At 37.5% G+C, this 72,089-nt stretch overlaps 1 protein-coding gene, 4 long non-coding RNA genes and 1 pseudogene across 5 annotated transcripts; 4 read left to right on the forward strand and 2 right to left on the reverse strand.

The window, feature by feature from the left end:
- Window positions 1-1,450: 1,450 nt before the first annotated feature.
- LOC138126775 (uncharacterized) lies at window positions 1,451-3,159 on the forward strand. The gene is made up of 4 exons (XR_011157950.1): window positions 1,451-2,378; window positions 2,427-2,713; window positions 2,771-2,968; window positions 3,026-3,159. It is a non-coding gene; the product is annotated as an uncharacterized lncRNA (long non-coding RNA).
- Window positions 3,160-3,449: 290 nt separating this feature from the next.
- LOC138126774 (myb/SANT-like DNA-binding domain-containing protein 3) lies at window positions 3,450-4,762 on the reverse strand. The gene is made up of 3 exons (XM_069042556.1): window positions 4,462-4,762; window positions 3,977-4,411; window positions 3,450-3,920 (listed from the first exon to the last, which is right to left on the reverse strand). Exons 1-3 carry the CDS (start codon window positions 4,462-4,464, stop codon window positions 3,450-3,452), a joined length of 909 nt encoding a protein of 302 aa, XP_068898657.1. The 5' UTR covers window positions 4,465-4,762.
- A 15,977-nt stretch (window positions 4,763-20,739) lies between these two features.
- LOC138126362 (uncharacterized) lies at window positions 20,740-22,933 on the forward strand. Its single transcript, XR_011157776.1, has 3 exons — window positions 20,740-21,535; window positions 21,583-21,870; window positions 21,921-22,933. It is a non-coding gene; the product is annotated as an uncharacterized lncRNA (long non-coding RNA).
- A 1,363-nt stretch (window positions 22,934-24,296) lies between these two features.
- Window positions 24,297-26,085, forward strand: LOC138126468 (uncharacterized). Its single transcript, XR_011157838.1, has 2 exons — window positions 24,297-24,946; window positions 25,282-26,085. It is a non-coding gene; the product is annotated as an uncharacterized lncRNA (long non-coding RNA).
- On the reverse strand, window positions 26,082-27,530 carry LOC138126467 (uncharacterized). Its single transcript, XR_011157837.1, has 2 exons — window positions 27,022-27,530; window positions 26,082-26,956 (listed from the first exon to the last, which is right to left on the reverse strand). It is a non-coding gene; the product is annotated as an uncharacterized lncRNA (long non-coding RNA).
- A 12,451-nt stretch (window positions 27,531-39,981) lies between these two features.
- LOC138125618 (uncharacterized) lies at window positions 39,982-51,942 on the forward strand (annotated as a pseudogene).
- Window positions 51,943-72,089: the final 20,147 nt, after the last annotated feature.

Genomic DNA, 72,089 nt, shown 5'->3' on the forward strand with positions numbered 1-72,089 from the left:
ATTAACTTTACAATTTACTCTAAAGTATGTATTTTCAATTTTAGCTTTTTATCTCAAGGTTCGTCTATGCAAACAACGGCTTGGAAGTACCAAGTTGGATTAACAACAGTTCATTTTATAATAAAAGAAGTATGTGAAGCAATTTGGAAAGCGTTATCTCCATTGTACTTAAAACCTCCGAATAGCGAAGAAGAATGGTATCATATTGCACAAGAATTTAATGAAAAATTGAATTTTCCAAATTGTTTAGGTAGCTTGGATGGAAAACACATTAACATACAGGCTCCCGCAAATTCAGGATTTATGTTCTACAATTACAAAAAAACTTTTAGCATCATTCTCTTAGCGGCCTGTGATGCTAATTACAATTTTAGATTGGTTGATATCGGGGCGTACGGATCACAAAGTGATGTTGGTGTTTTCAGGGAATCAATTTTTGGAAAAGCATTGGATGAGAATGAGTTGAATGTTCCTGGGGATATGTGCCTTCCAAATTGTAACTTAAAATTTCCGCATTGCTTTGTTATAATTAAATTATTATAATCCTCCTGGCTTTACAGACCAGGATGATTGCGATAATGGAGACTGGAGACGAGAAATCGAAATGTTAAAGTCAGTGGGGCGATCATCTTCAAACTATTCCACCATGAGGTCGGTCCAGGTACGGGAAAGCTTAGCAAATTATTTTTGTTCGCCATACGGTGGAGTACCATGGCAAAATGCATTGAATTCTTCATTTCTTGAATATTGAAAAGAAGTGTCAATGGTGTTGTTAATTTCAGTAGCAATCGCCAACTGAGAATTTGCAGTGATCTCTCCAGCAATACTTTCCTCGGATTCTTCAATATCTCCTGTGTTGCTGATGTCGTTCCTCATTGAATTTTCAACGGATTTTTTTTTAAGATTAGAAAAAGTTCTGCAAAATACTTGTATTCACTTAGAAGGTTCTAAACAATGTACCTATTGTTAATATTTTTACTTTCTTGTTTTTACGTAAGGCTCCAAAAATGCCAGGTGTTTAAACAAATACCAATGTACTTCTCTAGGTGAGGAACCGCTTGGGGTATTTCGGAGATTCCTCAATTCTCTGGTATATCGTTCCCTTAAATTTTTCCAAACGCGCATGCAATCCTCAACTGCATGATGCAAAAGATAAATTATATTATTTACCACTTATTTTTACTTTGTCTGCGATTTGTCTCCAAATCATTTCCTTCTTGACACCGTCCTTAAAGTCTTTGGAAGACTTATCGTACCTACAGTGCCTTGAACCTTTCAACATAATGTACGATTAGAATTTCCTTCATATTTGCCACTTTTTAAATAATGTTTTTATTGACAGAATTCCTACACGTAACCGTTTCTATAGAAAAATATTAAAATTCCGTAACTTTCGTGCTACATAACATAATAATTAAAATTGGCCAATGCATATGTAAACGGATACGGACTTATGTTATGTTAACGGATCTATAAATGAACACATTTGATTCAATAGGATTCAATTTTGATACGTTATGCCATACGTATATGTTACGGAACTATAAATCGGCTTTTAGACTAGCCATTCAAACGTTTAGCAATAGCATGGCAGGTGCTAATGACTATTGTCCGAATATATTGAAGCTTCCTCAGTTTCGCGAATGTCAGTATACTTCCAAATTTTGCCGCATCATTAACGATGTATTTGATGTACTGAATGTTAGGAATGCATTGAGTAAACAAGCTTGTAAGAAACCCCTTTCATTGACCAATCAACAATTTGTGTCTAACATTTTTAACAAGGCAAGACAACTGATTTTTGACTTGAAAGCTCCTAGCGGTTGCCTGATGTTGGAAAGTCGACGGAAAACGGGATTCATCGGGTTGTTAGTCAACATGGCCAGCACTGAAGGAATAATTAATTATCACATAAGAGACAAGAAACAGTTAAAATATTTCTTGAGCTATAAAGTAAGTCAAGCCCATTAATGCCCGTTTGCACCAGTCATAGTTAAGGGTTTAGATTAAGTTAAGCAAAGGTTAAATTTCAAAATACCTTGCACCGACATGTAAGTGACAGTGACATTTCAACTATTTGTCAGTTATTTTAATCCCAGGAATTCGCACGGATTATCATTCCCACTAATACCTTTAAATATTTTTTTTTTTAATAAAATGGAGGTCCTAAATATCATGGAAGATTTAGATGATCATAACAATGACGATATTGAAGTTTTTGATGTAATTAATGGCTTGCCGCGACAAGTGTACGTGCGAAATAATTATTTCGATAGTTATGATAATGTAAATTTCCGAAGAAGATTTCGGATTTCAAAGCAGTGTTGTTTAAACTTGTTAGTGATAATTGAAGAAAGATTGGAGTATCCTTCTGATATGTAAGGTACTTACTTAAGTGACATTTTTCATTACTTATATTTTTTCAGTAATAATTCTGTTTCTCCCATGAATCAATTACTAACTACTCTTCGTTTTTACTCAACTGGCGGTCGTCTCCAATCTATTGCCGATTATTGCGGCATGCATGTATCCACTGTATCCAGAATAATTGTTCGGGTATCACGCACAATTGCTGATTTATATAACATGTACATAAGTTTTCCTACAACGAATGAAGAGATAGTTCAGGAACAAATCAAATTTTTTGAAGTGGCAGCATTTCCGCGTGTTGTAGGTGCAATCGATTATACACACGTAAAAATTCAATCCCCAGGTAAGGTACCACATTTTTGAATAATGGAAAATGAAATCAAAAATATGTTATAACTAGGAGGTAATGATGCAGAAATATATAGGAACCGAAAATCTTACTTTTCGGTAAATTCTCAAATGATATGTACTGCAGCTTTAAGGATTACCAATGTTGTTTCACGATGGCCCGGTTCTGTACATGACGCCACAATTTTTAATAAAAGCAGAATACTGGCCAATTTTGAAACACACGCTTTTAGGAACTGTTTACTTTTAGGTGAAACAAACAACAAATAAATATTGAAAAATAAAACGTGTCAAAATATTGTTTTAGGAGATGGTGGATATCCTAATAAATCTTATTTATTTACTCCTCTTTTAAATCCAGTCACTCCACCCGAACAACATTACAATGAATCTCATATAAGAACTAGGAATTGTATTGAAAGATGTTTCGGTGTATTAAAAACGAAGGTTCCCAGTCTTAGCATAAGGATGTCGGTTAAAAATTGAGACCACGATGACCATAATTGTTGCAACAGCAGTACTTCATAATTTGGCTCTATCTATGGACGATGTTGACCCACCACCAATACCTGAAGAACTGAATGAACATGAATTAAACCGGCTCATCGAAGATGGTCAAATCCCTGACGTTCATTATGTTGCAAATGAACCTGTAGGTGCAGGAGCTCAATTAAGAAGAGAATTTATCAACAATTATTTTGCAAACATATAACTTTATTTTTTTTAACAATTTATAATAAATTCAAAGCATTTAACTGTGCCTGTTTCAATTTTATATCTAATTCTAACGATTGTTTTTTAAGTTCAAACAATTCCAAATCACAAAGTCTTTTTCTTTCAAATTCTTCCTCTTCTCTTTTATTCTTTCGATCCATTGTTTCAATTTCCATGTCATTTTTTTGTTGTTGCTGTTGACAACTCTTTTGTAACAACTCCAACTGTAATTGACAAACATGAACTTTTATTTCTGCCAAATCTTCATATTTCTTTGCCACATTTCCAGTTGGACATAAAGATGGACGTCTCCTGCTTGACCATTTTGAGTCATTTTTTTTCTTTCTTGATAAAGTTTCGTTAATGGGTTTTGATAAATTTGCCGGTGTATAACATTCCCATGTATTGCTAGTGGTCGGTTCATCAATTTGGTCAGTATTTATGTTAATTACTTCATCAGCTGGTTCTGGATCCTCAATATTTTCTCCCTGTGTATTAAAAAATAATTAATTTTTTAAGTTTATAACTATGCATACTTAGGTACAATTGGCTTTGTGTCATTTAACATCGAAGTTCCTACGATTTCCAGTTTATCTCCATTAGGAATTATTTCAACGCCAAAAACTGTTTTTTTATTTAAAATAGCCATTGTGAGATCAAAAGTAGCATCTTTAATTACAGGAGTTGCTGTCCCACTACCGGTTTTGGTAATTTCCCGTCTTTCTGTGGCGGCCTTTTTCCTTGTTTCTTTCTTTTTATTTTCGAAAAATCTTTTTAATGTTTCTTTGCTTCGGAACGTTGAATTTTGTGCATTGAATTCCGTAGCAATTTTTGTCCATGTTGCCTCCTTATTTCGCCATGAAAGCGCATCGGTTTTTTTGCTCTCTATAATGTGCGAATATCGTCGCACTAAATTCAATATTAAAATTTTTTCGTCGGGGGAAAAATTTGTAGAACGCGCACGTTTTACTTGTCCGTCCTGTGAGACCACATTTAAAACAAATTTCACAAATAATTTAATTAACTTACCATTTCCTTCAGATCAGTACTTCAGAAACCAAAAATATTCACCACAAACAAATTCACTGACATTCAAATGACAATATTTCACAGCAATATTTATTTTGAAAATATATTTGACAACCAATCATATCGAAGTGTCTTACGTTACTCCACGTTACCGACGCTTATTTTAACTGACACATGAATCACTTCGGTGCAAAGTGAAAAAAATTTATGTGCTAGTTAGATTTAAGTGTCAGTTAATTAATCCTAGCTTTTAACTGTGACCGGTGCAAACGGGTATTAGAGATGTTTTTTTCCGATATTCCCTCAAGAGGTGGATTTACAAATAACCCTACGGCCATTCAGTTACAATCAGCTTATAAGAAACTTTTGAGACATTCGACAAGAAAGTGATATTAATTTAATTGACGAGGAAGTCATTGTTAAATTTTTCATTTTCTTCCTACATCACTGATGTTGTAGAATACATTTCAGGATTTGTTGTCAGAAAAGTGCAAAGATTACTAGATTGTAAAATATATCCATCTGTTTTGACTAACAATGACTCTTCCTCTGCATTAATAAATATAAAAAAAATAAGGACGGCCTTATTAAACCGTCAGCAGATGTTATAAAAATTTGCAGGGTTGCGAATGGATTTCAGACGTCGAAAATATAACACTTCCGGGAACATTGTTAATATTGTTGTCATTCAAGCAGTTAGATTTTAAAAAATTATTTAGGGCCGGTTGCACCAACGCCAGTTAAACTTAACTGTGGGTTAAAATGCTTCGTTACTTTAGTTACCTATTGTTATAACAATGTTTTCGTATATTTTAATCTGTAGTTAAATTTAACTCACGCTGGTGCAACCGACCCTAATGGCCGTTTGCACCAGTAGCGGTTAAATTTTAAACGACAGATAACGACTACTTTAAACACCACTGTCATTGCACCACTTACTAACCAGTGGTTAGTGCCCATCCTAACCAGCGAAAATTAACCAGTGCTCTGAGTAGCGGTTAAAGTGTCGGTTACATGATTGTGTCATCATTGTGTCATCGATTGGAATGATGGATCTCGCAGAAATGATAAATCTTGATATTCATGAAGAAGACGATGATCTCGACGTACTAGAGTTTTTAGAAAATTGAATTCCTCGGCAAATTTACGAAAGAAATAATTATTTCGATGCTTAGATGAAGTGGCGTCCCGACGTCGATTCATGTTATTTCTTTGATGTAATTTGTCTCGTTGTAGGTGCTAGCGGATACGCTAACACTAAGTTTTTATTAACACCACTGCTACGCCCAAGAACTCTTGCAGAACAGCTGTATAACGAAAGCCATATTCGAACTCGTAATGTAATAAGGAGCTAATAATTATAGTTGCAACAAGCGTTGTGCACAATATTTGTCTAGAAGCAAATGACATCAATGCACCTCCAGCACCTGAAGAAATAAATGACCAAGATCTGGAGGTTCAAATAAACAAAAGACAAATAGCAGCCGTTGAAGGAGTAGAAGCTCCAGTTCATTATGGAACCAGAGAAATGTTAATAGAACAACATTTTGCAAATTTGTAAACAAGATAGTGATTTTTTAATTTTATACATATTTTGAACTAACGTATATTAAAATTAATGAATGTTTTTATTTGTTTTTAGTTTTTTCTAATAATAATTCCAATTGGGCTTCCATTATCGCCAAATCTAACTCTTGTTTTCTAATTTCAAATTGATGTAGTTCTTCTTCTCTTCTCCATTGAATTGTCAATTTTCGTTCAGTTTCTTCAATCATTTTTATTTGTAACTGCTCGGATCTTTGTAAAATTACTAATTGAATTGTTCCAATTTCTTTCTTTATAATTTCACCCAATGCCTTACTCTTGTCTTGCCACGTCACCGCGTCTGTTTTCTTGTTCTCAATAATGTGAGAGTATTTTTTTATTAAGTTCAGCAGTGCGACTTTTTCATCCGGTGAAAAGTTAGGAGCCCGTGCCCTCTTCTTTTCATCTTTTTGTTGGCTCATTTTGAATCTATTTCGCACAATTTATTTGCACAACACAAGCACTATTCATGTGACATAATAAAATGACAAATTCAAAAATCATGATTTTGTTTAATTTTGAAACGTTGCCAAACGTATCTCCTGATTACCTAACAGTTTGTTGTAAGTTGAACGGTGCAATGCAAATTCTGGTTAACACGATGGTTAAATTTAACGGTAGTTATCTAACCTAGACATTTAACCGAAACTGGTGCAAACGGCTATTAATGATTTAAATAATCATATTTTAGATCAACACCCTATCAACAATCATGCGGTACAATTAGTTTATTTAATTCTGCGTTCATTTTTTACAATACGATTGCATCATGAAAATAATAAAAATAATCAAGTTCCGGATATAATTAGACATATCTACACGATTCAATTTAAACATCAATAAAATATTTCTTTAAATGCTGTAACACTGTTTATAACGGAATAAAAATTATTTTCACCCAAAAGTTGAGTTTTCTTTGTCACTTCTACATATTTTCCATGTATTTACGCCTAGCGAGATTGCTTCTTGCCTGTCCGTGCAGGCCGGCCTTGTCTAACAACTAAGACTTCGGATAAATCTATCGCGCTCTGTAGTTGGGATCGCTCGTCTGCGCTTAGAGCGGTCTCAAGGCTCCATCCATAGACTGCTATATTAATGCTTATCAACGTGCCAAAGCGTTCGTCTATCTTGATAACACGACCTTGTGCCTTCGACCACCGTTGAAGAAGGATTCCAGAATTTACAGGAAGTCCTGAATGCCTTAGCTTCTTGTGGATTCTCCCTTAATTATGAGAAGTGGGTGTTCTTTGCACCTGACACAGAGTATTTAGGAATGGTGTTAAGTGCATGTTCAGTACGCTCCAGTTCCCGCAAAGTACGTGCTTTGACGGCGACTCCATCTCCAACCGACTTGAAAGGCGTCCGTCAGTTTATGAGTTTAGCTGGGTACTTTCGTCGTTTCCTGGCCGGTTTTTCGGTTCTTACAGCACCCATTACCCAACTACTCCGCAAAAATGAACCATTTCAATCCCGACTTGGAGTGCGAGGTCCATCCAGACGCCAGTGCCCTTGGGGTCGGTGCGGTGCTGTTCCAGCGCGAACACAACCTTGTCCGCCCTGTCGCTTACTACAGCCGTCGTACAACTGCTTGTGAAGCAAAATACCACTCGTATGACCTTGAAACTTTGGCCATAGTTGAAGCGGTAGAACATTTCCGTGTTTATTTGTATGGTCGGCATTTTCTTATCCTCACCGACTGCAATGCTGTGCGTGCGTCAGCGTTAAAGAAAAATCTTCACCCACGCGTTGCTCGTTGGTGGTTTTAACTCTAGGATTATGATTCTGAAATCCAATACCGCCCTGGATGCAAAGTGGGTCACGTGGACTACTTAAGTCGCCAACCTGTGGAGTCAATTTACCTTGTAAAGCCTGTTTCTCGGCAGAGTACCCAAAAGGACACCCTAGTAGCTTACTGGACTACCAAAAAACCGATGAACAGTGCCAACGTGTGTTTGCTAACCCGGAAGACTACCCCGACTTGGTCATTGTTAAGGGTGTAATAACCGCACGTGAGCCAGCCGGCAAATATTACGTCCGCGCGCTTGCAGACAATGCGCCTCTATCATGATGCCGCGTCGAGCATTGGCCTTGACAAGTGTATCTGCAAACTGCGTGAGGATTTGTATTGGCCACGCATGGGCCAATGTGTTAAAAAGTACATTCGCAACTGTCGTGCCTGTGTTTTGGGGAAATCTCATACTGGGCGCAGAGGAGGTTTGTGGCAACATGGTAGTAAACCCGACGACATCCTCGATACTTGGCATATCGATCACGCCGGACCTCTGGTGAAATCGCATAATTGTACCCAAATTCTAGTGATCGTTGATGCGTTCGCGAAATATTGTAGCTTGTGCCCCATACGAAGAAGACTTCTGGAGACTCCATTCGTGCTTTACAGTGCGTTTTTGATAAATTAGGTGCACCCAAGCGCACTGTTGCAGACCGAGGCGCTGCTTTCACTTCTCGCATGTTCAAAACGTTTTTGGCAGAGCAGAAAGTTGAACTTAATCACATAGTTACTGGCACGCCACGTGGTAATGGACAAGTCGAGCGTTTGATGCGAACCATCTTTAATCTTCTTCGTGCGACGCTTACTCCTGACAAAGAGCACACGTGGTTTTCGCTCTTGCCCGGAATAGAAGATGTCATCAACATAACAGTACATGCAACCACCGGATTTGCACCAACCGTGCTTCACCTCGGCATAAATCCTCGTTTATCAGCCACCATTGACTTTTTAGCCGGAGTTCCACGCACGATTCCGGACATCGATCCTAATGACGCAGTCCCAACGGCTCGTCTTCGCATCGCACACAATGTTCAATGTCGGTCTTCAACCTTTGATGTCAAACGCTATGCCTCTACTCCGTATGCTATCGGCACAGAAGTTGCTATCGAAGATTCTCAAGTTGCTGGTGGCGAAAAATTGAAGCCCAAGTTTTCCGGGCCATATACAGTACGATCGCTCTTGCCCAATGAACGCAATCTCCTTTAAGGTCGTGGCAGACGCACCACCGTAGCCTCACATTAACAGCTGAGATTCTGGGCTACAGGTTCCGACTAATTGTCATTGGTAGATGAGTTGCGCTCCAACTTGCTTTTTGTCGCTTTCAACTTTACCGTTGGCATTTCCATCATTCTACTCTTGCTGTAGCGATCCTACGATGCCGAATTCATGCTAACGTGGCGTTCCCACTTGATGTTTTTCCGTAGCCGCTCATGTGGCGATCCCACATTTAAACGTTAATGTTGAGGTGGCATTCCCACCTGTGTTTATCAACCCATAGTGCATGTGGCGATCACACAGCATAACGTTACTGCCGAAATGGCATTCCCACCTGTGCTTTACGACCGTAGAATAGTTAAACGTGGCGATCTCTGAGGGTGGCGTTCCCACCGTGGTGATCCCACCTGTCCATCGCAATTAAGTGGCGATCCCGCTTTCTCTCGTTTTGCTTACTCGTACATGCATCTACTTTTACAAGTCCTTGTTGCATCACTCAAGCAACCTCTACTCTTCATGGCGATGTAGCACGGCTATCAAATAACTGTTTTCGTTCCATGACTGACTAGGATTCCTAAAAAATGCCGATTTTCTGCCTACGCATGTTACACGCTGGTAAGGTCCGCACACCTGTTTATTTTTCTGCTTTCAGCTCGAATCTGTGATTGGGTCGAGGCCGCCCCTCCCAGGATGGCCGTGTTAGCATCATCCCTACTCTGACCTCATCTTCTGACGCATCATTCTCATCAGACGACTATGACTCAGTACAACCCGTACGAGTCGGAAGTGCCCGATGCTAGTTCGGAGTCCCCGAATCGCCTTTTCGAAGAGGATAGTTTTAGTCCTCGTTTGATCATAAGACCACTCAATTATTGTTTGAATTACCTGTAATAGAGAGCTCGGTGCGGTGGTTGGGCGGTTCGAACTCTACACAAAGGTTTTGTTAAAGCCTTGTTGCTTACATGCTTATATTGTTCCTGTTCATAAAACATGTTTATTATCTAATATTGAAAACTATCGCCCAATTACAATCTTGTCAACTGCAAGCAAACTTTTTGAATCTATTTTAAGCGAAAGAATTTTCCCAGTCTTCAAAAATGAATAATCCTGTCATCAGCACGGCTTTTTTCAGAACCGATCCACGGTAACAAAATTATTTTCTTATGTCAATTTCATTCAAAATATCTTAGGTGACGGCTTGGAGGTACATTCAGTGTATACAGATTTCTGTAAGACGTTCGATAACACAGACCAATAACGAATTAAGACTGTTAAAGTCCATATAAAACTTAGGAGACGTGGACGATGCTAGCGCAACCCTAGCGTAGGGCCGAACTAAATAACCGTATTTAGTCGATGATGAATCGGCTATTTACGTTGACAGTGGGAAATTTGATTTATTCAAAAAATCAAATTTGTTCGTTTCAAAAATCTTTATTAATCATTGTCAAAAATTTGCTAATCAATTTCGTTATGATAAAAATTATAAAATAATCCAAAACGACTTTCGTACTTGTCCCGAGCCTCTTCTACCTGCGATGTCGAAGCCTGATTAACTTGTTTGAATAGATTTTGACCAAAAAGTTTGTATTCGGTAAGTAATACTTTCGAAAAAAAAGTTATTACAAAAAATGTTATTTTCAGAATTGAAAAAAGCTGGATAATGGTTTTAGATACTTCTGGAATACTTTCTTCAAAATTACAAAATTCACTCATTTGGCAAGACCACTTTTGAGAAAATTATTTTACAAGTTCTCAAAAAACTAGATTTTGTAGGTGTGCCGTGCCATTCCCATCAGTTTTTCGTTCCAAATTCAAAGTGTCACAAAATAACAGTTTTTTTAGACAATTCGAAGATTTTAATGACTATGTAAATTACAGAAGTTGTGATTCCTGATCCTGAAGTTATCCCAGAACGTGCACATTCATCAAAATCCTCAGGCAAAGTGTTATAGGTTTTTCAACGTACCAAAATTTGTGAACTCAATCTCAGAGAAAAGATAATCTATTACATGGATCGTTATAAGCGAAAAACAATTTCAAAATTCAAACCTTTATAAGAAAACTCTAAAAATAATGAAATAAAATGTTTGGGTAATTGTTTGTCTTTGTTTTTTTTTAATAAATAAAACCATAATATGAAAATAGGTAAATAAAAACAAAAAAATATGTCCGTATGCAACTAATTATACATTCGATTGCAATAATTGAGGAATATGCAACTTATTATACATCTAGTTCGGCCCTACGTTAGCGCGTCGCTAGTATCGCGCGTCGCTGAAATTTGAATAGATCTAGACAGTCTTACTATGTTTAATTGTCTGTGTTCGATAAAGTCAATCATTCAATTTTAATTCAAAAGTTATCACCCAATGGAGTAACTGGCACTATGTTATTGTGGTTTACTTCTTATCTCACCGACAGAACACAAGTAAAGATCTTCTATTCGAAGTGTACCATCAGGCGTCCCTCAAGACTCGGTCTTAGCCCCCTCTTGTTTTCTACCTTTATGAATGACATTGGATTAAATTTTAGAAGCCTTCATTGCTTGTTTGCTGATGACTTAGAACTATACAGAATTATCCGGTATCAAATTGACATGGTGGAATTGCAGTTAAATCTTAATGATTGAAATACTTGGTGTGAAAATAATGACATGATTCTAAATGTAGCTAAATGTCAGGCCATAAATTTCAGTCGCAAAATTTCCCCAACCATTCCCATTTATGTACTAAACAACTGTCCCTTTCGATTGAAATCCGTACTCAGAGATTTGGGTATATTGCTTGACAGTAAGCTAACATTTACGTTACATTACGAAACTATTATTTGCAAAGCATGTTGACAGACTGGAAAAAGTACAATACAGGTTTAAATTTATAAGATGGTAGCTACATTAGATGTAAGACGGAAATATTTTGCACTGTGTTTTATGTTTAAAATTCTACATAATCTAATTGATGTTTGAGATCTGACTGAATTACTAAAGTTTTATGTATTTTTTTTTATACCACAATTCCTTGCTAGAAATGTTCCCACCCTCAAACTTAAATATTACAGAACTAATTATATGTTATATTCTTCCTTAATATTATACGTCTGCAACATGTATAGTGAATCAATTGATTTAAGTATTTATGTTCAACTCTTACTCGATATTTCGGTGACATGCTAAAAATGTTTTACAATGTTAAATTTCGGTACCTATGTAATTTTTGTGCTTTGTGTTTTGCTTATTGTTTTGTAAACGTTATTGTAAAAGGTGACAATCGTTAAATATTCAGGTGTCCCAGAACTCGCGCCCCAGAGAAAACCGACAAATGCCGACGACAATCTAGATTCTAAAAATGCAAACGAAGAACAATTAATGGCTTGCATAAGAGAGTTGTGAGACATCTAAGATCCATCAATTCCAGAAAGGGAACTCTAAGGTGTTAATGTGAACAAAATCGGTTGCTAAGTTTATAAATTGTCTCAATTAAATAATGTCAGAATGACATGTCCGCTAAAGTGTCAACATCAACATGTTAGGTTAAGGCAGATGTCATTCAAGATGTCACATTCGCCATCGATCACATGAATATACAGGGTGACTGACGAAAAACCCTTGACGCTGTATCTTACTTATTCTTTATCCGATTTGAATAAATGACACATCAAATGAAATAGTTCGAAAAATACTTCATTATTATCCTATTCGATATTTTTTTCGACATCTATTTTTTGACAGACGATAGCCAACTTTTTTTTTCAAATTACACTCTATATATTTTTTTATTCGTTCTTATAAAGAATCTTCTTCTGAATATTCTTACATTAAAAGAAAAAACAAAAAATGTATTTTAAATGAAAAAAATTGAAAATCAAAAATCAAGTAATCCAATTTGTAAACAATACTAAATCTATTCTAGTTGCTCAAAATTTCTTCAATGCTGTTGCAGACACTGTCGATACCTTCTAGAAATGCCCACATTTGCATTCAGTACAAAATTTCGGGGTTTTTTCTGACATACTGGCACTATCTTTTTTTTTAACTCTTTTTGGGTACCTGGTGGGGTCAAATAAACATTGTCTCGAAAGTTTCGAATGAATACAAAGAAATCCAATGGATTCAAATCTGAGGATCTAGCGGGCCATCGAATAGCTCCATGAGGACCCATTCGTCGTTCACCCAAATGATTTAAATGATTTAAAAATACAAAATTCATGCTTGCATTATGTGGTATGGTGCCGTTCTGATGAAACACGAATCTATTCAACACTGCTAATGATATCTCATCCAGAAAATTGTTTATTTCGTTTGATAATAAATAATATGATATTTTGTTTGATTGAGAGTGCTATAAAAAAAAAATGGACCCACTAGTCCATTCTATCTCCAAAAATGCCACACCACAGGTTAACACTAAATCGTCTTTGGAAATTTTCTTCCACAGCAACATTATAATATTATTATTATCAAACTGTTTCGACAAATGAATACTCAGAGCTTACTTAGTCATTTGGAGCATTTAGAACAAACTTCTCTCTTGTTTATTTTGGTCACTTGATTTTTAAATGTTGTACATTTACTCTTTAATTTCTTGACTTTTGTTTAATGAATGGGTATAGTTCTTTGCATTTTTATATTCAGAAGACAAATCTCTACAATACCGAATAAAAAAAAATGTACAGTGCTATTTGAAAAAAAGAAGCTGATGTCCATCTGTCAAAAACTGGACGCAATATATTTTTTTTATTTAGTTGGTATTGAAGTGTTTTCAAAATTATTTCATTTGATATGTCATTTATTCAAATTGGATAAAAAATAAGCAAGATACAGCATCAAAGGTTTTTCGTCAGTCACCCTGTATATACTGTGAGTTTTTTTTAAGACTGGCCATAGGGTTTTACATGCTAATTTTTCAACCCCCTGTTAACTTTTGTTCCGATGAAAATATTCAAACCATTTTTGGAATAAAGTTGAAAGATTTTTTAAGCTATCGGATAGATTACAATTCAATATCCCAAACTGTCGAAAAAGTTGTGAAAAAAATATTTTTAGGGCGCCGAAATAATAGTACGTCGAACGGCCGCCAGAGTAGCGCCATTGTCGGCTCAACCAGCACCTGACGATCTCCAATTTTGAATGCTTTCGGCGCGCTAAAAAATATTTTTTCCACAACTTTTTCCACAGTTTGGGATATTGAATTGAAATCTATCCGATAGTTTGAAAAATCTCCCAACTTTGTTCCAAAAATGGTTTAAATATTTTCATCAGAACAAAAGTTAACAGGGGGTTGAAAAATTAGCATGTAAAACCCTATGGCCAGTCTTAAAAAAAACTCACTGTATATGTATGTATTTTAATTTTTTTAAATAAAACAACAAATGGCGGTTCTGAAAACAACCTTGTTTATTCTAATGCGCGTGAGCTTATCGTACAAAACAGGAAGAAAAGGTATAACACAAGCCAAAAGGGATTATGAAACTAAAAATAAATCAGAGCAAGTGCTCAACGTGGCCACCATTCATTTGCAAGCATAACCGTGCCAGTCGCAAAAGATTCAGTTTAGAATTTGTAACCGAAGTTTGGTAGTGCGCCGTTGTGTTGAAGCTAGCCGGTAGCACAAAAAAGAAGTGGAATGCCTTCAAGCAAATTGGGAAGTTCTGCGTTCAAAAATTCTCCATTCAAAATTCTGGATGAATGTCTCGCGCTTACCGTGCAGGAAATTAAAAAGATCCTACCTAAAGAGGGTTAGTTAGCTGACATGTAAACTAATTCCTATTGAAGACATACCACACGGTTCCCCAATACACCAACCCACAAATTTATAAAAATCGTTGCTGAAATGCTCTTGAAAATAGAGCATGTGGATTTACTTCATTTCCACATTCTCCGTAAATTATCAACATTTCCACATAGTCCGCTGGAGAATACATGATGAAAGAGCACGGTTGACCATGACGGCGGTACTAAAGCGATTTGAAGTGATTTCAATGAAATTTTGACATTGACGTTTCTCAAAAGTTTCATAGCCGGTACGTAATAAAATATGCAACCTAGCAACAATTACGGGAAATAGACCTGGATGGCTTAAAATGCTTTGATTGGTCGAATTAAACTGTTCTGTTCTTGAATACCGTTCAAGATAGAAAGATTTTTCATTGGGGTTAGTTATTTGTCCTTTTATGAAGATTTCTCCTTTTTTCTCTGGGGTGCGAGTTCTGGGACAGCGTGTATAATAAAAATAATAATATACATTATTGTAAAGTATGACGACAGATACTACCCTGCCAAAGTAATTCAAACTATTCAACCATGAGTTTGTGGTTTCTACTATGGAAAAAAGTGGCCTTAACGATTGGAAATGGCCAGATGAGAGATAAAGAAGAGAATATACTTTCTCCCATTAAAAAATCTATGAAAAAAACTCAACGAGACATATTATACAGTCCCTGAAATGGACAAATTTGAAGATTTTCAATTATTTTAGATTTACGCTGTCTTCAGAATTTCTTTCTTTTACGAATAAATTTATCCCAGTATGTATGTTTTGTTTAAAAATATTTTATTTCGTTAGAAATGTGTAAAACACATGGTGGCCACAACCGGAAAATCTAGTGTCCATCTAGTGAACTGGTGGCGAGAAGAGGGAGGATCAGAAGTTCAACAGTTTTCTTTGATTTCTTACATTTTAAATAATTTTTCTCTCTTTAGCTCATTAAAAGGCAAAACTTTAAACAGAAATTGAAAGATATGAAGTGCCTTTAAAACATAATCTACGTCAAACATACTTACTATTGTCTACATTATATTATGAATTGCCGAGTGCTACTAATGTGGCGTGTGTTCATCCTATTCGATTAAAAGGTGCAAGAGCAGCAGGTTATGCAATTAGACAAATTCTTTGTTGTGGAATTGTAAAAGCTTCTTCGTCATCAAAAACTGCCGAAAATATTAACTACATTAGTCAGGCAAAGATTCCTTCTTCTAAAATTTACGGAGAATATGTGACAAAAAATATTGGAGAATTAATATTGCCTATGGAAGTTAGAACCTGCATACACAGTCTCAGTAAAAATATTATACCTGAAAATAATATTTTTTCTGCATCAGTAGCATTTCTATTAGGTTATATTTATAGTTAAGAAGTTCCACTTTTATCAACCACCATACCAGGACCTTTGTTAAGATTAATAGCCTTTCAAGATCGGGGTCGATTGATGTATCTTGTATCTCAATGGTGCATTTGTGGGCATTATTCAAAGAATTGCGAATATAGTACAAAAACTGTTAATATTTCTACAATATGAGAAACCGTGTATTCAGTTGCATGACTTGCTGTACGATCACCTAACCAAACATTTTTTCACTGTAACTTTCACTCCACCATTTGGAAAGGAGTGGAAATCTGGAGTGACAGGCGCAGGATTTCACAATAAGACGCATAGAATAGGTGCGTTTTATTGCGGACACTAGAAGAAGACGGAATGAGATTTTTATACTTATAGAAGTTGTGATGGATCGTTTTATTGCTCAATCGGGAATGCGGAATATCATTTTTCAGACTGACAACAATGATGTAATAAAAATCGTAAAAAGTCCTAAAAAGTTTGTTTTTTAGAATGACAAATGGAACTATTTGCAAAATACAAAATTATTATGAACAAGTGATACCAAATCAAAATATACAGAAAATACATTCATCACGAAAAAGGTGAACATTTCACAATAGATGATCTGCATAAATACGCCAAAGAGGAATGTGAATATATCTGCGGCAGAACAAAGTTATATACAATACTAAAATCAATGGGATACCGGTATAGAAAACACAATAACAGACTAGTTTTGATAGCACAACCACATATAATTTTGAAGCGAATTAAATTTATAAGAAAATATTTACAATATCTACAATCTGATAATTATATATTTGTTTTTTTGGATCCTAAAGGTATTCCAAAACGGGTAAAAGGAGAAGGCTAAAGGATCACCATTCTTCATGCCGGAACATCTGCAGGGTTTTTACCAGGTTGCGACTTATTACAGTAAAACCTCCCTTAACGGACACCTCTGTTAAATGGACACCTCTCTTAGAGGGACATATCTCTAAGTCCCAACACTTTCAAATATTTTATTATACATTTTTACCTCTTTATTACGGACCCTCTCTATTATGGACGCGGACGCATACATTTTTGTTCGAACGGACGTCTGTAATTTAAAACCATGTAACACAGAGACGCAATTAAATCTTATCGACTACCCGATTCATTTAGTCAGTAAATTCTTTTAGTATTATGTCAACAAAGACGAAATATCCGGAATTTGATAAAAAGTTTTAGCATGTCAGTGCATGTACTTAAGAATAAACGTATTGTTGTGGTCCTTAAATTATTTTAAATCTCTTTTCAATCATGTCATCGGGCTCAAAAAGAAAGTCTTTATCGTTGAAGGCAAAAATCGAACTAATCGAATTTGCAGCTTCACAAAAAATTAGCATTCGACAGTTGGCCGAAAAATTCAAAGTGGGAAAAACCCAAGTGTTGTTTTGAAGCAAAAAAATGAACTGAAGAAATTATGGGAACAGAATGAGAATTTGTTGAAAAATTCTACTTTTTCTTGATAATGCTACATCGCATCCGGAAGTTATTTTAAGTAACGTTACACTTAGGTTCTTACCTCCTAATACAACAGCTGAGTGCCAGCCATTAGATCAAAGAATAATAAAAAAATTTAAACATTTCTATCCCGAATTAATCATGAAACGACTTTTATCAAATATAGATTCATCCAGTTCACCAGAAAGTTTAGAAAACCTATTTCTATATTAGATGCCATAACTTGGATTATCGCAGCATGGTTAAAAGTAAAGAAATCGACGATTGAGAACTGCTTTGCGGAAGCAGGATTTTCTGTTGAAAATTATAATGACGATTCATTTGATGCTGAAGATGACATACTCTTACGGCAACTAATATTTCCAGACATGTGTAAATTCCTTAAAACCATTTATTTTTGTTTGATCCTTTATTTTATTGTCATTTACTGTGTTTTTTAATTTTAATTATTATAAAATAATAGAACTAAGTACATAATTTGATTTTTTACATAACTCCCTTAAGCGGCCACCTCCCTTAAACGGACGGAAAGAGTGGCACCATTGATGTCCTTTATATAGAGGTTTCACTGTACTTGGTTCCGAAATAGAGCACAGGGATTACCATAAAAACATGAATAGTGATATTTTTACAAGATGGATACGTAACCAACTATTACCAGCATTAAATTTACTGGATAAACCTGCAGTAAGAGTGATGGATAATGCTCCGTACCATTCAGAACAGGTGACTAAACATCCAGTCTCTTCAACAAAAAAAGGTGACATGATACAGTGGTTAAATGAGAACAATATCCCATACCCCCTGAAGCCACAAAAAAAGTGTTGTATAACATAATTTGCACCAAGAAGCAAGATATCCAAAAATATTATCTGATTGATGATTTAGTTCATACAAATGGACATCATATCCTCCGCTTACCACCTTACAATTGCCAGTACAATCCCATTGAGTTGGCTTGGGGTTTTCTGAAAAATTATTATAATAAAAATATATCTTCATGTACTGAATCAAAAACTGAAAAAGTCAAAAAAATGTGGTTAGAAGCCATTTCTCATTTTACACCTGAAATGTGGTCTAAGTGCTTATTCACAATGGACATAAGCTTGACATAAGGCATAAGACATTCATGATACATGCAGTGGATATACTATTAATTTTCATCTACGGCTGCTTGGATAAGTCGTTATTACCACACTCATTTACAGTCATTTGAGTTGCGTAATGTAGTTCATTACCGCACTGGTTTCATTACGTAACGCATTTTTATTTAGAAGCAAACAGAGAAAATTTATTGAAATACAACAATACAAAAGAAAAGCTAGGTACTTATTGTAAATACATAACACAGTCCTTGCATTTTGTTCGCCCAGTAGCCGGCATCGACTTCGTTTCGGTCTTCAATCTCTGGGCTTGGCACTACTACTCTCTTTTGGGTTACTCGCACAAGAGACCACTTTGTAATACACGTCATACTGGAAAAACGACGCAAACTGCAGTGATACCTCCAGAGACGCTCGTCTCTTGCACTCCAGGTCGTCCTCGAAACAGGATCACACACGTTTCCATTCCAGGTTGAGGTACTTTTCTCACTTGACGTCAGGGTAACCCCAATGTACATTTTTCGAAGTCACTTCACTTCGGAGAGCCGCGATAAGACGTAAACGACCCGGTTCTCAATTATGAAAGATTTAAAACAACGCGTTGTTTACAAACAGAATTAGCTGGTTGTCCTGGTATTGAGCAAATTGTTTCAATCTTGTTGCTTTGATTTTGAATTAAAACGATTGAAACTGACATTTAACAATTATCAAAATATATTTTTGTAAATGTCAAATTTGACGTTTTTGCCAAAAATGGATTTTTTTAATTAATAATTCGCAGCCGTAGATAAAATGTTGTACATAACACGTGGGCTAAAGCATATTACAGGAAACTCGTGTATTACAGATGAACTCGGGCTAACGCCCTCCTCATCTGCAATCTTCACACTCGAGTCCTGTAATATTGCTTTTATCCCACTAATTATGTAAATAACTATTACGTAACTTATGAGAAGTGACCTAAGTGAACATTATTGTTGTGTACAAAAAGGCATGAAGAATCATATTCGAGTTATATGGACACATAAATAATTTTCCAATTGCCCAAATTTACAAATTATTCTTAGGTATCTCTTATGTATTTCTTATGTCTTATGTCCATTGTGAATAAGCATCAATAGTGTCAAACACTGTGAGCAACTCATCAAACAGGATTGGCAAAAATTAATGGGAAATGCATCAATTGAAGACATACCCCCGTTTATAATACAGGTGGCAGCAGATTCAGATTCAGAATCAGATGTGGAAGATGATGACGAAAATCTGGAATATGAATAGTTTTCATTTTCAAGTTATTTAATTTTTTTCATTTTTCTAATATTAAACTAGTTTTTGCCTTTTATCTTTCAATCCACATTTTATTTAACCGTTCACATTTCCCGATGTATTGGATTTCAAGTACATATTCCGTACAAACCTTCATTTCTTCTTGCTAAGTTTGAAGAAGCAACTCACTTTTCAGAATCATCATTAAACATAACATTGCTTTTAATATGCAAGGTCTTAATAAATAAACAATATTTATCATTTTCTGTAGGTACTTTCATACCGGTCGTTGGATGTTGGAATGACGATTTGTGTAATTGCGTTCTTGATTACGATTGCGATTGAAAAACGTCAACGTGCAACATGTACATGTTATAGGAGAACAATTAAACACGACACTAACTTTTGGTTTTTAATTGAAATTGTAACTCAAAACACGTGTAAACAGCAATAATGGTCAACACGTCTTTTCTTGTAGCGTCCCTTGCTACTCTGACGCCCGGTAGAGGGGTCGCTGCTATCGATAGTACTATCGATAGTTCGATAGTTTCAAATTTGACAACGACTATCGATTTTTTCAATAGTAAGGGCACAATTTCGATAGTAGATGCAATAAAACACGTCGAGAAAACCAATGTTATGACAAAAATTATTTTTAAAATTTAAACCACTGAAAAAAGAAAATAAAGTAGATCTAAAGAAAGTAGGTACGATATCCCGTGACGCTTGCGCAACATTGCATTTCTGACAAATTAATTGCGTCATTTCAATCATTCAATCGTTTCACGTGCTTTTTACCGTTGTTTTAATTTTTCACGTCAGTTTCCCTCCTCGTTTGAAGTTTAATATGTGATGCAGCATGCCGAAAAACAAAATTAGCGTGTGGGATTACTTTGAGAAAAATTCATTTGGGCTTCCTCAGGCTAATTGCTGTAAGTGTCGAAAAACTTATAAAACAAGTGGAAACACTAGTAACTTATGGGATCATCTTCAAAGAGCTCATAAAATCAATCCAAAAAATCTACAAAATGGTTCAGGTTCAGATTCAGAATTAGAAGAATGCCGACCACCACAACAGAAGAAACAAAAAGTCCTTTCTTTTGAAAGTTATTTATATAAAAGATCTGATAAGAAAAAAATTTACTTAGACAAATATGTAGTGGCAATGATTGTATTAGACATGCAGCCCTTTTCTGTCGTTAGTGATAGTGGTTTTAAACAATTAATAAAAAAATTGGATTCAAAGTATGAATTGCCATCAAAGACAACAATAAAACAAAGATTATTACCAGAACTATACAATGAAATAAAGGAAAAGTTAAGGATATACTTGGAAACTGTGGAATCTGTTGCCTTAACTACAGATTTATGGACTTCAAATTATTCTACGATTTCATATATGACAGTTACATGCCATTTTTTGAAAGAGAAAAAATTAGTCAGTACTGTTTTAGATACTTTACAGTTAGCAGGAACTCACAATGCTGAGAATATAAGTACTTGCCTACAGGTGTGTGTTTTTAAAACATGTTAAACAGTTTTAATTTTTATTTTTAGGATATTATTAAAACCTGGAAATTAGATGGGAAAGTATTGGCTGTGGTTACTGACAATGCCAGTAATATGTTGCTTGCATGTAAAATAATAAAACTTGAGCATTTACCTTGCTTCGCGCACACCCTAAACTTGACAGTTGAAGATGGTATTAAAAAGACTGAAAACTTGGAAGAGTTGTTAAAAAAATGTAGAGATATAGTATCTTACTTTAAGAGAAGTACCAAGGCGAGTGACTGCCTTAGAGAAGAACAAAGGCAACGGAATGAAGCAACACTTAAAGTAATCCAGGTAGAAATAAACTTTTCAAATTTAACATTTGTTAAAAATATATATTACAGGACGTGTCAACAAGATGGAACAGCACTTTCTTAATGATTGAAAGAATTCTAAAACTAGGTGACAGTGTTACCATAACTCTTGTGAAACTAAAGTCTGCTCCTAGTTTTTTAACTATAGATGATCAAATTGTTTTGCAAGATGTATGTGCGATTTTGAGAATATTTAATTTAGCAACAGAAAAGATTTCTGGAGATCTGTATCCTACAATTTCTCTAATAATACCATTAATATCTGGACTTTTTTGTAAACTAAATGAAATTGAAAAGTCACTGAAAACAGACATTGGTAAACAATTGTTGGAAAAGCTGAGAGAGTCTGTAAGAGAAAGATTTACAAATTATGAATCAAAAAAGATCACAAAAATTGCTTGTTTGTTAGATCCTAGGTTTAAACAATTAGCTTTCAAAAACAAAAATAACTCTTTAGATGGACAAGCTATTATTCAGAATGAACTTGCAAATTATATTAAAGAGTTTGACAACACTAATAAAGAGCCGGAAGAGTTAAATTTGACCCTCGAGAATTCTGATGTAACTGTATATGAAAGAGAAAGCTCCAGTTTGTTTAGTTTTATAAAAAATAAGGCTGAAGTTAAAAGGGTTGTAGAAACGTCTACCAGCAAAGCCATTATTTTGACAAGACAGTATTTTGAAACTCCAATAGTTAGTGAAGAGACTGATCCTCTAGAATTTTGGTGCAATAAACTACAACCCTTAAATGAAATTGCTTTAAAGTATATGGTAGTACCAGCAACCTCTGTGCCCTCAGAGAGATTGTTTTCAAAGTCTGGACAACTAATTAGTGCCAGAAGAAGCAATCTCAAACCAAAGAATGTCAATATGATTTTATTTTTAAATTATAATTTAAAGTTATTTAATTTTGATTAAAATGTTTTTGTTACATTATACTCCTATTATTCTGTTTCGTTATTGTTATTTTTGTAATCAGAATTTATTTTTATTTTGTTTTTGTCATTTACATCTTTATTAAATACATCGTTATATACAATGTATATTTTTTCTATTAGTTGGTCGATAGTTATCGATTGTTCGATAGTTTGCAGGGCGGCACTATCGATATATTCGATAGTCATTTTTTCCGATAGTTGACCTCTCTAACGCCCGGGGGGCCGGGGGTAATTCGAGTCGCCGGTCGGCCCCCACTCTTGACCATCTACGGGTCCACAGGTCCGGCTCCACGACAGGTCCGGCTTCGGCGGTAGCGACATCAACATACATGACCTCAATAAATAGCTACTGTAAAAACCATTATACATCTGGTCCATAAAACGATATTCTGGGGTGGTACAGTCCGGTCTTTTAAGAATTTTTGACATTGACAATTGTTTATTAAAACGAATGGACTTTAGATTATCACAAATGCAGTTTGAATATATTGCAATCCATATTGGAAATATCGTTTTAACAAGAGAGATCCAGCACTTGGTGGTCGTGTTAAGTGGTCTACAGATGAAGAAAAAGCTATGATCGCAAATCAGTTTTCTAAGTATGGGCTTCCAAATGTGATCGGAGCAGTAGGTGGATGTCATATCCAATCAAATAACCCACTCTCAATGGACTTGACTACTTTAATCGCAAAAAGTTTTACTCGTTAGTATCACAAGCAGTTTGCATTTCGGATTTAAAATTCATAGACTGTGTGTGCGTTGGCCCGGGAGTGTTCACGATGGTCGCGTTTTAAGGACTTTCGATATGTATCAAATAGCTGTTCAATAATGTGCGCCTAATTTTTACATCATTGGTGATTCAGCATATCCATGCATGGGTCGTTACAACCGGCAATTGTACACGTTTAGTTCAATCTGTACCAGTGGCGGCTTTACCTATGGTTTGCAGGTTTGCGCAACCCCCAAAAATAATAAGTAATTTTTAACCTATAAACCTATTAGTAACTGGTAAGTACAGTTGCGGCCGTTGAAAACTCAGACACTTTGACAACGCCAAACTTTTAGCTTTGTAAATGGTATTGAAAGTGACGTTTCTCAAAATGTCACTCAAACATTATCCACATTAATTTCTCTCGCAATGGCTCTTATACTCACACCGTCCCTCAGTCAAACACACTTTTGCAAATCAGATAATTGCGGCATTTCAAAAGTTACGCGCGATTCTGACCTAATATGTCAAATACTGACACTGACTTTATAATCCTTGATGAAAATCCTGTTTACGCTAATCAAATTTCGGAATTTATACAGAGTGTTTAAATCTTTCCTGTCTGAGATTTCAACTGCCGCAACTGTACCTATAAAAGTTGCAACCCCCACATTTTTACAGTACGAGCCGCCACTGATCTGTACACGTAATTCATAACGTTCATGCGTTATAAATGTTGTGATTATTAGAGAGATATTAGTGTGTTTGCGCATGGGGCGGTTTTACCTTATAAAAACCCGTGCTTATAGTTATAGTTATAAGAGGGCTTATAAGTATACGGTACAAGACAATTTTCACGCTATTTTATAAAATAACGAGGACCAATTAAAAAACGCGACGGTATATTTTCAAACCACGTGACCTTCGAACATCGAGGAGCCAACTTGACGGCACCCGAAGACACCAACTCTAACTCTTAAAAAATCAAAACATACCATGCCCAAGCATAACCTCCAAATGCATTCATTCACGATTCAACGTGTGCCGTGTTTCTACCTACCGTTCTATCGTTGTCTCTTGTCTCTGATTGTGCATATTAGGTGTTCTGTGTGTGTATCTGTGTTGTGTTTGTGTATCTGTGTTGTGTTTGTGTATCGTGAAAGTAAAATCAAATTTAGCATGCAGAACAATTTAAAACGTTGTTCCCAACGGGAATGGGAAAAAGAAAATCAACATGCATTAACGGCTGTGGAATCCACTCCTTCAAAACACAAAAGGTTTCGGTTTTCTGAAGTCGAACGAATTAAAGCGCTAAAAGAATTGTTTAATATTTTATGTGAGGATATTGTTACGACGGACGAGGAGTTGTGGGCAAATCTTCATTCGGTGTTATGCCATGACAGTGAAAGGTATGTCCTATTTAGGGCCGGTTTCATCAACGTGAGGGTAATTGTTAACTTTAGCTACTTGTGGAATTTTCGCGTTTTTTCTGTCCAGACATCCTTAGGGCGTCCTCCTACATTATTTCCCACCACTCAAACCTTGTGCAAATGTCTTCGTTTTTCTCTCTTGTTGTGTTTCAAGGTCGCGTCAATGTTTTAGTATGACTAAAGGGCAAGGAAAATTCATTTGCACAAGGTTTGATTGGTGGGAAACGATGTAGGACAGTTAATTTTAACAGGCGTTGGTGAAACTTGCCCCTAGAGATTTAATAACAAAACTAAATTTGTTAATGCATTTACAGATTCAAAAGCTGCAGTGTACGCCTTTTGAAAGATCACATGCTTGAGCAAGTAGCTAAATTTCGGAAATATGACTCTAAGGAAGCAACTGAGAGTGGAAAAGAGCGACTGAAAACTGAATGGGGAGACACCATGCGCCTAGTCCAAACAGTGTGGTGCAATTACGAACATATTGTGACAACAGCTGAAGAAATCAAGTCTGCTAAGGGTGGGCGTCCTAGAAAAGTAGTGTCACAAGAAAAAGCAGATGCAGCAGCAGCTCAGGCTATTCGACACGCAGCTTTACAAGCTGTGGAAGATATTGAAACCGTTCATGTTGATTATGTGGACGTCGATGAGGAGGATGTTAATGGAAGTTCATCCAGTTTAACCTCCTATGATGTGCCTGCTACTTCTCAAACTATTGATGTTCCGTATGAATTGCCAGCAGTGCCAACTGAATTCCATAGTTATGCACGCCCTGTCAATAATGCTGAAAAGCAAAATGAAGACGAAAGAAGGCATACTGCAAAAGCAAGAAAATCTAGAGGACAAAGTAGTGAGCTTTTCTCATTTTTGTCTGAAAAGGCTAGGTTAGAACAAAATGAGAAGAAAGAAGAACTACAGTTCAGAAAGATACAGCATGATGTCAGTACCAAACTTCAACAAGAAGAGATAGCCTATAAAAAAGCAAAACTTGAGTTTGATGAAAGAAAATGGAAAGAACTGGAAGAAGATCGCAAAGTCGAATGCAAAAGAAATGCAATTTTAAACACCTTTTTGGAGAATTTGCTCATGGGAAATTTGAATAAAAACACTTAAGTTCGTTTTCATTATTTTATATTTTATTCCTTCCTAAGATACAAAATAACACATACATACTCATGTGATTTTCTTCAATATGTTACTGAAAATATTCCAGAATATTGGGAGATTCAACATTGAAATAATGCGATGTTGTACTTCCATAAAAGCATGTGTGAGCATTAGTGAGTAACGTTGCGACGATATAAAATTTACCAACAGGCTGTAAAAATAGTTTTTGATTTTTCTTAAAATCGACAAAAGCAAATTGCTGAATAATTTTTCCAAAACTCCATTCTACGCATTGACGAACTTTCGACATTTGTTTATTAAATTCCTGCTGTTGTTCTGTCAAATGTACATTCGAAAATGGACGTATTAGTTGCCTTCTCAATGGGTAGCCTTCATCACCATACACACAAAATCGGTCACAATATAATCTTAGCTGTTCCATCATATGTGTATCCCTTAAGATAAATGCATCATGTCGTCTGCCCGGGTATGGGCTACTTAAATGTAAAATAATTCCATTTGGTAGGGTGATGGACTGAAATTTGAGACAATGAAATCTCTTATGTCCGCTATACATTTCCCGTTGCATTGAATTTGGCCTGCAGATTGCCCGCGCCGTCCCATCAATAAATCCAATACAATTAGTTAATGGAGCCCCTTTGGCGTGTACCAGTGTAGCAATTTCCTGCAGGTAATGTTCAGTTAACCATTTATTTTCTCTAAAATTTAACAATAATTTGCTCCATTTTATGTAAACAAAGTGACATATGTGCTTCAAAAGTTTACTCAGTGAAGAATATTGCAGGCCAAATTCATTTTGAAGGTCCTTCAATCTGTTCGGATACGCAAAACGTCGCAGAAGTAAACACAATCCTTCAACTCCTAATAATAAATAATATAAATAAGCAATACTACATATGTATATAAAATTTCTGTTTCATACACACCCCCGATCACATGACGATGTGGAGTTTCCCATCGCAGAGGCATTTGTAAAGCTGCATGCAGCCTTATGATGTCTTCTCTGTCAAATCGAAACATATGGCGAAAATTCTGTTGAGGTATTACATCAATATCGAATGATGCACAATTATACAATTGTTGTTTCTCTTCTAATTCATTCCTCAGTAATGTGATCATTAAATACTCCTCCACATCTTTAATACTGAGACATATTACAAGAATTTCCAACGTATTGTTGCTCATATTACTACTTTAATAATTTAAACAAATTAGAATTGTGTGTTTAACTTATTCCTTTAATTCTTTCTGGCTGTTTTATTATCGTAATCTCACTTTTTCTCGATGGTCATGTGTCACAACAGTCAAAATATAACGTTTGGTAATATAACGTAAAACACCGAGCGCAAACGCAAAAACAAAAGGTCGTTCTTATAATCATAATTTCTCCGTTATAGGTTTATAACTATAACGAAAAGTACCATGCGCAAAGTCTCTATTGCATTCAACCTTTATTTAAGTAATAGGTTAATAAATGATTGCGCTATGAAATAACGCTACGCTTTAAAGGGATAGTGATTTAAAGTTATTGCAATTTATCAAGGCGTTAACGTTATCAAAAGACAATGCAAAGTTGACAAGTAGTGTCAAAAATGAACGAAGCTGCAATTTTAGGTGGTGCGAATGACGATGATATTGAAAAATTAGTTCATCACGTTATTTATAACTTATTTCGGTCAAATCGTATTCAAACTTTTTTGAATTGTCAAACTGTTGACATACGAGAAATGTCAAAAATAACGTTAACGTCTTGCGAAATACGTTCGCAATTTACGTAAAGCCCAATCGTTAAGTCATAAATAAAACGAACAAAGACCCTACTTAAAGAAATTTATTGTGATATTGTACCTGTCAATCACTAGCCGGTCTCGGAGAAAAAAATTACCTGGGGTAGTACTCAAAATATTTGTCGGAGACCCTCTAATAATTGACCAGGCACAATATGACAATAAATTTCTTTAAGTAGGGTCTTTGTTCGGTTTATTTAGGGTTTAAGTCAGAATTCCTTAGGAAGTTACAAGCACTATAAACCCCTAATCGTACATTCGTTCAAATACTATCCTGTAAACTGACAGGTACGGAATGAAAGTGATGATTGATAGGGGTCTGCTTAAGTCAATAGTAATTAAGGCAATAGTAATTAACTAGTGCAAGTTATTTAAAGTACGAACAGAAATATAGTGCAAATATGGTTTTGACTCCTTGAGTACTTAACAGCCCTACCGCAAACCCCAATAAAAGTAATCCCGATCAGATGTTGAGAATGGTTACTGGAGATGAAGTTCTTTTTAAGGGGTCTAGCAGGTAAACCATTTTACAGTCTGTGGCGGTTGAGTGTCGTAAAAACTGGGAAAAGCTAATCGGGCAATTAAGCCATATTCGCACTATATTTCTGGTCGTACTTTACGAGGTTCCGCTTCTTTGTAACCGAAATAAATTCTTGAACTGCAAAGATACTGCAGCTGACAGCAATGCAAAATAAATCAACAGCTCTGAAATTTAAAGAAAACAAATCTATCAATACCGTCAATGACCTCTCAAAAACCTTGGACGATACCTTTGTAATTTTTGACAATATTATGAAAGAGTAAGATGATAAATGAAGCCGACATTATTGTTATAAAAGATGATCCAATTGCTATGGAAGATTTCAATAATATTCAGTCAGTTGCTAGCTTTTCTGTTCAATAAAATTCTTCAATCCAAGTGGGTACAGAAAAGACACTGAAATTGGCATACATTTGGAAGGAAATGAAGAAAATATATGAACATCGAGAGCTGTTCACAAACCATAATATCTGGTAAGCATTACGATCCTCTTACACATCGATTCAACACAAAATGAATATTACAACATAAAACATTGTTTGAAAAAGTTTTCGGCCTTTTTGTTTATCCTTTCAACATGCAGCGCAGCACGGTTGAGTGGAGGTTAGTATTACTTATACAGTGCGTTCGTAAAGTTCAGAATAAATTCGATAAAACTGAAAGTATTAATTTCTGAGAAAATCCTAGAACAGGTCAACTTTGTTTTCAAAAAGTGCATATTGTTCAGTACTTTGCTTATATTGACAGCTTGGAATCTTGGAATAATGACGTCATTAAAAAATTTTTTAAATGACAACCCCCATTTTTTTTTTATTTTTTCTGGTACGCCTTCGTACTAGCTAAACGATCAATGAAAAAAATTGATACCTTACATAACAATTTTTTTGAGAAAATGACAAATTTTTCTTCAAAAAATTTAATTTAATTTTTAACTATTTTTTTTTTCAATAGATTTAGTTACAATGGAAGGTTTATTTTAATAGACCAAACAATTTTGAACGATTTGCGGTAGAGAATTTGCACTGAAACGGAAAAAATAAGCCCTGACATTATTGAGCGCAGTGTACAAAGTGTCGGTGAGTGCCAAATAGTTGGCGCGAGGCAATTTCAACATTTGCGTTAAATTTTATTGTTAACCTGAGATGTTTGTTTGATTTTGTTTGAGGTCAATTAAAATTTTTACATTAAAAATTAAGTTACATTTTTAAGTAAAATTTGTCATTTTCTCAAAAAAATTGTTATGTAAGGTATCAATTTTTTTCATTGGTCGTTTAAGTACTAAGAAGGTCTGCCAGAAAAAGATGAAAAAAAGTGAGGGTTGGCATTTAAAAAAATTATTGATGACGTCATTATTAGGAGACGACAAACTGTCAACTTAAATAACGTACTGTACAACATGTACTTTTTAAAAACAAAGTTGACCTCTTGGAGGATTTTTCTCAAAAATTAATACGTACTTGCTATTTAATGGAATTTATTCCGAACTTTACGAACGCACTGTATGTACTGTATATCAACGTTATTTTTCTTGTAATGCCGTCAAACACATGTGGCAATATAGCAGCATGTGTATTTTTCGTCTCCCACTTAAACAATGGCTGTCAGGTTCCTTATAAATTTGGGTGTACTTTATAAAGGACAGTAGTACGTAATATACGCTGCTGACTACATTTTGTGTAATTTGTGTAGTTTATTAAATTCCTTTTTTCAAGGAGGCCTTTGACGCTTCATGAATTGCTAAAGGAGCTTGAAAACCCGGATGAAATTCCAAAAGTGCCAGATGGCATCATTCTGTTTCCACCGGAGAAAGCTAACGACGATGTTACCGACGAAGACTCTGGGGATGAGGATGTTGTTGCAATAGAAAACCTGCCAGCATCGCAGCTTCAAATGGTTGCTGAATTGGAAAATGTCAACGACGACTTGGATAATGATCCTGAAGACGATATTCCGTTGTCACAGCTACGAAGCGGAAGAGGTTGCAGCTCCCGAACTAAGAGATGCAAAGTGTTACACTGGTCAGGTGGTAATATATCTGAAGAACATTTTCCTGGATGGATGAATCAGATTTTTCCAAACCGGCAACTAACACCACTAGAGTACTTTGAGTTGTTTTTTGATGAAGAGATAATGGATATAATTCTGGCATTTAAGTACGAATAATTACGCTAAAAAAAAAATCATGTAGCGTAGTGGCTACGTTGATCTTCCACGCAGATATATGTACTGGGAAAATTGTTCAGACACGAATAATCCTTTGGTAGCTGAACCCATTTCCCGGGATCGATTTACTTATATTATGACACATTTACATTGTTGTGACAATAGTAATCTTGATCAAACGGACAAATTTGCAAAAGTAAGACCACTTTTTGATTTACTAAATCAAAAATTTCTGACGTTAGCCCCATTTGAAGAAGTGCACAGTTGAGACGAAGCTATGGTATGGACGCCATAGTTGCAAACAATTTATTCGAGGTAATCTCATTAGATGGGGCTACAAATTTTGGGTAGGAGCTACACGTCTTGGATATGTTGTGTGGTTTATGCCTTACCAGGGTGCTTCAACTAAAATTCCAGATAAATACAAAGAAATTGGATTAGGCTGAGTACTTCTTTCCATTTGGATTTTGATAATTTTTTACTTCGATTTCTGTGTTGGTTGAACTAAAAGATAGTGGCTTGAAAGGTACTGGAAACATTCGCGAAAATCGAACCGGAAAATGTCCACTAATTAATTCCACCGACATGAAGAAGAGGCCAAGAGGAGCTTTTGACTCCAAAGTGGACAAAGATTTGAATATTATGATGTGCAAATGGAACGACAACAGCGTGGTTACAATTGCGTCCAATTCATGTTCCATCGAACCAATTCGACAAGTTAAGAGGTATTCACGAAAGGAGAAGAAAAATGTCTACATTGATCAGCGTAAAATCATAAAAATCTATAACGCAAATGTGGGTGGAATGGACCGTTCTGACCAAAATATTAGTTTGGTCAGAACGTCAATAAGAGGCAAAAAAAAACAAGGTCGAGTTATATTTGTTGAGATTATTTCCAGAACAAAAAAAAAACAACAAACAACGGCAATATATTATTTTTCATTAAATTATAAAATGAACTGTCAAATGTGCCAAGAAAAAAGAAAAATTTTAGCCATAGTAAATAAAAAAAAATAAATTTAATTTCAACCAAAAAAGACGAACGTGACGAATGTAAAAATATAATTCATTAGCATTTTAGGAAGCCACGATTTTATAGTGTTTGTCGCCTTTTATTCTTCACTGTTTGAAATCATTAACCCTGTTTCTAAAGCCTTGCAGCATGAAAATAATGATTCTCCACATTTTTGTAACCATTCCGGTTACGGTGGCTAAAGGGGAAAGGAGGTTGACTCTAGTGGAAGACAAGCTTTCTGGTCTAGCCCTTCTATCCATTGAAAATGATACAGCTCAGACATTGTCATGTGAGGACATCATAAAAAAATTTGCAAATGCAAAAGTGCGTAAGCAGCGATTTACTTAAAAACTATTCTCTCAAACAGTTTTTAGATTTTTAATGTACGACTTTGTTGTTATCGATGCGTTACTATAGGAATAATCCCCTAGGGCATTATCTTCAAATAACAGGCTCTAGGGCGTTATAAGTTCTGTGTTGCTTGGTTACGACCAGGTTTGACGTATTTGCAAACAACTTTTGATTGATAGCTACAAATTAATAAAATTATCGTCAATCAAAAAACCCACAAAACTAGTCGAACATTAAACGTTGAAGGCACCACGGGTGTTACAATCATACGCCCTCAGTCGGCGTGCTCCCTTCGGGCCAGAGGCTCTCGGGTTTCACTCTGCCGACCTAGCGCGTTATCAACCTTGTAACACCCTTGATACCTTAATAACTATTAAATTGTTACATTAATTAGTGAGTAACATAAATACCAAAGCTAATTACATATACCTAACCTATTGATTTCATCAAAGAATATTTTTAATAACCAATGTTTGCTTTGTTTAATTAGTAAATAAGACAAATACCTTACTTACAAATGTGGTGATCGATCTCGTTATAAAAACAATCCTTGTAATAAGTAAAAATAATTATTGCTCTATCATTCTAAAAGCATCCTAAAACTAAACTCAAGGCAGCACTGCTGCCAATGTAACCCACAAGACTAAGATGGCAAGTATTCATTTCAATCAAAACCAAACTAAATTAACGGATTTCGGGCATGTTGCGCAAATATCAAATTCAGAAAAGGAAAAAGAAATGTTGTTTGCCATTCATAATGCAACGATCATATTGGGGAATTATATCGAGCGATCAAATTAATTTGTAATTTGTAATCGAATCATCCATGGATTTAAATCCGTATGTCTTTTGCGATTGATATGTCGAGATCTAACCTGTGTTTCAAGCTGTGTTTATTGGAGCGTCGAGTTCAAGTAACGACATACGATTACGATAATTCGATTACAAATTAATTTGATCGCTCTTTACTAGAGAATAAGTAGTAAAAACCGTAGCATTAGAATCCATACGACAAAATGTTCAATGCTGCTAAAGAAAATAATTGGCCCTTCTTTATTGGAAAAGTTATTAAAATGCGTTGGCACTGGGCCATATTCAGTAATTGTATGGAGATGAGAGTACTATGTTGTAACGAACTTACTGAGAAACCGTTCCCAGTGGCGGAAAAATTCCGTTCTTTCTTCGGACCGGAGTAGATCCGACTGCACCAACCGTCTTCACCGTATCAGCCCAGGAGTCTGCGTTCCCTCCGGGTGTCGATACCCGGACTCCCCACCGAACCGAGCTCCCCCACGGACACACTCCGCGAGTCAACGGTCGCGCGCAGTCCCACCACGTGCGGAGCCAGTGTTGCCAGAGCTAGTACTTTTGTACTAATCTAGTACCTTCGTCACCGGGAGTGGCGTTGTCACCCGGGAGATCGCGTTCTCAAACGGGACCACCCTCTGTCATCCGGTGCCAAAGGTTTCGCGGCGAAACTAGCCCCTAAATACTCCAGCCCGTACACCGTCACGAAAGTCCTCTCTCCAGTGGTGTCCAACCTTCAATCCCCATCCGGACAAAAGATCCTCCTACAGGGGATGAAAAGGCAGAAGGTATCAAACTACAACACTTACTAGCCAAAATGTACAGCAAAAAAGCACAAATAGAGTTAACTTTATTGGTGATGTTCGTCTTAGTGAGTTGTTTTCCCGTTGGCTTCAATAAATGTCTCGAAACAAGTCAAGTTTGGTCCCAACTTTGAGAAGACCTAGCAACTGAAAAGTTACTAGGGAGTGGTCACAATCAAAATGTATAGATTATACAGCAGAGGGTTTAGTAAACGCAATTTTTACCACCTTAAATGATCTCGGGATTAACATAAATAACATAATTGGATTTGGGGCGAATAACGCCTCTGTCATGATGGGTGATCAAGGAGGCGTCAAAGCTAAGTTATTACAACGTATACCTGATATTTTTGTATTAGGCTGTGTTTGCCACTCGATGGCTCTTTGTGCATCGAAATCAGCAGAAAAATTTGCAATTTGGTGGAAGAATTTGCCCGTGATGTGTATAATTACATTAGTTCACACCGACTGTTACATCTGCAGGAGATACAGAAGATATTGGAGTTAAAACCACACAAAATGTTAAAATTAAGTCAAACACGTTGGCACTCTTTGGAGGTACAATTTTATAAACTTTTTTAATTATGTCTAAACTTTATATTTGTTGTAGGCCGTTGTTAACAGACTATCGGAGCAGTGGGATGCACTAAAGGTATTTTTTATGGATGCAATTAATGAAGACAAGTTAGAGAAGCCCAGGCATATTTTGCAAGGACGACATAATCCTCTCCTTAAACTCTATTTAACTTTCTTATCATATATACTTGCTGTTATTAATAAGATCAATTTAGAGTTTCAATCAGAGGCAACACAGTTACCATTTTTATATAATAGGATTAGCACATTATATAATTTTTTTTTTTTATGGATGTTGGCTATGTAAATGATACACCTGTTTTGCAAATAAATCCAAAATGGACTACCAAGCCAGGAAAGATATGTACTTAGGGGAAGCAACAAAAGCCCTTTTGGTGGATCTAAATCTGAGTGAGACTAATTTAAATCAATTTTGTAATAATTGTTTGAATTATTATGTCGAGTTGGCAGAGAGTGCAGATTCAAAAAAGATTTTCTGACCTGCCAAAATATGAGAATTTTAATTTGTTATATCCAGACATTGTTTTCAATAGTAATAAAAAAGTAATTCCTTTGTTGCTACAATTTACTAATTTAATAAATAAAAATTCTCAATGTATTTCTAATGAATACAGAGTTATCAAACTTATCAGAAGAGATAAAGCAAAAACTGAGTCGATTAGATTTTTAGTCATTTTGGTTTGAAGTTAGTTGTTTAAAAAATGCTGACAATGAAATTATTTAGAAAAATATTTGTGACTGTTTTTAATATTATAAGTTTGCCTCATAGTAATACAGCTGCTGAGCGAATTTTCAGTTCTTTAAACTTAATAAAACAAAATTAAGAAATCGATTATTACCTGAAACTTGCAATTCCTTACTGTTATCAAAGAAACTAATGCAAGACAAATGCTACACCTGGCAACCTGACAAGGTTTTGATGACCAAGAAGATAGGTTATTAATGTTAAATGTCAGATAATTATATTTTTTATTTTTTTGTTGTGTTCTGTAAGAGCAAGGTTTTTTTTAATTTTTTTAATTCTCGTTTTTTTTATTTGATATTTTATAGGAGTAATTTATTACGTTGTTTGGATAAACACTGTTTTGAAGTTTTTTAACTTTGGTTTTCAAGTAAACAAAAATTACCCTTTCTGTTATTAATCCTTTTTTTGTTCGACACTGTCAGAATTTGAGAATTTTCTCCTATGTGAACGGATTTTGATAAATGTAACAACTTGTCAAAACGAAACGTCTAGCTAATTTTAAAGGTTTTAAGCGATTTGGAGCCTTTAAGGGGCTCGTCGAACAAAAAAACGTTGTATCAACTCGTTTGTGTGTAAATTGGGCCTTTTTTGGCCCAATTTGCACACAAACTCGTCAAATAAACTACTATTAAAATTCCCTCCACGTCAGTACCTTTTTATTTGTTTTAGTACTTTTTCAGTTGGCAACTAGTGTCGCAGTACGTTACACGCCTGGCAACACTGCGCGGAGCAGTGATGCCAGGTCTCACGATAAATCGTGAGATCTCACGATTGGAAATCCAATCTCACGATCTCACGATTAGTACAGATTTTCTCACGATTTAAAAAAAAATCCCTTTTAAAAAATGCATCGCACCCAAACGTCCATCGTCGCGTGCTGCGAGGCTGGACACGCTCCGCATTTACGTACTTTTTCTAGTTTGTCTGCAATCTGCATTGAGTTATTCAGGGTTATTTCCCGAATCAGCAAATTATAAAACAAAACAATCGGCCAAATATCTTTTTCATTTCATTTGATACTGTTAAGAATATTGTTTAGGTCATTGTTCATTTTTTAGTTAGTCGTAAAAGAAAAGGTTTGAATAAGGGAGTGTGAACGGAGAACACTCTCGATTTGAATTCCATAAGAGAACGAGCTATTTTTCAATTGCATATTTTCAAGAATTAGTGAGTTTTACTTTCCCTTCTAAGAAAAGCGTTATTTATATATTTCTAACATACTCGTATCTGAGTTGCAAAATCTAATAAAGTGGTTGGTTCTAAATAAAATTTTTAAAAAATGTCGACCAGTGGTAGTGACGATGATTTAAATGTGCCATCAACATCAAAAGGAAAAAGGAAGAGATAAAAAACGTCTTACGCACAAAAATATAGAAAAGAGTGGGAAAAGGAAATTACATGGTTATCAGAAAGTAAAAAGGGTCTTCTTTATGGATGCTAGGAAATTGTAAGATTTTATTTGACATGACATAACTAATAGGTGTACGTCCTTTACTTTAAAGGTGCAAGTCTTGTAATTGTGATCTTAAAATTACCCATGGAAAAGGAGACATTATAAAACATGGAGAAACCGAAAAACACCGAAAGTCTGGTCAAGCTATCGTTGGTCAGCAGAAGGAGAAATAAGAATTGCTGGATTAATTGCCAAACACAATTTGCCGCTAAAATTAATGGACCATCTACCAGATTTAATAAGATCAGTATGCAGCGATTCGGCCATTGCAAAAAAATATTAAATGTAAGCGCACAAAACTTAAATCTATAATAGGGAAAGTTACGGGTGGATTTGAAATATTAAGAATTACAGAGCGGATGAAAAACAACAAATTTAGTATCATTGCCGACGAGTCTACTGACCGTTCATGTACAAAAGCAAACCAAAATGTTAAAGATTACTTTTTAGCATTAATTGCCGTTCAAGAAACTACTGGTGCGGCAATATTTTCCCATATAAAAAATTTTTTCTTAAAATATGACATTCCATATAAACAAAATTGCATCGGTTTTGCATCAGATGGGGCCAACAATATGATGGGTAATCAAAATTCGGTAATGAGTAGGTTAAGAGAGGAAATCCCAACATTTTTATCATGAAATGTAACGGGTGACTATTAAAATTTTCACTTAGGGTTGGCTATGGATCATTCTTTGTTTTCCGTTACACCTTAGACACTGACAAGTTTGACATTTCAATAAATGTTTTCAGTTGTACTGACTGACATTTGTCTTTCGTTTTTGCGTGTGTCTAAAGTAACAGAAAAAATAAAAACTCGGTCAAAGTCAACTCCAAGTGAAAATTTTAATAGTCACCCGTTATATGACAGCTTCCACTTGTGCGCATCTTATGCGTGCGAAAAACTGCCTCATGATGTTGAAAAAATTACAAGGGAGGTATATAATTATTTTGCACATAGCCCGAAAAGATCAAGGGATTTTAGGTTGTTTCAAAGTTTTGTCAATGTCTCCATTGTAAAATTTTTACATCCGGCAGCAACTAGATGGTTGTCGCTAGAAAGTGTTCAAACGTTTGCTGGCACTGTACAATGCTCTTATATTATATTTTACCGACCAATCCTCACAATAGTTATTTGGATCACAAGTCCAGAAAATGATATTTTGCGAGTGAGTGATATTGCGTAGCCGAGGCGAAGCTACACGAGCACTCGCAAAACATTTTCTGGACGTGTAATCCACAAAATTTTTCATGCGGACAAATTTAAATCATTTTTAAAAAGTAAAAAATTTGTTTCACAAGCGGAATCGAACCCGCGACCCTCGCGTCCCTGAGCCGAAACGGAGTCCATTGGCTATATTCAATGCTGCCTGTACTTAGAATTTCTTTCATACATACTTCCTTTTTTTAATAACCTCAATAAAATAATGCAAAGTGAAAATCCTAAAATTCAAATTATTTACAAGGAAGTTACTCAAATCATTAAAACTATCCTAGAATGCAATGCAAGAAACTGTACTTAATAAAACTTCTGTTTATGATATAGATTTTAAAAATCCTCGAATTTTTTTGTCTATTGAAGAAATGTACTTCGGAGCTTATATTCAAACCATTCAAGCTGAGCCCCAAATTTTACGAGGTGAAAATTAAATGTCTTAATTTTTATATAGAATCAATCAGTCAAATTTTATCACGATTTCCACTAAAGAATTCTGTTTTTTCTAAATTAGAATTTCTGTGAACGAAACCACATACACGTTTATTCACCAACAAATTCGAACCAACAAAATCTACATGCCCGTCGTTTTTCGCCGAATGACAAGCTGTTGGCTTTATCATTACGAGTATACAGTGTGGAAACTTTAACTGGAATAAAATTCATAACTTGGACATAGGCTCTTTTTGTAAAAAATTCCGAAAGAGATCGATTTTTGTTTTTCCTTGCCCACATTTTTTTTCAAATGGAAGGGTACGCCAAATGACACCTGGTTTGAAAGTTCACTTCGCAAGGAATGCAACGCACTATTTGTTTCCTGAATATTTTCAAAGCCTACGTGTTAAAAAATAAAAACCAATTTTATAAGTTGAATTCTATTTCTGTGGCGGTCGTGAAAAAGTAGGTAAGTCGAAAATGTTAATTTTTCAGGGCAACGATTCAAAATTCCACATCATTCCTAAAATCCTGTAATTAAATAGAAACTTCTTTCTACTTGTACTTGCTTTCAATATAAGTAAATTTTAAACTGTGAAAATCTGAATTATTCAACTCCATGATTTATTATTAAGGTGTAAACATCGTTAACTCATTTTTGAAATTATTTGACTTACCTACTTTTTCACGACCGCCACAGATTTAATGCAACAAATGCTCAAAATGGCAAACGTTTCTTTCTTGGCAATTTGCAAATCGATAGAAACATGCATCCCTTACGTTTCGTAACATTTCCGGTATGATTTACCTAATTCCATGTCTAATACATTGCTTACGGTCTTCACTACTGTTTGGTTTTAGGTATGAAATTAGACAAATCCCATCGGAAATGTTATAAAACGTAAGGGATACATGTTACTATCGATTTGCAACAAACGGTGTCCATTGTGAACATTTGTTGCATTCATTTTTTTTATTTTTTAGAACGTAGGATTTGAAAATATTCAGGAAACAAATAGTGCGTTGTATTCTTTTCGAAGTGAGCTCTCAAACGAGGTGTCACTTGGCATACACCTCCATTTGAAAAAAAAAAAGTTAAAGGTGGTTACGAGCTTCCGGGAGCAGAAATGCAAAAAAACACATGAACCAAAATATGGGCAGGGAAAAACAAAAATCGACCTGTTTTGGGATTTTTTACAAAAATCACCTATGTGCAAGTTATGAATTTTATTCCAGTTAAAGTTTCCACACTGTATAAAGCTCCAAAGGATAGAAAATTTTGTCGTCCATTTTTTGTCTGCCGTCATCCCGAACATTGGCGATGTTATTAAACAAGATTCCTTATGGTCCTGGACTTAACGAACAAATTTTTTGAAAGTTTGAAGGCCACAGTGAATAAGTTGAAAGCCCCCAATGATCGCTTGTGTGCTGTGGTGTTTGACGAACTGTCAATTAAACCTTTACTGTCATGTAATAAGAAGACTCAATGTGTTGAAGGAGTGGAGGACTATGGACATAATGACAGAACATATCAAATTGCAGATTATGCTAACGTTTTTCTGCTGAAAGGTATCCACCGCCAGTGGAAACAGGCAGTCACTTTTACCTTCAGTTATGGTCCCATTAAAACAAACAAACTGAAAGCGTTGTTGGTGGACGTGATCAAGGAGAGTCAACGTATAGGTTTGGAAGTTGTGGTGACAGTGTGTGATCAAGGAGGAGCAAATCAGGCTGTGATTAATTCTCTGCTGAAAGATGTCAACGAGCCAACAAAGAAAATAAATATTGTAGATTTGAAATTAATAGTGAAAAGATCATTCCAGTTTTTAATGTACCACACCTTTTTAAAGGTACAAGAAACAATCTCTTGACGAAGAACCTACACTTTACACAAAGTGGAGTAAAAAAAATCGCGCAATGGGACCACATGACTGTATCCAAAGTTAACAGACAGTCACGTTGACGTCACCAAAATGAACGTTAAACTCATGGCCCAGGTGTTCAGTCACAGTGTAGGGGCTCTAATGAAACGTCTTGCGAAGTGGGGTAAGTAATTGTTGTCTTTTTCAGTTTCCTGATATTTATTCATTACATCATTTTAGATACAAAAAGTGAATATAACCTGTCAGAAGAGGCGGAACATACAGGGGACTTTATATTGTTCATTGATGCCTTATTTGACAGCCTCAACGGCAATACAAAGAAAGCGCCTGCAGGTAAGCCCCTCAAGGATGGAGTATCGCAATGGTCGGACCATGAGGAATTTTGGAAGTCCGCAATAAATATGTTGGAAACTTTCAATAATTTCAACGCAAAGAAAAAGAAGTTTGTCAAAATTCCATCGATCGTGATTTTGATCAAAACTTTGCGAGGTTTCATTGCGTTGAAACAGAAACTCTTGGGCAGAGTGCAGCATCTTTTGCCTCGTGATATAAATCAAGACTGTTTGGATAATTTTTTCTCCAGTATTCAAGGACTTGGACGTCACAATAGGTCTCCAGATGTGGCAACCTTCACGACGTCATTCAAGACATTATTAGGAAGTGCTGAACGGGAATAAACGAGGGGATGAGGAAGGGGAAGTGACATACGTAGGCAGCAGGGGGGAAACAGTCATAGACTACGCAATAGTAAATGAGGCAGCATGGGAGAGAGTGAAAGAGTTCAAAGTGGGAGAAAGAGTGGACTCCGACCATCTCCCTCTAGAAATTACCATAGAGGGAACGAACCAAGAAGAAAAGGAAAAGGGAGAAATGAGAGAGGAGGAGAAGAAGGTGATAGTAAAAGTGTGGAGTGAACAGGGAGTGAGAGAGTACAGGAGGAGACTGGAGGAAGCAACATTCAAGGAGCAGGAAATAGAGAAGATGGTGACAGAGCTAAAGGAAGTGATCGAGAAAGCGACGAAGAAAAAGGAGGTGATAGTAAGGGGAGCGAAAGGGGCAGGAAAGAAAAATGGATGGTGGGACAGAGAATGTGAGCAAGCAAAGAGGGAAGTGGTAAAGGCGCTGAGAGGATGGAGGAGGAACGAAATTGATAGAAGCAGATTCCTAGAAGCGAAAAGAAGATACAGAGAGAGATGTAGAGAGAAGAAGCAGAAGAGGGAAAGGGAGGAGAAAGATGCCACGGTTCAAACTGGCCAGAGGGCACAATACTTGGGCTAGCTCGATCTCAGGGCGCCACTTGCGGCGAAGTCGAGGGTTCTTTTGGTAGCAGGCCCCGCAAGTAGCCTGCTGACCTGGCCAGGAGAGGTGTTTGAAGTTCGCGAGAACGAAAAGAAACGCACAAAGTGTACGTGGCTGGACCTAGGCGCTATTCAAACAGGCGAAACCAAAAAAATGCAGACGGGCGAGCTGAGGGGGGTAGTATTGATACACACTAGGTAAGTGAAAAATTGAATATAATTGAAATGACTGTAAATATTTGAATTGATAAATATATGAATGGATATAAATATATAAATGTGAATTGATATAAATATAAATATGAAAATGTACAATAAAGAGGGGTGGAAACTCGGTTCCAGCAATCCGGCCGAAATAGCTATTTCCGCAGAGCTTTACAACAAGCGAATCTCGCTGATGTCTACGCGGAGATGTTAACAAGGTTATAATGTGGTATATATAACAAAAGTAAGTGAGCTATTTCACTTGCTAGATTGAGTTGGTTTGTGAATTGTGATATGGTTAGTACGATATTTAAAAAAAGGTTAGATAAGATGAAATTGAGTCGTATGAGAGGGGTGGCTTGCCGGTCTCCAGGAGCAGTCCGCGCTCAGGGGCCGTAGAGGAGCGTGTCCTTTCCCAGTCGTTCGGGGATGTGGTGGCAAATTCCTTTGAGCGGAGCTGACGGTTCTAGAGACGAGACTGGAGCCACAGAGGTCTCGGGCGCGTCGACGATGAGCCCGACGCACGGTTTTCTCTTGACCTCGACGTAAGACGGTTGAGGTCGAAGTCTAGGGGGGTGGAGATGGAGGGTTTCCCTAGAGGAGTACTACGTGTAGCACATTGTCTACATGAAGACTCACCTATACCCTCAGGCAAGGGAAATGCCTCGCAGAAGTCTACTTCGATTGCGTCACGAGCCTTAGCGTTTGGACCAAAATCCTCCCTAAGCGGAGTTGGAAGGGTGCGCTCAAATTTTCCACACGGAGACGATACAACACACCATCCACAAGGTTTCGACGAATACGAAGATCCCTGGCACCAGGTAATAAATTGATTTCACTCGAACGAAACGGTCCGCAAAGGCACGTGGCACGGTAGATTCAGAAGAGAAAAAAACGTGAGTGAAGATTCTCCTGATAAGATGGAATATTCTCGAAGGAGTCGCGCGCGCGCTTGTCTTCGCGCCAGCAAAAGAGGGAATTTTGTAGGCAACCAACGATTCCTGAAGAGGTATGTTGGGCGAAAAACCAAGGGTGACAAGGCCCTATTTTCCTCCAAAAGAAAAATTTTTGAAGAAAATTTTTCTTTGAACCTCTGCCAACAAAAAAACAAAAAAAATGAGAAGCGGGATGGACTTTTTGGGGTGAAGCCCGGGGTTTCCACTGACCCAGTACAATGTAGACGTACCAACCTGAAATTGATGTGAAGCCGTATAGCCGCTTCGACGCTTAAGCAGAGCGAATGACTACTCCGGTAACAAAGTCTATAAAACAAAATATCTCGAAGAAGAGGTGCGGTGCACATGGCGGTCGAGCGACACACTCGCAAGAGGAACGGAAATGTGGAGAAAGAAACATAGAGATGAATTGAAAGAAGATCCAACTCAACGACGGTCGTGTCCACCTGCCATGTTCCACTGCAAAATCTTCTCCGACCTGCGCCAACTGCCAGGAATTTTTCGGTCTCGTGGACCTCGCGATTGGAAGAAAACACTTGGGTCTAGCCTGGTTTTGTGGTGGATTGCTCCCCAAAACCAGCTAGATGTCAAGACAACAACAAAGACGAAATCGGTAACAAAAAGGAATGTCGAGATTGAGAAACTTGAAGGTGGTGGGTTAGGGTTACGAGGACCGACTAACGGCCAAAACCAAACGATAACGATAATGACAACCATACCGACCACGATCTTACTGCACCACGGCAAGGGGGATAAATCCGAGATTTAAAAAAACAAAAATTCAAAACGAAGTTTAGCTCTTAGAGTCGACTGAGTCGACAGAGGACGCGTTTGATTCGTCTATGACCATAGGGGAGCTTGCCCTATTTATGTGGTTTAGGATGCGCCAGGGGTGTGGTCATTACAGCCCTAACACAATGTGAAATTTACTTATGTGACATCATCATAGGGATCTCGAACAGGTTTTAGGTCTTGGACGTGCCAATGGCCTCTTTTAGTACCGGTATCGTCTGTCAGCTCATACGTTCCGTAACCGATTTTCCGGGCGATTTTGAACGGGCCAACGAATTTCGGACCTAATTTGGCGGTGTAGTGGCCAACCGCGTCTGAGAGACTTTTGTCTCGGCGCCATACCAACTGTCCGGGCTGGTAGTCCACGGGACGCCTGCGTAAGTCATAGACTCGTTTGTTTTTCTCGTGCGCAGTTTGGAGTCGGTTTGCGATTTCTCCAAAGAGTTTCTGAAAACCTAGCTGACGCTTTTGAACAAAGTCCTCTAATCGCGGGTCCGCGGGAGATAGTGGATGATAGTGTTCGCTACCCAAGACTTTGTGCTCACGCCCGAAATTTGCGAAGTACGGACTGTATCCGGTGGTTTCGTGGCATGCTGTGCGAATCGCACAACCGATTGCGGCCAAATGGTCGGACCAGTGGCGATGATCGGACTTGATGTACGTGGCGATCATGGTCTTGACCACTCTATTCGTTCGTTCGGTCGGATCGGCACGGGGATAGTGATGGGGCGTATACTGTATTTTGACTTCGTACCTCTCGCACAACGCTCGAAAAGATCTGCCTCTCAATTGCGTGCCGTTGTCGCAAATCAACATTCGGGGGGTGCCGTATACCAAGAAGATTTGTTCTTCAACGCATTTGGTGAGCGCTTTGGCTGTCGCCGATCGCATAGGGAATGTCATGACATACTTCGTGAAATAATCGGTGACGACCAGCGCGTACACGTAACCCTGCGCAGAACGCGGAAATGGGCCGATAAAATCCAAGCTTATCAATTCCCATGGCGCGGTAGGGGCGACACGTTTTCCCATCAGACCAGCTGGAGGTTTCTGCTCCACTTTGTGCTGAGCACAGTCTTTGCAACCGACAACGTAACGCACTACGTCGGCTTTCATTTTAGGCCAATAGTACCTAGCCCGGATTTTCTGAGAGGTCTTGAAGATACCAACGTGTCCGGAAGTGACTTCATCGTGGTAACGTCGGAGAATTTTGACGCGATAATCTTTCGGAACGACTCGCTTCCAGTAGTCTCGTTCGAGGGACAGTTCTGGAATTCGACAGCGAGTGTACTTCAACAGTATTCCGTCCTCGACTCGGTACTGAGGGTATTTGAGAGGTTTTGCTGCGACCTCGGTCCGTAACCGATGATACCACGGGTCTTTAGTATCGCTGAAAGACGGATCGAAGCCAGTGACGGCGGTGATCGGAACGGATCGCGACAGCATGTCGGGAACGACGTTGTCCTTGCCGGGACGATGTTTGATCTCAAAATCGTAGGGTTGGAGGCGTAAAGCCCATCTGGCGAGACGACCTTGAGGGTCTTTCAAGCGATTCAACCACAGTAAACTGTGGTGATCGGTGATCACAACGAAATGGACTCCCTCCAGATAATGGCGTAATTTTTCGACAGCCCAGATGACGCAAAGGCATTCTCGTTCCGTCGTGGACAGGTTCCGTTCCGCACGGGTTAGCGATCGCGATAGGTAGGAGATGGGTTTCTCCCCGTCATCAAAAGTTTGCGTCAACACGGCACCAAGACCGTACGAAGAGGCGTCACACTGCACAACGAACTGTCGCGAAAAATCTGGAGAAGACAGGATCGGCGCGGAAATGAGCAGTTCTTTCACCCGAACGAAAGCCGAAGAACACTCTTCAGTCCACGAAAATGGGACGCCCTTGCGAGTCAATTGCGCAAGAGGAGCGATAACGGAAGCGAAATGAGGTACGAAACGGCGATACCAACTGGCAGTACCGACGAAGCGACGGACGTCAGAGGCGTTCTTTGGTTCCGGGATCTTGAGGATTGCTTCCACCTTAGCGGTGTCTGGTCTCACGCCGTTGCTATCGACCAGGTGACCGAGATAACGTAATTCGGCGCGACAGAATTGACTCTTCTCCCAGTTACACGTTATACCGGCGTCACGGAGACGATCGAATATCTGTCTTAGGACACGAATGTGAGTGTCGAAGTCGGGAGAGGTGACCACAATGTCGTCCATGTATACGAAGATGTAGGGCTGGAGGTCAGCACCTACGACGGAGTCGATGATGCGCTGCCAGGTGGCCGGCGAATTTATTAAACCGAACGGCATTCTTTTGAAGTGGTACAGTCCCCGTCCCGGGACAGTAAATGCGGTAAATTCCCGATTTTCTGGAGCGACCTCAACTTGCCAAAAGGCACTCTTGATGTCGAGCGAACTCATATAACGGCAATCGCGTAGCTGGTCCAAAATTGAAGATATGTACGGCGGCGGGTAAGCGTCTGGCTTCGTAACGGAATTTAATTTTCGGTAATCCACGCAAAAACGATACGATCCGTCCTTCTTGGGGACTAAACAAACTGGTGAAGACCAAGCGCTTCGTGAAGGTTCAATTATTCCCTCCCGCAACATTTCCTCAACTTCGGTGTCGATTATCTTTTGCTTCGCGGGCGAAACGGGATAATACCTCTGCTTTATGGGGCGGACGTCCGAAGATATTTCTATGCGATGTTGTACCTCTTTCACTTTCCCGATACGCGCAGGCTGTAGTTGCGACTGTGTCCGGATCAACGATCCCAGCACGGACTTTTGTTCCGGGGTCAGAGATGACTGGTCGAGCAATCCGGAGACGTCTCCCAGAGATGCAACTCTTACGGTCTGGCTCAAGTCAGAGGAAAAATACCAGACGTCTTTGCTTAAGTCGGGGACGACCTCCATTGTCTTCCAGAAATCCTTTCCCAACAACAACCCTTCTGTCAGATCGGGTACTACGTGTATCTCTACGAGTCGAACTTTCCCCAACAGATCAATCGGAGCCCGAACAGAACCTAGGCTTTTGCAAATTCGACCGTCGGCGACCGTGCAGTCAACGACGCTTGGTTGGAGAGGTAAACCCAAGTTCTGCAATTTTCGCCAACCGACACCGCCCATGACGGTACGCGAAGCGCCAGAGTCGAGCAACCCGAGAAAAGGAGTTCCCGCGATTTTTACTCTTAGGTATGGACGCTCGTCGCCGTGTAAATGCGAGAGGACGTAGTCGAGGATGATTCCGGTGCGGTCGATATTAGAAGGAGAACCGGAGGAATGCTCACGACCATCTACTTCCTCCGTATCCCGTTTCCCGAACACTTACCGCACGTGGCAACGGTGCAATCCGGAGCACCACATCGGTAGCAAAATTTCTTCCGGGGTTCAGCGCACGAACGGAAAGAATGGTTGGGCTTGCCGCAGTTCCAACACTTTCCCGATATGGCCTTCACGGGCCGGACGTCGAGAGAATTGGGGGTGGAGCTCTTCGCCGAAGAGGCCTCCACTTGGACGTATGCGAGGTCAGGTTCTAGACAAATCTGTCCGCGGCGGCGCGTTGGCTGAACGTAGCACTCGACGGATGCTTTTCTGGCTTCCAACAGCCTACTCGCCTCGAGCAACTGCTCGCGAGACGTGATCGGAGAGAGACCCAGTTGATTTTGGTAATATGGGGCCAGATTCTTTAAGATGATTTTAAGACGCGTGGCCTCCGGAACTCTGACTGTCACCCGATCAAACATGTTGTCCATCACTGCAGCGAACATCGCGATGCTCTCATCCGGACCCTGAGTTCGGCGACGAATTTCCTCAAACAGCCTGTCGTTATAATCAGCGGGCTGAAACTGATTCCGCAACAAAGCTACCAAGGAGCGCCAGTCGTAAGCGTTTCGGCGAACGGAGCGGAACCACGTCAAAGCTCGTCCTTCGAATAAGTCATTTGCCGATTGGAATAATTCCTCCTCCGTGACGTTTCGCGAGACACGCAACTCTTCGACTCTCATTAGGAAAGCGCTTAACGAAAGGCGAGAGTCCTCACCGGAGAATTTGAGGTTCCACTTGTAAACCGGAACACTAGGTGCCCTAAACGAGGTGTCGCCTAGCGCGAAAGAAGTAGCGGCGGTAGGTGATGTCTCGACATCGGAGTCTTCTCCGCTATCAACGTTTAGCAAACTGACATCTAACGCTCCTAGAGACTGATCGGCGGTAGCATGTCTAACCTTGTATTCCATGTCGGAATTCGAGTTGAGTAAGGACACTACTATCTTCGAAATGGCTGACTGATTAACGGTCTCGGCAGACCTAACCGTATTCGCCCGTCCCAAAGCACACGCTAATTTTGACAGGATTTTCTTGCGACCGGTTTCTGAAATTCCGTCGAAATCGTCCACGAGAGCTTTAATTTCCTCCGCTTTCTGAGTGAGGGCGGCAAGATCTTCCGCGACGGTAAACGGATGAGCCGGATAACTGAGTGGATTGGGACCACGCTCCATACGCAACAAGTTCCGCAAGGTTTTCCGCATCTGTTCTACGGTTCCCACTTCGGTTAACCCTCTAACAGCTAATTCGTAAACCAGCTCGTCTTGAGCCAAACGGTTCACTTCGTACTGCAGACTAGCCATGTTCAACGGAAGTTTGACTCCGTTTCCCGAACCGAAATAAATAAAGTGACAGAGTCACGTCAGAGCCAAGAGAAAATGGAGATAGTTAGAAATCGAACTGAATATCAATAATAGTAAGTATCAAACACCCTATCAGCTCGTCACTTTTATTCGCCTGAAGTAAGGTAAATCAAAATTGAAAATCGAAAACTGAGAATAATCGCCTCGGGCCCCACGTTGGGCGCCAAAATATTATGCCACGGTTCAAACTGGCCAGAGGGCACAATACTTGGGCTAGCTCGATCTCAGGGCGCCACTTGCGGCGAAGTCGAGGGTTCTTTTGGTAGCAGGCCCCGCAAGTAGCCTGCTGACCTGGCCAGGAGAGGTGTTTGAAGTTCGCGAGAACGAAAAGAAACGCACAAAGTGTACGTGGCTGGACCTAGGCGCTATTCAAACAGGCGAAACCAAAAAAATGCAGACGGGCGAGCTGAGGGGGGTAGTATTGATACACACTAGGTAAGTGAAAAATTGAATATAATTGAAATGACTGTAAATATTTGAATTGATAAATATATGAATGGATATAAATATATAAATGTGAATTGATATAAATATAAATATGAAAATGTACAATAAAGAGGGGTGGAAACTCGGTTCCAGCAATCCGGCCGAAATAGCTATTTCCGCAGAGCTTTACAACAAGCGAATCTCGCTGATGTCTACGCGGAGATGTTAACAAGGTTATAATGTGGTATATATAACAAAAGTAAGTGAGCTATTTCACTTGCTAGATTGAGTTGGTTTGTGAATTGTGATATGGTTAGTACGATATTTAAAAAAGGTTAGATAAGATGAAATTGAGTCGTATGAGAGGGGTGGCTTGCCGGTCTCCAGGAGCAGTCCGCGCTCAGGGGCCGTAGAGGAGCGTGTCCTTTCCCAGTCGTTCGGGGATGTGGTGGCAAATTCCTTTGAGCGGAGCTGACGGTTCTAGAGACGAGACTGGAGCCACAGAGGTCTCGGGCGCGTCGACGATGAGCCCGACGCACGGTTTTCTCTTGACCTCGACGTAAGACGGTTGAGGTCGAAGTCTAGGGGGGTGGAGATGGAGGGTTTCCCTAGAGGAGTACTACGTGTAGCACATTGTCTACATGAAGACTCACCTATACCCTCAGGCAAGGGAAATGCCTCGCAGAAGTCTACTTCGATTGCGTCACGAGCCTTAGCGTTTGGACCAAAATCCTCCCTAAGCGGAGTTGGAAGGGTGCGCTCAAATTTTCCACACGGAGACGATACAGCACACCATCCACAAGGTTTCGACGAATACGAAGATCCCTGGCACCAGGTAATAAATTGATTTCACTCGAACGAAACGGTCCGCAAAGGCACGTGGCACGGTAGATTCAGAAGAGAAAAAAACGTGAGTGAAGATTCTCCTGATAAGATGGAATATTCTCGAAGGAGTCGCGCGCGCGCTTGTCTTCGCGCCAGCAAAAGAGGGAATTTTGTAGGCAACCAACGATTCCTGAAGAGGTATGTTGGGCGAAAAACCAAGGGTGACAAAGAGATAAAAGAAATAAGAACAGAGAGGGAGGTGTGGAAATACATAAACAGAGAGAGGAAGAAAAAGGAACCTGTGAGCGAGAAAATAACAATACAAGAATGGGAAGAGTACTTCATGAGACTGCTGGAAGGGAGGAAAGAAGAAGGAAAGGTGGGAACACAAAGGAAAGAGAAGCAGACGGTGATGGAGGAAACAGAAATCACAGCGGAGGAGGTGGGAAGACACATAAGATACTTGAAAAAGAGAAAGGCACCGGGATGGGACGGGGTGCAAAATGAAGCGTGGATGTATGGGACTGAAAGAATGGTAGAGAGAATGGTGGAACTGATGAATGGGGTATGGAGAGGAGAGGGATTCCCGGAGGACTGGAGAGAAGGCGTAATCTGCCCAATTTTTAAAAAAGGCGAGAAAAATAGAGCGGAAAACTACCGAGGAATAACTCTCCTGAACACGGGGTATAAGTTGTATGCGTCTGTTTTGAGCGAAAGGATGAAGAGGGAAATCGAGGAAAAGGGAGTGTTGCCGGATAGTCAGGCAGGGTTCAGAAAGGGAAGGGGTACTGTGGACAATGTGTACATCCTGGACCATTTAGCAAGGAACGAATTGAGGAAGAAAGGGGGGAGGATGTGCGCATTGTTCATAGACTTCAAGGCGGCGTTCGACAAGGTTGACAGAGTGAAAATGTTTGAATGTATGAGAGAAAGAGGAATAAGTGAATGGCTGGTGCGGAAGGTCGAGGAGATATATGCGAGAACGAGGAACAAGGTGAAGGTGGGAGAGAAAGAGGGCGAATGGTTTGAGACAACAAAGGGAGTGAGACAGGGATGCCCGCTCAGTCCCCTGCTGTTCACGATATACGTAGCGGATGTGGACGAAATGTTGAAGAAAGCGCAGGCGGGGGGGGTTGTAGTGGGTAGGGAGAAAGTATGGAGCCTGGCGTTTGCGGACGACATGGTGATTGTGGCAAAGAGTGAGAGAGAGATGAAAGAAATGATGAGGAACCTGGAAAAGTATGTGAGAAAGAAAAAGCTGGAAGTGAATGTAGAGAAGACAAAAATGATGGTGTTCAGCAAGAGAAAGAGGAAGAATGAGGAGAGCGAGTGGAAGTGGGAAGAAAGCAAGATAGAAAGAGTGAGCGAGTTTAAGTACCTGGGCTACACCTTCAACGAGAGGGCCACAGTCAGGGCGCAAGTGAGAGAGGTAGTGAGGAAGGCGAACAAGGTAGTTGGATGTGTGTGGGGAATAGGAGAGAGAATGTGGGGAGGCGAGTTCGGGAGGAGAATGATGATGTTCGAGAGCATGGTGGAGAGCGTGCTGATGTACGGAGCAGAGATATGGGGATGGAAGGAACGGGAGGAGGTGGAGAGGGTGCAAGAGAAATATTTGAGATGGGTGCTAGGAGTGGACAGAGAAACACCAGGGTACATAGTGAGGGAAGAGTGCAAGAGGAGCAAGCTGAGAGTAAAAGCGGGAAAGAGAGCGGCAAAGTTCGAGGACAGAATGGGCGGAAGGGAAGAATGCAGGATACTGACTGAGTGCTATAGAGAAAAGAAAAAGAACGCGGATGAGAAGGAGAGAGAGAAGTACTGTAGGAGGAACGGGTATGCCAGAGAGGAAGTGGAAAGAATGAGAGCGGAAGGAAGATGGATGTGTGCGGAGCTGAGCGAGAGGGACAGAGATACGGACAAGCAGGAGAGAAGGGAGAGAATCAGAGAAGCGAGGTACAACAGGGAGTATGAAAGGTGCGTGACAGAGGAGGTTCCGGTGTATCTGGGGAGAGAGAGCACGAAAGAAAGGAAAATGATGGCGAGATTTAGATGTGGGAACGAAGAGAGAGAAAATAAGTACTGGATGGAGGAGGAGGAAAGAATGTGCAGGATGTGCCGTGAGGAGAGAGAGACGATCGAGCACATGTGGAGAGGATGCGGTGAAATGAGAGAAAGGGAGGAAAAGGAACGGGGAGAAATACTGAACGAAGACCGAAGAGAGATAGGATGGATGAAAGAGGTATGGAAGAGGAGGGAAAGGATAGAGAAGGAGAGGGGTGGGGAATAAAAGAAAATGTAGGTTAATTAAAAAAGAAAAAAGAATGATTTTGGAATTGTAAGTTTATTTAGAATTGTTAAGTATAGGAATCCTTTAAAGCCCGTAGGGTAAAATAAAGTAAAGTAGTAGTAGTAGTAGTAGTAGTAGTAAACAATTTTTTTGCACGCCACTCACCTGGTGCGAATTGCGAACAAGACGATTCTCACGGCGCTTTGGATACGTTGAGATGTTTTGTAACTGGAGAAGAAATTGCGGGGATAGCAGCACTAGTACTGTTGATTTACCTCATTTGACCTTGCATCACAGAAAGTTACGTGTGAGGAAGGCGACTTTAGCCTATATTGCAGGGTTTGTTGCGAATTCGCTTTTAAAACAGTATGGGAATTGCAACATGTATAGGGAAGTGTTGCTGACATCCGATGGGACTGCTGTTCCAGTTGAAGTGATTGAAGCCAGAACTTACAGTGCATCGCATCTCACAAAGCCTGGTACCTTTTTATATTAGGCCATTTCAGAGGCAACGTCACGGCTACATTATGCGATTGATAGCATTTGCTGCAAACCAAACTTGCCAGCATTACATAAAAACATTTTAAGTACCCACATAAATTTTGCTGCCTTGAATTGCCCAGAGGGTTAAAACGTAAGAAGTAGCAAATGTTAATTATGTATTATTATTCATTAAATAATTACTAATTTTTGTGACTTATTTATTTTCATTTTACTTTTACCTACATCTGATTAGAAAGTGCACTACTGTTTCTATTTACTTAGTGCACAATAGTAACAAGTCTTTAAACTTTCGATCAGTAATGAAAAAAAAATTAATAAATTAAAATTCAGGGTGGACGTGACGTAGGCGATTAGTTGCGCCCACAGCCACCAGAAGCGCTGTAATTTGTACATAAACCAACGTCAACACGGCTGTTTCAATCCCCTGGCCGCATCCACTAGTGGCCGCGTCAACTACTATGGACTGAGGCCGATGTTTCAGATGCTCAGTTACGTCACTTTGCGCATGCGTATTATGGTCTAACTTCAAAGAAAAGAGACTCCCATTGAACGGTTTATCTTCTAGGTGGTATGAAATTTTCCGGGCCTCTCGGTGAGCTTCGTTGACTCTCGTACTACAATAGCGCAGCAGAAGCAGTTTTAAAATTAAGTATAGTCCCACAGAAACTCTAGTGGAATTCGACTTTGGTTGTAAATTTATGTTTGTCACTTGAAAAATAGAATTTTATGCTGCAGCAATAATCCTACTGATAAATGCTAATGAGGTTCGTCAATTATAGTAAAGTGAAAAAGAAAATTATTTTTACATTGTATAGGTTCTGGTACCATGGCACTTAAAATTAAAAACGTTATTCTATTCAGGATCGCTAAAGATAACATGCCTTTAAATACGACAGAGAAGGAAGGCTTTCAATATTTTTGTAGTATCGCAACTCCACATTTCACACTACCTGGACGAAGCACAATTACTAAATTAATGGATGAAAAATATGAAGTTTTATTAACAATTCTGAAAACCAAATTAGGGCGTGTTGAATGTTTTTCTTTTGACCACAGATGTGTGGACCGACAGGATGAATACCAGAAGTTTTTTAGGTGCAAACTGCACTGTGTAATTGATTGGAAATTGCGAAGTTCACACGGTTGCTCTAGAGGAGTTATCAGACAGTCATACTGGTGATTATTTGGAAGAAGGGCTAAGAAGAATTCTTGGTGACTGAAATGATATGAACTTGATAAAAAAAATGGCTGCTATAACTGACAGTGGTGCAAATATTAAAAAGGCAATCGCAAATCTAATTGGCAGAATGAAACATAAACCATGTTTTGCACATGCTGTAAACCTTGTCGCCCAGAATTTTTGTGAACATGCTGAATTGCAACCTGTGCTAGCTGCCATTAAGGACATCTTTAAATCCTTTAAGCAAAGTGTGGCTGCATCAGATCAGTTAAGAAAACAGACAAACTTGAAATTAATTCAGTCAGTTCCAACGCGCTGGAATTCTACATATTAGGTATATGTTGGAGCGATTTATTTCCTTATCAGACACCATTGGAACAGCTCACTTGAAGTAATTTTTATTTTTACTGTAGGGATTGACTGTACTCTAAACTGGTTTTTATATTTCCCAAAAGTTCTAGAATGTTGTCTGCTGAGGAATTGCAAATCATCAAATACAGTTGAACCTCGATAAGTCGAACCTCGATAAGACGAATTTTCAATAAGTCAAACTAATTTTGATGGCAGTAGCATTTGGTATACCAAATCCATGTAAAACTTATTCGATAACTCGAACTTTGATAACTCGAAATCCTTAATATCTCAAATTATTTCTGCAATGATTGCATTTTGCGAATTCAGTGTTTCGTCTTTCCACCGTTCAGTTTCAGTTATAAATTGACTGTTGATGGTTATGTACTTATGTAGTTGACTGTATTACTCAAAATGCCTCCAAAACGTGTTTTAAAAACTTTAATTATTTACGTAGCAAGCCCTAGTGTTGTACGATTTCCAACAGCTGTGTTTTACTGTTTGCTCCGTTCGAGCCGTCTACAGCACTAATCGTGGTCACGAATTTCCGAGAGATGTTTTTGTAATTTATTTTTGAAAATGGCTACACTGCTTGATTGGACTATGTCGTTACTTAAGCTCTTCCATGACAGAAAGACACGATTGGGTAAAAAATGTTCTCTGCATTTTGTTATATATTTCTCGTGGTATAGTTTAAGTCCGTGACCTCTGATATTAATGATAAATATAGCCGCCAAATTCAATATTCCAGCCAGAACAGTATCGACAATTCTAAAGATAAAAGCGGAAATTATTAAGTTAGTGGAAAATGCTGGCGAAACCTGCACAAATAACAAACAACATCAATGTATTATTATGTATTATTCTGTTGAAAATACACCAAATGGGACTTATAGACATTTAAATTTGTTACAAGCTTTTGTTGAACAATGCGGCAACAAACGTTAAAGTCTAATAATTACAGACAATTTCCAGCGAAAATAATAATTAACCATGGAATTTTATTAATAAAACAGTTGCTTTCTACACATTTTTGGTGTTTGTTTGGTAACTCGCAGTCGCGATAAGTCGAATTCTTTTTGTGGCAGATGCTAGTTCGACTTATCGAGGTTCTACTGTATATCATTTTGCTTCTCAAACCACTAGAAATGGCCACAAAAGAGATCAGTGGAGATCACTACGTTATAGCGGGCATAATAATACCATTAGTTTACTGTATTAGAAAAAAGATGAATGAATTCAATGTAACTTCAGAAACCGCAAATGCTTTAAAAACATTTCTTTCAGCAGAACTGACAAAGCGATTTTGTCAAATCGAGCTCATGAACTTGTTAACTATTTCAACAATTCTTGACCCAAGGTATTACCAGATATTATACGAGTAGATATTGATATTTTCATTGTAGATTTAAGAAACTTAATTTTCAAAACGCGGTAGCTTTAAGTCAAAAAATACGGAAAATTGAGGAACTTGTAAAGGAAGAAAATCGTGACATATATATAGAGGTGACGAAATTGAAATTGGTAATGGTAACCAAGCTCATGCTGAAGCTGAAGCTGAAGCAACAGAAAGTGATACTTTCGATAATTTCGCGAAATATGGATCCACTCGAATATTGGAGGAGCGTGCACGGAACATACCCATTGCTAAGTAGGATAGGTGTACGATATTTAACTATCGTAGGATCGTCAGTGCCATCCGAAAGACTTTTCTCTAGAGCTGGATGCATACTAGATCCAAGTCGAAGTAGACTCACAGGTAGCCGCCTGTCTCATTTGTTATTCTTGAATTCTCTGGATAAAGCTGAGTGGAATATTTAAATATCAGTACAAGACTTGTATAATATGTTTCTTTATTTAACAAAAGACGAATTTCAATTTTTTTTCCCTTGATACTTATTTTGCCATTTTTAAATTACTTTGGGTTTGGGATTGGGTTGACACATTTATATACCAATTTGTTACAAATACATACCATTAATTTCTTTAAATAAAAAATCGATTTTTTGAGGATCGATTTATTTTGCTACGATCTTCCTGCGAATCGATTCTTTTGATTCCGATCTAAATCGATACAAAGAAGCTAGTAAATCCTACCACTTGCTCACAATGCCAGAAATGGTTATGTTCGGACAATACATCAACAATTTCATCAGTAATAAGGAGTGAGCTAAGGAGGCAACAAAACTGAAGTATCCATCAGACAATTTAGTTATTTTTTCTAATTGAGGAGTTCATTTCTTTAGTTGGGGGAAAAAGTGGTATTTCCAAAGCAGTTGTTGAGACAATTTTAAAATCAACCAAGTGGTATTCATGCGAAATTCAAAAAGACACAGTTATTCATACGGTTATACATGGTGGTGGGTTAAAAGGAAACACCTGGAAAAAAGTAATTTCAAACTGCGAAATTTAGTTATACATCGTCCGACAGCGAAGTCGCAAAAACCTGCGGGGCACCTGGCGCACCCTGCAGTATGAATGCCTTCTCCTCAGGATGAGCGTCACCTGGGGGGTGACCACGTACATCGTCTCAACTCGTGGGAATAAACATGAAGAATCAAGAAAACACAAAAATCAACACTGGTGAGGGAGCACCACAAGCCCCCAAAAAAATGAATCAGCCGAGACTCCGGTGAAGGCTGATATAGAACAGCAGACGCCCAGGAAATCTGAGGAAGTTTCCGGGAAAAAGAAGGTTATAGGGCGTCTTTCCGTCCAAATTTCGCCCCCGAAGGGGACATCCACCCCGGCAGAAGGAAAACCGTCCCCGGGAAACTTGAGCATACTCGAGTATAAGTGGGATCACGAGGAACACAGGTCGGTCAAAAAGAGACGACTTGAAAAAACGTCCCTTGAAGATGAGCTAGTGGAAGTTGAGAAGGCGACCTCTACAGTAAATCGAAATTGGTGGAGGGAAGCATCTTCTCTGCTGCAAATGACAGGGACGTCATCGTCTTAACGGGGACGAAAGACATTGAGGAAAAGCCAATCATTAAAGCAGTAATAAGTAGGCAACCCCAGATGGAGAAGCCAATAATCGAAGTAGCTAAGGAGGGGAGGATTGTGTACGCTAGCAACACATGTTCGGTATCCACAGAAGCGGGACTCTCGGGGAGGAGGTCCAGATGTATACCTTCATCGCGGGCGTTGACGACAGGGAATGCAGTGAGGAGGAAGCCGACCAGCGCCTGGTGGACACGCTGCAGAAGCTCAAGGGCATTTGCAAACTTCGGGACCTAAAACGTCCGAGTCTTTCAGTTGTCGACCTGACAACTCAAAGTCGACTGAGGAAACTCGTTGAGTACGTTTACCAGGACGAAGAAGTGGATGTCGCGATATACACGAGATCAAGAAAACGGGCGACGCGAGCTCCAGAGCAGGAGACAGAAGGAGAACAACAGTGGAAGACGGTAAGCCGGAACAGAGAAAAAATCGTAATCAGCAAGAAGGCTGGCGATAAACCGGTGACGTACGCCGAGCTGCTGAGAAAAATGCATCACGGGGTGAAAGTTCATGATATCGATATTAAAATAAAGAACGTGAGAGAGACGAAGGGTGGCAACATAGAAATAACCACGACGGGAAAAGAAGAAGTTAAAGATGCCTTCATTAAGAGGATCCAGGAAAAAAATTTTGTTTATTCATGTTGGATTTTTGGAATATCTGAGCTCCAAACAGTTTAAATTGATTGTCAAAATGACAAGAATTGAAACTGGGGTTACGATTCCTAAAGGTTTATTTACACTTTACTTGAATGTCACAAAAAGAACAATTTAGGATTTAAAAATCAAATTGAAGAAATATGGGCCAGTTTTACCCCTGAATTTTGTAGGGATCTCGTAAAAACTATGCCCGCCAAGATTCAAGTAGTCATAAAAGCAAAAGGAAACATAACTGAAAATTAAACCTGTAAAACAGTATTTAGTTGCAACATTTAGTCGCCACGTTTTTCTGTTTTACTTGTTTCATTTTGATTATTAATTATTGTAATGTTTATTATAAATTCTCCTGAGGCCCAACGTCCATTAAAATGGACATATTAGAGCCAAATTCGTTTCTGTCGTACTAAAACCTCGCACTCCATTGAAATAGACTAAAGTCCCTAGACAAAAGAAAGTAACGCGATACATTAGGCCCATGTATTTAGTGATTTGGAAGCAAAATGGCGGAAACTGTACCGGTGCGCGTGTGTTTGTTAGGTTGTTAATTGAGGTTAGGTTTATTTATTTAAATAAACAATGCCTGCGTGTTGTGTATCAAATTGTTCAAATTGATCAGAGAAGGGGTTCAGACTGTTTAGACTTCCACAAAATGAACCCAGACGAAATATTTGGATTCAATTGGTGGGTGGAGCAAACTTGCCCTCCCGAGCTGAAGTTTGTGAAGTAAGTATTTCTGTGATGAAAATATGGATACATAATATAAACTTACTTAATGTTTAAGGTTCATTTCGATGAGCAGCAATTTAAAAACAAACGAGCAGGTAAAAGAAAAATAGTTCGAAGGGATGCCATACCATCACTTCTAAAAAACCAAGAAGAAATACATTTAGATAAGCAACTCAAAGTAGATGACCATTTACTACAAGATGGCCAAGATGTACAAGTTGAAGAACCACGGTCAGACATATCAATTTATCTAATCAAACAGACAAAGAATAATTGAAAAATTAAAGAGGCAACTGAAGGCAGACCAGCAAAGAAATCGAAATATAAGGAAACAGCTTGATAAAAAGGATGTTACTTATGATAAAGTATTTAATGAAGATCAGTTGAAATTTCTAAAAATTGGTACACATAGAGGATGTACCTGGTCTGACGAAACAATGAATAAGGCTCTGAAACTTTATTTGGCTTGTGGTACTAATGAATATGAAGAGATTCGTAAACAAAATCTACCTTATCCACACTGCAAGACCGAATACAAGGGTTCAAATTTAAGCCAGGTATATTCAAGATGTATTTAATTTATTGGTAGGTATGGTAAAGTGCAGATTTATTAATAAATGTGCAATTCGCTATACATTAACACCGATATTAACAACTATTTGCAAAAAAAAATTATTAACTACTCCAAAAAATGTAATACAGAAATTAATGTGATTTTTTTAAATTTCAGATAGAGAAGTTTGCACCAGAAGAAAAGCATGCCACACGGTTAGTGGATGAAATGAGTATTAAACCTGGGATACAATATGATCACAGTTTGTTAGCATGTATTATTGGTAGACCAACAATGTGCCTTTCAGGTGATCAAGACAACTCAAATGACCTAGCTACACATGCATTACCGGTTTTTCTAATTTGCTGTTTTAACAAAGCTGTTAACGCATTCGTTTTGAATGCGTTAATAAGCTATTATGTTAGCAGATGTCACAAAACGGTGGAAGCATATGAATTCACAGGCAACAATTTTCTGCAAACGAATTTCACGATAAAGTCGCTTCAATTCTTAAATGTACAGAGATTGGGCTTACTGTTAAAGTTTTTATATCAGAAATGGGTGGTTAAAATGGAGCTCTTTGGCGTGTGTGGAATATTAACGCAACTAAACATGGTAATGTAATAAATTTTTGAGAGAGAATGAAAATTACGAATTAATTAGAACAGTTTTGGGGAATCAAACCAATGTAGAACAATTTTTAGAAGTAGCGGATCAACGGAATTTAGTTGCATGACATGGCACTTGCGTAACATCGTTTCAAGCCCAATTTAGGTTTCAAAATAATGTTAATTTGTTTCATTTTAACTCTGTTCCATTTTAATTCTTTTTGTTTCATTTTAATTCTGTTTAATTCTAGGTGCTGATTTTTATTATTGTATAGAGTCAGTAATTCAGTGTTCCTGTTTAATTATGTTTGTTCCGTTTTTAATTGTTTGTTTCTTGATGTTGAGGTTTATTATTGTATAGAGTGTTCTTTTTCAGAGTTCTAATTCAACAACAAATTATGTACATTCGGTCTGGTCCTAACAAAAATCTAAATTTAAACAATTAAAATACTAGTGGAAAACGGAAACTGTAATTTCAAAAGTTCTAGAGATATCGAAAAGGTGTCGCGATCGGCGTAAAGTAGAACCGAGTTGATTGGTCACTTTGGTCAAGTAGGGGTTGCGAAAGTGGGGTCAGAAATGATAAAACCGAATGCGTAACGGGAAACGGGGCTTTTTTGATTCACTCGGGGTTTGATCTCCAAAGTAGCCGGAGGTACGTTTAGTACCTCCAGCAGCCATTTTGTGACCACGTGCTTTACATTACAAGGTAAATTATTTTTCTAATTCTTGTACTTAAATTGTAGTCGCGGTTTAATTATTCACACATTAGTTCACTATCGTGTTAAAATAAAAATTATATTATTTTCTTTGAGCATTTGATGACCACGTGACTCTTTAGAATCTTGAATTAATTTCTTTATCGTGAAGTATGTGATCTTCTTGCATTTACCGAACTAGTATACAATCATTATAAAACATTTCCATTCATTATTTATGTCTTGGAGTCTCGAGCTCAGGAAGCTACCGCCAGTGTCCGTCGAACTCAATTAGCTGTGGTCCGGCGTAAGAGCACAAAATTAGCCCCGTCACCCCCAAGGGGGCCAGCGACCAAACTAGGCCAGCTGACACGTAAAGAGAGGTACCCTTTGGTCCTGTTAGAACCTTTTTCCCTTTAATTTTCGACCACCGGAGTAGACCAGGGTGATCTATGAGATTCCAGGGCATCGGGTCGGGTTCAATTTAATTGGGGAAATAATTCAAATCTAAATCGGATCACATAGTTCGCATCTCAAACTCTTATAATGCTGTTCGCGCCAGAAACTTGTGTAAATACACAAATGCCCAGCTTAGTCATTTATTCATGAATCATATCTCAATTCACGGGACGAAAGCCAAATCTCATTAAGCCAACTATCCACCAACGTCTTTATTAAATTCACAGTGTTATTCACACTGTTTGTTGGGACCCAACGCCACCGCACTCGATTATTTGTTAAATAAAATTTAAGTGAAGTGTGCTCAATCGATTTAATTCCATTTTTTGAAAAACCTTCCGAAGGTACGGCCCGACCTGACCAGACCTAATTAAACAAAATGAAAAATAAAACACAATTATTTTTGTTTCGTATTTTTCCGCAAAAATTTCATCCGAGGGAATGCGGCAACCAACAATACACCAAATGAGGGAGGACAGTTTCATCGAGGAAAACTAAAGGAAGTCGAAATGTTTTAGTTGCTTAGTCATGACGTTGCAGCGGCAATATTGTTTCACATTAGTCGCAAAAACATTGACATTTCTAAAAATCATGCAGAAATGGTTTAAAGTAATGACTGTCCGACATTATTAATTTGGTTTGTCACACCACAATGATGACGAATGGCAGGACACCGTAGCCTTTTTAAATAGTTTTATGGACACTACAAGAAAACTCAATGTTGGTGCGTGGAAACCATTTCAGACAGGTCTGATGCTGGCTACGCAAACCGCACTTTCAACAAGAATATTTAGAAAATTACAACTTCAAATATGTGTTGCTAGGGCGATTAAGGCTATTCTATACAGGGGCCGCAAAATACTGATTTTTTATTGCAAAATTATAGCTTCATAAAGATATTTGAAGCGATTCACGATACACTTAACTAATCCTAATGTGTATCTCTAGGTCGCTCTGGGATTGCTTTTCGGTTAAATTTATCAGCTTTTTAGTAAAATAATAAAATCCAAAATTTTTTATTGCACAATATATCCACTATTGTAAACAATTTTGGCCTAAACTTGAGGTCAATGGATAGAGGAAGCAAATCTACAGGTCGCCTTGGAAGTGAATTTTTCTTTATTTCAAACCTTTTTTGTATATTTCATTAAAAAAGGAAATAAATTTTATGTATATTTTCAGCAAATAGGCAACACACAATACGGTTAGCAATTTAGAGCTTAGGGATTAAAGGGTACCCTATTAGTAGGGTTGTCGGTGCAGTGTTACAAAGGTATACAATAGACAGCATTGTTCTTATTATATTATGATAATCTACTTATTAAAGTAATATTTGCAATTTTTTTTTAAAACCCTGATTTTTGCCAAATGATTCATGGGGACTTGGATCGAGTCGCACATATAAACTTTTATTAATTAATGGCGCTCTTTTAGAAATCCGCCAACATTTTCAGCTTTTTCTGATTTTTTTTAAAATGATAAATTTTTGTGTCAGGGGTAGGTAGATGACATCTCATTGATCATTGTGAGCACAAGACAAATCAAGTACCCACTTTCAGGAAAAAATATCAAAAACACTTACAAAAATATGAACAGGAACGTTGTTAGGGACTAGAAGGAGCAGTAATTATTATCAGGTATAATCTTCCATGACTAAGCTATGACATGGTGCCGAATTCTTATAAAATAAAGGGTGTGGTACTTAGACATTTTAATAATGCGGAATTTATGCAGACCCAAATAATTTACCTGCTTCATCACAAGCACATATTTAGAAGTGGGTAGTTGAAAAATTCGACTCTACTTGCATGTTTGCCAATGTATCCCAATTTCCAAGAAGGGCTCAGAATCCAGGCTAATGAGAAGGGGGGAGGTAATAAGTGAAGTCAAATAAACAAAATTGTTCTACTGATCATTATTTAGAATAAAAAATGGGTTTATGCAGTAAGAAGAGATTGACATGTGGCGCTCGTCGTCAAAATAAGAAGAAGTTTATAAAAAATCTTCAGAGCAAGTAAGTAACGTAAAAATGACTTCAACACTACGCTTTCAAATATTGATTGCGAGTATATTTTATTTGCTTGTCAAAAAATTTCAGTTGTAATCCTAGTAAAGCAATATATACTATTGTTCACAGGAAAACTCAATTTGAGAATGTGAATAGTGAGCATGACACTGTTAACGAAAATCTCATGAATACATTGATAATGGAATCGCATGAAGAGTCTTTTCCGGAGTTAGAAACCAATAACGAACAATATTCTCAACAAGGATCGATGGATATTTCTGGTCGCAGAATTGTCAACATCAAGCATCTTTTTGCTGTTCTAAAGCAACTGAAACATCCAGGTTTTGGCTGCAGCTTTTTTGATATAGATATCGTGTCAGAAAAGAGATATGGACTCAGAAGTGTATTTTCTACAAAATGCTCCGTTTGTGGTTTGAAGAGTTTCGTTTTCTACAGAAAGCTCTCTGGATGCTGATATAAATAAATCGGCAGTTTCCGGGACAATCGCCATCGGAGCGGGCTTTTCACAATTACGAGAACTTTGTTCTGCGTTAGATGTTCCCAGCTTGACATTCAAAACCTACGCTGCTAAGGAAGTATCTATCAAAAGTATTGTGAAAGAAAACGCTTTAGAAGATATGATCGAAGCCGGAAAGGAGGAAGCCGCCATTGCTATCGAATCAGGTGAGATAGATGCAGATGGTATCCCGATGATACCCGTAATAGTGGACGGTGCATGGAGCAAGCGTTCTTATAAATCCAACTACAACGCATCTTCAGGTGTTGCCTGTATAATTGGGGCGAGAACAAAAAAAGTATTATATGCCGATGTAAAAAATAAATATTGTTATTTTTGTGAAGAGCTTATACCTGAACATAACTGTCATAAAAATTGGTATGGCACATCGACTGCAATGGAATCGCAAATTATTTTAGAGGGCTTCAATAAATCTCTTGAAATGCATGGAGTCAAATTTTCAAAAATTATTGGGGATGGGGATAGTAGTGTCTACAAAAAAATTAAAGAAAATAAGCCATATGGACCATCATTTTTCATAGAAAAAATAGAGTGCCGTAATCATTTATTAAGGAATTATTGTATGAAACTCGTTACTTTGCGGCTGTATCAAAATTCAATACAAAGAAACCATTTTTTGCTAAATTACAACATAAAATTAGTCCTAACGGAAAAATTGGAATATATACGGAAAAGTATTGTTCCGCAATAAAAATAAGTACAGTTAATAAAAATAAGAATAAAAAGTTTTCAAAACACGTTGAAGCCGATAAGGACTATGGGGGAAATACATTAGATGATTTTCCAGATAAGAGCGAATTAGAAATAGGAATTTTAATAAATGACTTTGTAAAACAATTGGATGGTGTAGATAAAAGAAAAATTGAACTTGAAACAAGAGGCCAAATTTTAAATCCAAGATGGTTTCAAGAAAAATATTTCAGGATCACCGCTAGCAATTTTGGAAAAATTTGTAAAATGATGAAAAGCACTTCAACTAAATGTACTATCCAACAATTGCTCTATTCAAACTCATCCATTTCCAGCAAATCACTGCAATATGGCCAATGTAATGAAATGCATGCCAGAGAAATATTTGAAGAGGAATTTTCTATGAGTGTTGTTTCTTGTGGGCTTTTTGTTCATGAAGAATATTCATTTCTTGGTGCCTCTCCCGATGGGTTAATCGATGAGGACTCGATTATCGAAATTAAATGTCCTTTCTCGGCAAGAGATTTAACAGTTGAAGAGGCAGTTAAATCTAAAATAATTAAATTTTGTTATATTGACACAGAGAATAAAATTAGATTAAAGCCCAACGATAGTTATATGTATCAGATTCAAGGACAGCTGGAAATAACTGATAGAAAATATTGTTATTTTTTTTGTTTACACAAGGAAAGATTACCATTGTGAGCTAATCCTTAGAGATTCCGATTTCTGGCAATCAAAAATGATTGAAAAACTCAAAAAAATTTATTATTCAGCATTTTTGCCTGAATATTTAGATTCTCGTGTAGAAAGGGAATTACCTCTCAGAGATATCAAAATCGAAGATTTATGATGATAAATTAGTAAATCATTAAAATCATTAAACGCCTCACATTTTGCCATTATAATTATTTCTGTAGATTATTGTGGAAACTGTTATTTTTTAAATTTAGTTTACTTATTTTATTTGAAATAAAATTATACAAAAGTTTTTTAGTTTTTTTTTTCGGATCCTTTCTTATTATGGTGATATTTTTGGTATCTCATGGTTAGTGTAAGGAAAAAGCTATAATTAGTTTTGACTTCACAAACAAGTATCTACTTATTAAAAAAATGCAACTGAAGGAAATGGTTGAAACTGTTGGTAACTAGAAAATATACATTTCGTATCTGGCTGTCAGGTAAATGAAGCCGCCCGTAGCCCTTCTTAAATCCGCATACAATAGAGGTTTTGTTCTGAGGATTAACACACCCAGTGGGGTGCAAATTCTTGTTTTTCAGGTTGCAACCGCGAACACTTTGGTGTCTTTAAGGCAACGGTTGCCTATTCACGAAAACTGAAAATTATGGGCACTCCACAATAGCCTTAACCCAAGAGGCCCTGGAAAATCTCTTTTCTGTTGTGAGACGCAGACGAGATTTTAAAGGAGCACTTCGGTTAATCACCCTAGCGCAGTTTGATACACAAATTTACTTACCTCCAATCAGACAGTCAATATCTAATACGATATTGCAAATCTATAAAAAAAACACTGCTGAATTTTTGGCAGAACAATTTGTGGATGCCAATGAAACTATCTTCGAACCATTGGCAGCAAATCTGGAAGAATTGTCCGACAAAGTTCAGGCTTCCCTATACTATTTGTTAGGTTCATTGGTGCATGAAATTGAAAATAATTTTAGCACTTGTAATTTGTGCCTGAACTCTATTATTACAACTCCTGATAGCAGAGAAATCCAAAATTTAAGTTTCTTTGTTCACCCGAAAGAGTACAAAAAGATTTGTTAAAGTTGCCTACTTTAAACATATACAATTTTATTATTATTAAAGTGCGAAATGTGTTTCCGACAAAATGAAAAAAAAAAAAACTTGCCAACACTTTATCAAGTAGTTGAGTTTATTGAACAATTTTTGGGTCAAACTACACTACCCGATATACCTAATTGCCACACTACTGTTTCCAAACTTACATTATTCGTAAAATGTCGGATTCACTTTTCGCTCAAAAATAACACAAATAACATTTTATGTGCTCAGTTTAAATGAAGCAGAAGTGTTGCTATGCGTGTTGTTCTTGGAAATATTCAATAAAATTAATTTATTCTTGATGCTTCTTTTTTTTTGGTGAAAAATACAATTTCAATTTCAGTTTCTGATTTATTTAATAACCTCCTAAGAAGCGTTTATCTGGGCTCATCTTTCTGATTTTAAATGTGCCGCTATTTTGGAGGCAAAATGGATGCCAGTTCGCGTTACTTTCTTTAATCTAGGGACTTGCATAAGGTGCCATTTATCGGTTGATTGACCAAATGGGGTTACTTGTAACTAGTTGATCAGCTGTTAAAGTGTGATGAAAATGAGCGTTCGGCAAAGCACCTCTTGATGGTAAATTTGAGACATATTTTTGGAAATACAAAAGCAAAACTTTCGAGGCAGAGGCAGAAAGGTTTATTCTTACTCTTATAATGTACTTCTATTCATTTCACAACAATTTACACACTCTACAGTCGGAATTAATTCATATACATTTAAATGGACTCGGAATCTTTCTGCCAACATTATTTTCCTAACCTACAAATCAATATTTTTTTTATTTAGCAATATTTGAATATTTGGCAATAGAACCCACCTTCGACCTGGAGAACATGATGCAGAATTGCTGGCATGCTTGGAAAATTCCGATATCGAGGGATACGTGGACGACGAAATTAATTCCGATTCCGAAAGGGAGAATTTTGAAAATAATGAAAACTTTACTGAAAGTGCAGATGAAACAACCTGAAGAAGATTCAGATGAACAATCTGAAGAAGATCCAGATGAACAACTTGAAGAGGAAGCATGTGATGACTCAAGTTCGGATTCCGATTCAAAATTTAATATTCCCATAATTAATTTGAAAGCTCGTTATGGACGTAACTCTTGGAAAAAATCTGACAGATTTAATCAACCCCAATTTGATACACTAGTTCCTACTAATAGGCACTTGGAGCGAAAAGACTGGAAAATCTCAGACTACATCGCAATGTATTTTGAAGATTCTGACGTGGAAAATATTTGCGCCTGTACCAATTTGAAATATCTTTTGGAGCACGATAAACCCATGAATTTCCATCTTGATGTCTTGTCTCAAGTTTCCGCAGATAAGAATGTAGCCTCAACGCGAGTGGAGCGTATTGTCACTAGTATGATTCGCAAAAGGATTTTTGCTATTAGAAGCCACTTGAAAGTTTATCGTAGATAATGAGTAATGACATACCGGAAGATACAAAATAAAAGATAAACTGTGGAAGATCACACGGCTTAGAGACAAAATTCGAAATTCATTAATTGCCAAAAAAAAAACATTTAACGCTTATCTATGTATTCCCGCCGAACGTAATTGTTTTCATGATTACCATCTCTCTGTACAAAAAATTACTAAGATCTGTTAACTAATACTGAAATATTTTTTTTTGTTTACCTACATAATAAATTTTGACTTGACTACGCCCCGATGTCCATTAAAATGGCCATACATTTTTTTCAAAACACCCCTCAAAAAATCTCAAAAATTTAATTTAAGCTTTCCTACTCATAGTTCATCCATAAAAAAAGTTTCATGCATTTCTGTCAAACCGTTTTCTGTGGGGCCTCAGGAGGATATTCAGTGATGTTCAGTATTTACTATGGTATATTATTTTTCACACTGAGCTCTACGATATATAAAAAAAAAAATATTTCTTTAAAATTTTTACTTTCTGCTTTCTTTAGTAACAAAACAATGCTTGTCCGAACATCTAGTTGTTGGGCTCGTAGTTGTTTAGAATATTTACCGGGTGATCAAGAAGGATTGTTTAAGTTGGTAGAACAATTAAGAAAATTTTTTAATTCGGTTATTTATAACACTGCAACCGGATATGTTTTGTTGGTTTATTTGACAAATATCTGATGTAGGTATAGCATTAACAACGACAAGCCATCAACAACCGAAAGTTACTCCTGTTATACGATTTAAAATACAATTCAGTGTTACCAACTTAAACAGTCCTTCTTGATCACCCCGTACTTACGTTTTTGTTGTCTGCCAGGATTTAGATGGTTTATTTTGATGTAGTAATTGTATATGTAAATTTGGTGTCTAGCAAAATAAACATTTGTTCTAGAAATCTGCAGTTTTTAGTTTTTGATCACTTTTAATAACTTAACGTCACTTTATGGTCACTATTTTATTAAAATTACTAACTATTTTCACTATTTTTGATCAAAAGTTGAGTGGCTGCCCGGAGATAGTAAAGACATGTGAACTGCATTCATTTGTACACTGGAAATTTTGGTGCGAGGTGCTAAAATTTTTACACCCGTCTCATCTGAGACTCACCATAAAATCCATTTTCACTCAAAAGAAAATAACTAGGCATTTAATTACCTCCCAGGACACCTAAATTAACTTAAACGTACAGAATATCTCACTGTAGGTTCTTGTACAGTCTCGATGAATTTCTGTATCGTGATTTGTAAATACAGGGTGTCCCAAAAATGGCGGACTAACTACTTACTACCGTATCCAGGATGTTTAAATGTACACGAAAAAAATATGGAAAAAATTTTTCAGACAAAAAAATTAATTATTATTATTTTTATTATTAACGGTAATACAATGTAAAGATGTACTCGTATATCATTACCTTGCAATGTTACCGTAGTGGATTTAAAATATTTTTTTCGATTTCCAAAGCTTCTAAATTCACTATTGTGCAGGATTAGTTATTGGTAGTGAGTAATCCTGTACTTTGTGATGATAATTTGTACGATTAGAGGCATCTGTCATGACAATTTAATACATATATTTCAAAATAATTTTCCTGTAAAGTGCCACTTTCAAGGACCGCCCAATCAGTAAATAAGTCCAATAGAATTTTTTAAACATATTTCTGACGTTTACGGTGGTCTCTTCTACACCGTAGTGCACCGTTAGTCCGCTATTTTTGGGACAGCCTGTATGTAAAACTTCTGTCTTGTGCACATGCCACTATGTTTCTGTGCTGAATCATGTCGAAAGTCTGTTATTTGTGTTTGTCTAACAAGAAACAATCGAAACAGCCCCAACAGCCAGAGATAACTCTCCAGGAGCATATGTTCAAAAGTTCTTTACAAAATCAATATGTAATAATATTATCGAAGGTTTCCCAATCAATAATGTAAAAATTAGTCAAATATGGCCTTTACTAAATTTTGTTTTTATCTGGCAATCAAACTCGAAAATTTTGAACCAATTAAATTGCAGCATTTTTCAAATCTGGACAAATCAAATTAATTTTTAGTGACAATCCAACTCGAAAATTTTTAACCAATTAAATTGCAGCATTTTTCAAATTTGGAACAATCAAATTTATTTTATAGTGAAAAAAACACCAAGCAGTGTTTTTTCGCAGTGAAAAAACAACGGGTAGAGTTTTTCCGCGAAAAAATTTAAGTCAAAATGAAACGTCAAATTTATCAGGTCAAAATGATATGTCAAATTTATATTAAATTAATATTAAATCGGTAGACAAGTGTAACAAACAAGGTCCTAAATATATGATTAGTTTTACATTCAACATTATTCATTACTATAATAATTGCTGGTACAAATGGTTGCGTATATGTGACAACTCGATAAAAATGTTCTTGGTTGATTGTCAAGTCGATTACAATTCGTGGTCTATTTTTTTCTGCAAAATTTGTCATTTAAGACATTCGTAGCTTTTGCTTTTGGAAAATTTTCACAAACGGCTATTTTATCAACAAGACTCTGCCACTGCACATACTGCACGGGCCACGATAAATTATTTAGAAGAGTTTTTCCCAGTACGTTTAATTAGCTCAGGTTTGTGGCCAAGTAAGTCACTCGACATGACCCCATTGGACTTCTTTTTGTGTCCATATCTAAAGAATGCTGTGTTTCGCAATCCCATTAACAATTTGGAATATTTGCAACATGCGATTGAAGAAGCAATAGGAATGTGGGGCCTAAAATGTTAATTAATGTTTCCAATAATTTATCAAACAGAGTTCAACGTTGCTTACAGCGAGGAGGTCAACACTTTGAACATTTTCTTTAGCTGTATTTGTAATGAATATCTAGTAAAGTTTGTTGATTATTTTGTAATCCCTTTTTCAACGCCAATGTACTTCGTGACTTAACCTAACCTCCTAAATATAAACGATTGACAGATGATGCACGAGAAGATTTGCACTACCAACTGCATCAGTGTTACCAATCCCCTATTTTGCTTCAATAATTTATAGTCACTCGGTACAAAGTGTCTATAAAAGAATATAAATATATCCTTTTTGGCCGAACTATGTCGAATAGTTGAAGCTGGCAAATTAGATGGCAAATGACAAATGTCAAATTATTAATTAAATCTTAGCGTCAGTTTGCAGAATGGAGAGTGGGTTTATTCTATAAACCCTTGCAAAATGGAAAACCTAGACATTCAAAAAACTGTTTTCGGCCTCCCAATCTGGGAAATATAGCGTTACCATATATTTTAGGTCAAGGGAGCTACGATTTCCCGAACAATGTCAAAAATTTCTAGTAAAGTACGGGAAAAATGTGCGGACACCGTTAATTTATTCTTTTCAGAGTTACTTCAAAATTAAAGTGTCCATACGTTACTTTAATTTAGTGTAAAAAAACACATTTCCCTGTATGTATAATTTTTCCGATAAATGTGTTTGTTTAATTTATATCGACCAATAAATAATCATAATCGTAACAGGGAAAATGCATCCTATTGGGTTGGCAGCTGTATATGTCAAAAAGCTTGACAATTGTTATTTCATCAGTCTGCAAAATTGCACAATAAACAAAACCACAGAAGTTGATACATATATGGTTTTGTGTACCTACTTTATCCAGTACTAGCTCTTAGTGCTAAAGTGCAACTGGAAAATAAAAATATACTAAACATTCTAACCTCAAAATCTTGTATTCACCTGAAGAAAGATGATTCGCTTTTACCAGGAAGTAGTGATTAAGTACAAGACATTTTAATAATTTGCAACATTATTAACATAATTTAGAGTACCATGCGTCTGTCAACATCATTTGATAATTCTCTTGAAGAAAGTAATAGTTATCTTGAGTTTAAATATCCTCAAGACACAAGATTTCGTCTACGAACAACAGATTGGAAAATAAGTGATCAAGATTTAACTGATGCAGGTCCTTCGAACGCTAATCTTGAACATAAATTCGGAAACGTCAAAAAGTGTCATAAAATTTCTGGAGAAAAATTAGTTTTTCGATGTGAAGACTGCAACAGAGATTTCAAAAAGGAAAAGGGCCTTAAAATTCATAGATCAAGGATTCATGGACTAATGAGCCAATCGTTTTCGTCAAAATCATTTTCTTCAGAAATTAATAAAACAAGAAGGAAAAATGAAGAAATTAATAACACTCCATTTAATTCCACGGATTATGAGAAGCAATTCGGATCTCAAGATAATCTTTCTAGTGGACCACAAAGATTAAATTGTAATTTGTGTCCTGGAAAATCTTTTAAGGATAATACCAGATTGAAAATTCACGTAGATAAGTATCATACAAATAGTAACCTACCAACTTCTTCTAATTTCTCTTCAACGGTTTCTATCACAAAATTGCTTATTAATTTAAAACAGCAGCTACCAACTATTAGAAGATTGCCTAAAGCTTGTAGACATTTAGCTGCAGATAAATTAAGTTCAATTATTAATAATTGTCTTTCGACTAAATCAATCTCTTCATTTGAGGATCTTTTGCTATTCTCTTATAGAGCTTTCAATGTAGCCGAGAAATCTGATAAATCATTGAATGAGCATATAAAAGAAAATCTTTCTAATTTTGAATTACCTCAAATACGAACATCTTCTAAGAGACGAACACATTTATCACTAGCTAAGAAAGTGGAAGCAAAAGTAGCCGATTTTGATATCAAAGGAGCTTAAGGACATTAAGAACGGCAAAATTTATAGGACGGTAAAAAGAAATTCTATCCACCACAAACTGTGGGCAGATGTAATAAAAAAATCATCGATTATACGTAATTCTCTCAAAGCGGCACGTACAAACCATGATCTAACTCTTCGAGCACAGCGCTGGTGGGCTTTTCTGCAAGCTTCCGATTTTGACATTCTGTATCGCGAAGGAAAACGCATAATGGGTCTGTCACAATAGTGTTAATGTTAGTGGTAATGTTATAATTAGACTTAGGCGGAAAATAGTTGGCGCTCCCCACCAGTCCGCTCCAGCGCCGCACCGCTATCTTTTTCGCTGCGAGCGTAAACCGTGGATCGAGGGCGCTGCACTGGATCGTGATGGTGGGAGGTATGATGTGGCTCTCACTATTTTTCGCCTAAGTCTAGTTGTAATGTTAGTGGAGATGGCAATGGTGATGTTAGTAGTCCAGTGTTCACAATAATGTTAACGGAATGTTACTCTTACAGCTGTCAACGTGGTGTGAACTGTCACTGCGCCTGCGCGTGCGTGAAATTCTCGATGGTGATTGGTAGATGTTAACGAAGATGTTAAAGAACCAGACATTTTCTGGATCTCTTAACATCGTTTCTAACATTAACATCACCATCACCATTATTGTGAACGGTTGAACGTTTCACCAATGTTCTGAAGATTAACATTCTGGCTAACACTAACATTAACATTACCATTAACACTACTGTGACAGATACATAAAACACGCTGACTTCTTTTCTCGGAATCCACCACTTAACACGGCGCTCT

This window comes from Tenebrio molitor, chromosome 3 (assembly GCF_963966145.1).
Source record: "Tenebrio molitor chromosome 3, icTenMoli1.1, whole genome shotgun sequence".
NCBI lineage: Eukaryota > Metazoa > Arthropoda > Insecta > Coleoptera > Tenebrionidae > Tenebrio > Tenebrio molitor.

Coding starts and splice junctions, on each gene's coding strand:
- LOC138126774 (XM_069042556.1), bottom strand. Junction 3,921..3,976: donor TAAATGACACAAAGCCAATT/GTACCTAAGTAT, acceptor TTTAATACACAG/GGAGAAAATATTGAGGATCC.